At 34.2% G+C, this 72,089-nt stretch overlaps 5 protein-coding genes across 5 annotated transcripts; 4 read left to right on the top strand and 1 right to left on the bottom strand.

The window, feature by feature from the left end:
• Window positions 1-15,074: 15,074 nt before the first annotated feature.
• On the top strand, window positions 15,075-17,512 carry LOC132183215 (uncharacterized). Its single transcript, XM_059596617.1, has 4 exons — window positions 15,075-15,165; window positions 15,774-15,976; window positions 16,073-16,136; window positions 16,755-17,512. Exons 2-4 carry the CDS (start codon window positions 15,813-15,815, stop codon window positions 17,058-17,060), a joined length of 534 nt encoding a protein of 177 aa, XP_059452600.1. The 5' UTR covers window positions 15,075-15,165; window positions 15,774-15,812; the 3' UTR covers window positions 17,061-17,512.
• Window positions 17,513-21,131: 3,619 nt separating this feature from the next.
• Window positions 21,132-21,788, top strand: LOC132182089 (uncharacterized). The gene has a single exon (XM_059595293.1). It carries the CDS (start codon window positions 21,132-21,134, stop codon window positions 21,786-21,788), a length of 657 nt encoding a protein of 218 aa, XP_059451276.1.
• A 5,760-nt stretch (window positions 21,789-27,548) lies between these two features.
• On the bottom strand, window positions 27,549-28,596 carry LOC132180985 (ribulose bisphosphate carboxylase small subunit, chloroplastic). The gene is made up of 3 exons (XM_059594010.1): window positions 28,359-28,596; window positions 28,141-28,275; window positions 27,549-28,022 (listed from the first exon to the last, which is right to left on the bottom strand). Exons 1-3 carry the CDS (start codon window positions 28,536-28,538, stop codon window positions 27,789-27,791), a joined length of 549 nt encoding a protein of 182 aa, XP_059449993.1. The 5' UTR covers window positions 28,539-28,596; the 3' UTR covers window positions 27,549-27,788.
• Window positions 28,597-43,107: 14,511 nt separating this feature from the next.
• LOC132181154 (LOB domain-containing protein 40) lies at window positions 43,108-44,665 on the top strand. Its single transcript, XM_059594241.1, has 2 exons — window positions 43,108-43,494; window positions 43,665-44,665. Exons 1-2 carry the CDS (start codon window positions 43,305-43,307, stop codon window positions 44,372-44,374), a joined length of 900 nt encoding a protein of 299 aa, XP_059450224.1. The 5' UTR covers window positions 43,108-43,304; the 3' UTR covers window positions 44,375-44,665.
• Window positions 44,666-48,679: 4,014 nt separating this feature from the next.
• On the top strand, window positions 48,680-63,433 carry LOC132180556 (KH domain-containing protein At4g18375-like). The gene is made up of 9 exons (XM_059593428.1): window positions 48,680-48,832; window positions 49,324-49,438; window positions 51,120-51,801; window positions 58,616-59,089; window positions 59,257-59,502; window positions 59,634-59,846; window positions 60,666-60,721; window positions 60,803-60,902; window positions 62,820-63,433. The coding sequence occupies exons 3-9, from the start codon at window positions 51,172-51,174 to the stop codon at window positions 63,156-63,158; spliced, it is 2,058 nt and encodes a 685-aa protein (XP_059449411.1). The 5' UTR covers window positions 48,680-48,832; window positions 49,324-49,438; window positions 51,120-51,171; the 3' UTR covers window positions 63,159-63,433.
• Window positions 63,434-72,089: the final 8,656 nt, after the last annotated feature.

Genomic DNA, 72,089 nt, shown 5'->3' with positions numbered 1-72,089 from the left:
CGAGCTCGAGCTCGCCCAAACTCTAAACGAGCCGAGCTTGAACACACATTTTATGGCTCAGCTCGAATAAGTATCTTTGTAAACGAACCACTCTTGAAATCCTAAAGCTCGACTCGACTTAACTCGATTCCAACTCTATGCTGGTAGTTCTTTCAGTATTGAAATCATTAATAAGAATTGTAATTTTTAACAATAAAATAATAATAATAATAAATTTTGTGAAAACACTTCCTTTTTTGTTTTTTTATAGAGCTCTCATCTCTCTATCCCTTCCCTTAGGCGAGACTCCTTCATGTGTTTGACTAATTCCTCCTAGTGAATGCCAATTGAAGAAGAGGAAAGAACCCAATCTTCTCCGTCCCCCTTCCCCATCCTTCATCCCTTCTCCTTCGTCTTATCTTTCCTCCATCTTTCTCCTTTTTTTTGTGAGCATGGACGGAGCCAGAGCTTGGGATGCGTAGGAGCTAAGGACCAAAAAATTTAGTCGATAGGGGCCAATAGACACAAAAATAAAGAAAAAAAGAAAACAATTACCTTATAATTTTTTTTTTTTTTTCCTTTGATTGGGGGGAGGCCATGGCCTACACCGGCTACCCCCCAATTTCGTGCCTGTTTGTGAGTAACTTGGAAGCCAAATCAATCATGCATCCGCTCTCTCCACCTTCAACGAGCACCCGTCTTGCCCTTACAACACTTGTTTTCATCATCCTCAATCGCCCGTGCACCTCACATGTCGCCCCCTCTATTTTGCTTTCCACATCATATTTTTTGGCGAGAAATGCTAGACTTTCCAAATTTGTTTTCTACAAAAGTTAGGTCTCAGATGATGTGTCACCATTCAATTAGTTGGTGACACATTTTCTAAAATAATAAATCTTATGTGATTGTAACACATTATTTAAGAGCCAATTTTTAGATAAAAAAATTTTAAAAGTGTATCACTTCTAATTATAAGAAAGATAAAATATTTGATTAGTAATTTTACATCTCAAACTTATTAATATTTTAATTCTTTAAAAAAGTACATATATATTTAACTTTTTTTACCGTAAAGCTCAAATTTTGTTGAGCTGCCATATGAGAAAACTCTTCCCACTCTATAGCTCTATTCTTTGATAATGATTTTGCTTAGGGAGGGTGGTTAACGTGTCTTAAAAGAGTTTGTTTTCGATGATTTAATATGTTGTCCTGTTGACGATTCCAAGTCAACTATTTTACGATTTCTTTTTAACATCAATTTCCAGATCGACGCCTATCTTTTTCCTTATCGATACTCAGAATCCAAATAGGACCACACGATCAAATTGCCTGGACCGTCAACTTACATATCAAATCTGATCGAACGTCACACAAGTGTTTCACCATTCTGTTGTGGTGACTCAAAACTCTTACAAGGTCACCCTCGTTGACGATAAGACTAAAAGCAAATTAAATTATGTGGTAGAGAATAGAGATGGCTGCAGTGACGTTAGGGCCTAGTCCACATGGAAAACCTTTGCCAATTGGCAATTGCATTGGATCCCAATTTGGTCATTTTCAAGCTTGTTTGGTAACGCGCAGTCGTTTTCCAAAACATATATTCCAACTTTATCTTCAATAAACATATCATATTGAGATTATTCTTGCCAATTATTGAACTTTTTGAGAATTATCAATTGATCAATTTTACACGTATTAATTTCTTTCTTACATTTTCCTATGTTTTTGGCATCCTAATCATTTTGCCCAATTTTTTTGGCTACCTTCTGATGGAGAACCAATGCCATATAGGTCTCATGTGGCAATTTAGGGTTAAGAAGCAAGAGACTTGTTTAGTTATTCTTTTGGGACGAGGAGAAAGGTTTACTAGTACAATAAGGAATCTATATTCCAAGTAGAAGTTTGAGTCCTAATTTATGTTGGAGTCCTTTATTAATTAGTCTGTCTAGTCCTTCTTTAACTTGGATTCCTTATCTTATAAATAGGGGATCATAGTTGTAGTTTATTTCCATCAAAAGATTAATAGACATTGTGGTTTTCCTCCATCCCTAATTAGAGTTTGCGGTGTCTCCTACCCGAAATGAGTTATTGTGGTCTCTCCTACCTAAAAGGAGTCATTATTATTAATATAATTCTATTATTAGTTGTGGGGTTCCATCACCTTCTTGATTCAAATCAATTTCCTCACTAGATCAAATTATCCAATGAATTGGATTTCAAAACATTTCTTACGATTTATTTTTTTCCAAGTTTTGTATATGTTAAACTATATTTCTATGAATTACTTAGCAACACATAAAGAGCGAACTATTTCAGGTAAATATTTCAAACCAATTGATTTCTCCATGTCACTACTGTATATTGATTTACCTATGTTAATATCCAACATAATGTACATTGTACACCGGAGCTGTTTTATATTTGGTCTCGAACGTCCTTTGAATGTCACACTCGCATGTCCCATCTCGTCCCGTCTTGCACACGTGTTCTCCCCCAAGTAGAACTCCAGGATCCACAAAAAGAACCTTTAAGAACCTCTAAGAGCTACCCCGTTGATTTTTTATTTTATTTTTTTAATTTTAATTTTTAACTAGAATGACATAATCGTGTTTACAACTAATTTTTTGTTATTTTAATTAAGGAAAAAAAAAAGACTAAAAGTCTTAGATTTAAAATATTCTTAACTCGTATATTGGTTGACCAAATCGGAAACTAAGGTCTAAAATGCAAAATTCAAACCTTATTATATATATATATATATATATATATATTCAGAAAAAATTACAAATGCTATACATCACCCTATCCTTAATGCACATGTGGCATGGTTCCTCATAAAATTTGGTGCATAGAAATTAGTTTGTTTGGTTGAAAAGACAGCGCCACATAGGTGTTAAGAGATGAGAAGGGGGCGATGGATGATGAATAGAATTACTTGTAAAACTATGATTCAATTCTATAAAGTTGTTTACCGCTTATAGTTCCTTAAATCATAATCAATATTTTCAAACTAAATGATTTAGATTTTGTCACTTCATTGTTTATTGTATGGGCTAAATAATGGTTAGAACTTGAGAAATTTGATAGGAAAATGTTTCATTTTCTTATCTTGTCCTTATCTCATCTTCCCATTTTTTTTTAAAATCATCATTAAATATGTAGGGCTATAAGCCTATATGGTTCAATTCCCACACATGAACCCTACAAATATAATGACGATTTTGAAAAGTGGGAGGATGAGAGAATAATGATCCGGAAGATCTTTATACAATTAATATGGCAAATAGATACTGTACGAATAAATTTTCTATTTCAACCATTGTTTGCAAATTATAAGTAGTAAATTAATTAGTAGCAGAGATTTTGCTTATTATTTGTTCCTCTATTATTGCCATATTTATCAACTAATTATTTACCATAATAATAATTAAGTGATAAATATGGTAATAATAATGAATTGATATAGCAAAATATCCATTATTTAATTTTGAAAATAATAGTTGAGATATAATAAAATATTTTTAGATTGAAAATAATTATTTTATTTATAGCCTATAAAATATCCTATAAGAATTCTAAATTTGTTTGATCAAATATGGAATACCCCATTACCAAATTTTGCATATATCATCACATCAATAAAAGGACAATAACGAAGTGGAGGTCCGCAAGAGGTAGCTCAATCGGCTGTAGATCATGCCTAATGAAGCAAATGTCACTAGTTCGAATCCTCCCTCCCCCTTCCTTTATGTGGACATGTACAAAAAAATAAAATAAAAGAACAATAACGAGACATTGTGATTCTATATATATATGAAAGTTTCCTTTAAATCACATATTTATTTAGAGATTTGGGTGTTCGATTGCATGTAGGCATTCATGTATTATGAATCACAAATTGTATAACGTATTATTTTTTATTTTCGTTCTGATCATCATTAGTTGGAGTAATAATGGTAAGGATTTAATTCTTAAAATAACTTTTTAACCATAATTTTTAACTAAACTACTTATATTTTGTTATCCAAAATGAGTTCTCCTAAAAAAAAAAGAATTGAATAAAATATTCCTTTCCTTGAAGATCAAGTCTCCACCGAAGGAAATGCTGTAAATTAAAACCCTAATCGGTTTCAAAATGCAATTTAAAGGAGCATTGAGCATCACTTAACCATCATACGTACTCGAGATATGGCAAAACTCTCAGCCTTATGCTTCCTTCTTGTCCTTCTAGTACTGATCACCTGCGGTAAATATTTAATCTTTTCTTATTCATTTACACTCTCTATATAATTTTTTTTTTTCTTTATGTGGCTTCTTTTATTTCTTTATGTGGCTTAGTTTCTTATTTACTTGGAACCAAAAAAAAAAGTTGATCCTTACCGCTTTGAAACAAAATTAAGGTCTTCCATTCACGGTGCTTTTTGCAGGCCAAAATTGTGGAAAATGTATCGTTTGAAAGTGCATTTCTGTCCTTTTTTTTGGTATATAATTTAACGTATAACCAATCGCTTGAACGTCCCAATTCTCACCTACTACCATATAATTTTGAGAATGAGTTTTTTTTTTTTTTTTTTTTTTTTTAAAAATTCTTATTTGAAACAATTACACAAATTGTCATGCATGATTGAAGAACTCGTATCTATTTAATTTAAATCAATTTTTTATGGGCAAGGCTTAGGTGCGGTAGTTCAAAACTACCGCACCATGCTGTAGTCCAAAACTGCACCGTTTGGTGCAGTTTTGGGCAATAAACAAATAGTTCTTTTAAAAAAAAAAAAAAAAAAATTATTTAAAAACTAAAAGTATTAAAAAAATAGAAGAGAAAAAAAAAATGAAAGGGGTGGAGCCACCCCTTGGCCAAAATGAAAAATATTTTTAATTATTAGTTTTTTATATTTTTTAATTCTTAAATAATTGTTTGTTATATTTTTTAAAAAAACCTATTTTTTCCCAGCCCAAAACTGCACCGTTTGGTTCAGTTTTGAATACCCCTTGGCCAAAATGAAAAATATTTTTAATTATTAGTTTTTTATATTTTTTAATTCTTAAATAATTGTTTGTTATATTTTAAAAAAAACCTATTTTTTCCCAGCCCAAAACTGCACCGTTTGGTTCAGTTTTGAATTTTTCCTTCTCAAAACTGCACCAAACGGTGCAGTTTTGGACTACTGCATGGTGCGGTAGTTTTGCACTACCGCACCTAAGCCTTGCCCATTTTTTATAGCCTCGTCTATTAATTAGTTCATAATTATAAACTCAGCTTTATGTATTAATTAGATTTCAATAGACAAGTGTTTTTTTTTTAATGAATATTTTTACAGGTGAGAAAATGATGCCCATGGTGAGAGCAGAAGAGTGTCAAAAAGCTTGGGACTGTGACGACAATTGTGATGAACGGTGTAGAAAGAACTACAATGGAGTGTCGATGTGCACCGTTTTCCCACCACCTGGTATTCCTAGTCAGTGTGTCTGTTCCTACTATGCCTACCCATGTGACCCACATTAATATGGTCGTGGGTATTTATCCCGTTTAAGAAAGATTTATCATTTATGTTCTTCTCAAAAATAAAAAAATGATTTATGTTACTAATTAATTTGTTTCGATCAATGATCAATCAATTATGTTTCCACCCTACTTTAAATTGTTCCGTTTGATATCCTTCTATCAATTTTTCTTTCCAAATTAAGGTTGCTTGTTTCTTAAATTGGCTAATAGTAAATAATAAATTTAATTATTTATAATTAATATTTTAATACTTTCAAATTGTGAGTCAAATCAAGTCAGACTCATAATTATTGATTATATTAGAGAGAATAATAAATTTAATCGTTTTAAACTCTATAATAATGTACTATAATTCGAATCCCCAGCCAAATAATAGTTTAATAGGTAATGGATTACGCCTCATGAAGCGGAGGATACTAATTCGAATCCTCCTTTCCCTACTCTTGTGTGGACATGTAAAAAAGAAAATTAACTATAATTCGATCCTAAAACAACATCAATGCTATACGGTGTTTGCAATTTGAACCAAACATCAGCAACAATGTTGTCTCCCCTGGTAATAATGATCAATCACTTTCTTTAATAAAATCGAAACTTGAAGCTGCCTTTTCCAATGCCATCACCAAAGTTTAAATGAAAGTACTTCAAGTTTGATATTTAATCCTTTTTTTTTTTTTTTTTTTTTCATTTTATTTTTCGTTGTTAAAAAATAAAGGATAGTTTGTGAATGATATGTATCTATCTTACTGAAATAATAAATAAAAAAATAATGAACTTTCTAAAATGTCCTTAAATATATGTTGTCCATCGACTTCTTCTCATCCTTTCTTAATAATTTTTTTTTGTTTATTATTATTTTACCGACCACCATTGAAGCATTTTGTTTAAATCCATATCGACCATATGAATCGACATATTTTCAACCAATGTAATATGAGTAATGTTAAAAGTTTTCTTATATTTTTCCAATGATGATGTAGCGCTTAAAATCATAATTAAACTTATGATTAATCAGTACTGGATTTTGATCAAATAATAATTTTAAAAGTCACATTATTTTTTGAGAAACGGAGTAGCCAATAATGATGACACAAAAATAACTTTTAGAATTAGTCATGTAATTTATTTGACCCTTCCAATATGCATTCAAATGGCAAGTAACTGGTAAGCCTGAGCTAGTTCTAATAGAATAATGCTAGAAGTTTCTCTTGTATAACTCTAAAAATGATGTAACTCTTAAAATTACCATCATGCTTGTGATTAATTAAGATTAGATTTTGATCAAATAATAATTTTAATAAAGCCACCTCATTTTTTGAGCACAAGAAGGATACAAAATAGACGTCTAGAATTACTCGTTCCAATAGTATCCTCCCAATTTTTCTTATTTTTCAAATCTTTTCATATAATTTTCTATATAACCATCCCAAAGTGTCCTACATCACATTCTTGTTGGCCCTTCTCCAAGATTACTTGGGGTGATATGTGAGTTTGCACTCGCCATGCATCTTTGTCCGTACTCCATGGACCATTATTTGTGCACATCTCACGAATCTTTGCTCCTAAGTTCCTAACTCCAGAGACATTTGTCCTACCATACCGATGAGTCATTTAGTGAGCCTATAGCAGAATATGTTGAGACACCACACAATCTAAAAACTTAACCACATGGATTTGAGCCCAACCATATTTAATTCGTTAATCATACATCCACACTTCTTACATTTTTCCAATGCAAGATTCAAAGTTTCAAACCTTTTTTCATTAATAAACAGTCTTTAAATAGATTACAATTGATAACACCTAAAATATAACATTTCAGATATTCAAATAAACGAATTATAAATAACATAATCCTATAATTAATTGAAACCTGATTTTGACTAATCTAATCCTTATCCTTTCACTAACCATATTTGTGGTTAAATAACTCTTCTTTTATGAGGTCAAAGCCTTATTCCTCCAAAAAAAGAAAAGAATCTATTTTCCTTTCCTTGAAGACCTAGTCTCCACTGTAAAAATACTGTAAAACCTTCCGATAACATCGTTACCTTACACTTTAAAACCCTCATCAATTCCAAAATGAACTTCAAGGGAGCATACAACATCATCACACATGGCAAAACTCTCTACCTTTTACTTCCTTCTTGTTCTTCTGGTGATCAGCTGCGGTGAATATTTAATCCTTTCTTATTTCATTTACCCTCTCTATATGATTTGTTTGGATTTGTTTATGTGGCTTAATTAGCTTCTTATGTACTGAAATTGGTTATTTCAAATAAAAATTAAGTTCTTCCATTTAGATTGCTTTTTGCAGGCCAAAATTATGAAAAAATGTTTTAAAAAATTTATAGTTTGAAAAAGTAAAAAGGGTTAAATTCACTTTACATCCTTAAGTTTCAGGAGTTTTTTCAATTCGAATCTCAATGTTTAAAAATTGGCAATGTACCTTCCTAATGTTTCAAAAATTTTCAATTCAAACCCTCTGTTACCAATTTCCGTCTAATTGGACGGAAATCATCTCACGTGGATAATTACGTAATTTCATAGGTTTTAATTAGGGCAAATTGGAATACAGGGCTTCAAAATCTAACGTGAGACGCACATGATTTCCGTCCAATTAGACGGAAATTAGTAACAGAGGGTATGAATTGAAAATTTTTGAAACATTAGGGGTACATTGCCAATTTTTAAACATTGGGGTTCCAATTGAAAAAATTTTAAAACTTCAGAAGTAAAGTGAATTTTCCTATATGTTTTTTAATCGCTGGAAATGGAGTATATTTATTTGCATTTCAGAATGATAGCATAGGATCGACTAAGTTAGATGAATTTCAGGTTATTTTGGTCGTTAATTTGTTTGGGTATATAATTTTTAACATATAACCAATGGTTTGAACGTCCCAATTCTCACCTTACTACCATATAATTTTGAGAAGAGTTTTTTTTTTTTTTTAATTATATTCCTATTTGAAACAATTACACATAAATGCATGCATGGTTGAAAAACTCATATATCTATTTAATTTAAATCAAATTTTTATAGCCTCGTCGATTAATTAGTTCATAATAATAATACTGTGATCAGTATGATTTTGGTGAAGTACTGCTAATTTTAGAGACCAAACCCAAAAACATCAGTGTTTTTTTTTTTTTTAATGAATGAATTTTTTTCACAGGTTTGAACATGATGTCCATGGTGGAGGCAGAAGAGTGTAAAAAAGCTTGGGACTGTGGCCACGATTGCCACAGACGTTGTAAAAGGCACTACCATGGATATGGGACGTGCACTGTTTTCCCACCACCTGGTATTCCCAGTCAGTGTGTCTGTTCCTTCACTGCCGCCCAATGTCCTCCTTAATTAACCCAGAATATGCTCATGGGTGTACGTATATTAGCTTCAAGAAGTATTTATGTAATTAAATAATCTGATTCGATAAAACATCTCATGAAGCGGATGTTTCTATTTACAATTTCATATTGTAAAATCCTATATTTCGAATCCTGTATTGTAAAAAGATAAATAATATTGAAAGATCTCGTTACACCTACCTTATCAGTTTGAGGATAAAATTCCATATAACCCTTCTACTATGCATTCAAAATTTCAAATGGAGTAATGCTATATGTTTCTCTTGTGTCATTTGATGGAAAACCAATGCCACCTAAGTCTCACATGGCAATTGAGGGTTGAGAAGCAAGGGACTTGTCTACTGTTTTTCTAGGACAAGGAGAAAGGTCTACTAGTACAATAAGGAGTTTATATTCCAAGTTTAAGTCTGAGTCTTAGTTTATGTTTGAGTCCTTTATTAATTAGTCTTTCTAGTCCTTCTTTTACTTGGATTCTTTATCTTACAAATAGGGGGATCATAGCTGTAGTTTATTTTGGGATAAAAGAGATTAATAAACATTATGGTTTTCCTCCATCCCTAATTGGAGTTTGTGGTCTCTCCTACTCAAAATGAGTCATTATTATCAATATATTTCTAGTATTAGTTGTGGGGTTCCATTATCACTCTTCTATCCCTCCAAGAATGATGTGATTCTTAAAATCACCATTCAACTTAAGATTGATCATTATTAAATTTTAATCAACTGATAATTTTAAGAACCACATTATTTTTTTAGGGACACAAGAAGAACTTCTCTTCTAGAATTATTCATTAAGATGACATGTAACTTGTAAGCGAGTTCCAATGGATCAATTTATTTTCCATCAAGTTCCAATACTCTTAATTCAAATAATTTGTTTAAGTGTTTGAATGTAAGTTGTGATAAACCAAACATTTTATTTTGATTTCTCATTAAAGCCTAATCGAGTTAATCGTGTAAGGTTTAAGTGACTTCTAGCTACCACATTAGGAATAATACGTGAACGATATTATTAGGACAAAGATTTCTTACAAACTAGTTTGTAATATGGGTGTATATGCGGGCAGATATTAACCGCCCACATTCGCAGCTATCTACTCTTTGTACATGTTGATGCGGATGCAAATAATGATTTTAAGATATGCGGATGCCGTTAATCCTCGTACCCTTTGTATATAATAATTTATTTATATTATATTTAATAAATTCACCAAAACAACTTTGTTTTGGATTAAGTATATGTTATGTTTACATTGTTTTTAGTTTTTTTTTTCTTAACAATTCACTCATTCACTTGGGCAAAAAGGTAAAAGTAATGTGAGATCAATATATTTTCAAAACATTAAGGCTTAAAAAAAAATTAAAAAAGTCCAAAACACTAAAAATCGGTCTAAATTATTTTTAAAATCATTTAAAATAGGTCGTAATAGAGACCAAAAGAAGGCCCAAGAGACAAAAATAGGTTCATTACTTAAAGTACGGATAGCGGATAATAACCACATTCACTAATCGTAATAATTGCACGGATGCAATTAGAAAAAATATGATGCAAATGCAGATATTGTAAATAACCGCATCCGCATGTATAACTTTAGTTTGTAAGAAATTGTCTACGAACTAGTTTGTAAAATGGAAATGTGTCTTTTAGTATGTGAGAAATACATTTTTTTTTTTAATGTGTGCTTCTTACATGTTATTTTAATAGCATTAATAAGAAAACATGTGTTTCTGTCCATGTTTAAAAGCATATGTTTCGGTCCACCTTTTAAATTAAAAATACATATTAAGAAGAAAGCATGTGAGTCTCACATGCTTAAAAGACATATGTCATTTTTAGAGATTAATTTGTTTGACAAATTTCTATCCATATTATTATGGGAAAAATCATATTTAGTCTATTCCCTCTAACAATTTTCTACATGTTACGTGTGTCTCATTTAATACGTTAGGATCCATCTTAGCGTCAAAGTTAACAGTTTTTTTATTTGAAGCTACAAATCTAAAAGATTAGGATGATGAAGAATATTATTATTATTATTATTATTTTTTATGGAGTTTGTCTATTTTTTTTTATTTTTTATTTTTATCTATGAATGAATTTGCACTTAATGATATGGTATTCATATTAGGTGTTGATATGAACATTGGCGTGTCAATTGAGACAGACATGTCATATGACAAACAATTTATTTTAACTGAAAAGTAATAGAATGACCAATTTAAAAGGTGGACAAAATATAAGGATCATATTATTGAAATTAGAAACCTAATAACTAAATTCAAATCGAATAAAAACGTAAGATCTAAATATAACACATGTCATTCTTAGAGATTTATTTGTAAGAATTTCCTAAAAATTTATGTTCATATTATTATCCATATAATATCCATCTAAAGTTATAAATAATTTGATCGATTTGAGCAACTTTGTAAAAAGAGTACAAGGCCATGAATAAAAGTAGTGACAAACTACCTTCCTCCAGGTCACAAAGTGATGTGCTCTCTTTTTATCTTTCTCTTTCTCTTTCTCTTTCACTTTCACTTAACTAATATTTCTTCTAATCTCGATTTGATCGTTAAGAATATTCGTGATAAAGAGAAAGTCCTAATTTTGGTTTTGTCTCACTAATTTGGTTAATCTAACAGAGACGAGGGAGTAATTTTAGAATGTCTACTCGTATCCTATTAAAAATGATGTGACTATTAAAATTATAATTTGAACAAAATTTAATAATAATCAATCACAAGCTTAATGGTAATTTTAATAGCCACATTATTCTTAATACGACACAAATAAACCTCCTAAAATTACTCGAGATGAGACGAGGGATACAGAATTTCAATCGTGCACTTATTCTCGGCACAATATTGGATTATTATTATTTTTTTTTTTGTAATGTTTAGAATAACAAATTATAAATTACTGTTTATTATGATTTAATTAATGAAATATGTGGAAATATTCGTCTAAGAAATTGAGATAATTGTTGATTGGTAGTCCCAAACTGTAGAAATAACCACCGGACAGCAGAGTGTCGGAAACTTTTCGTAGGCGGTCGGTGCCGAACGTGATCCACGTGCAAACTTTTATTGCCGTGAAGGCAAGTGGCGATTCCAGGGAAGGGAACGTGTCGTGATGTCACTCCGAAATCTGTGCTAGACAAGACATTGTATATAAGATGCCTACGTGGAGGGGCCTACTCTTTTCTCAGATCCGTAATTGGCGCGCGTGGAAATGAGCCCCGGAAAATAATCATTTTCTACTCGATGCCTATTATCATAATTTCGTTGAAAAGTCAAAGTGAGGGAGAGTGAGTGAGTGTGTGTGTTCATGGAAGCCAGCTCGATCACGGGTATATGTCTGGTCGGGCCTTTACGTGTTTTGTCAAAGTCAATTACTCATTTCTCTTTCATACCCTTTTTTTTTTTAATTATTATTTGTTGGAAAACCCAATCCATTTACTGTGAAATTATTTAAAAGCCTCAAAAGTAAAAATATCAGGAAGCATTTTTTTTTTGGCACTCGAGATAAATAAAAAAATCTTATAAATGTTTTATATTTTGAATTATTTGTTAATGTTTTCAATTTTTTTTTTTTTGTTAAAAAATCAAAGAGCAATCCTCCCACCTTTTTGTTTTATTTTTTTTTTTTTTTTAAGGTAACGAGAATAGACTTTATATACACAATCAATTAATTAAATATGGTTACAAATTTCGAATTCTTTGAACCATCCCTTATACAAATGTAAAGCAACTCTAGTCTCTAGATATTTGAACCTCAATCAACAATATAATTAGAAAAAAATACACTTTATTTCCTGAATTATCCACTAATTTGTACTTTTAACCTCAATGTTTAAAAAGTGATAATTTACTCCTTCCCAAACTTTAAAATTGTTGCAATTCGACCATTCTGATTTTTTTTTTTTTTTTTCCAAAATGCCCTCATCTCAAGTTAAAAAAATAAAAATTAAGGGGTAGCTGGTCTAGGGTGGCCGAAGCCACCCCCAAGCCCAACTGGGGTGGCCAGCCACCCCTTAATTTTTATTTTTTTTAAAAAAAAATTTTATTTATTTTTTAAACTTGGGATAGGGGCATTTTGGAAAAAAAAAAATAAAAAAAATTAGAATGGTCGAATTGCAACAATTTTAAAGTTTGGGAATGAGTAAATTGTCACTTTTTAAACATTGGGGTAAAAATGCAAATTAGTGGATAATTAGAGGGTAAAATATATTTTCCCCATATAATTATTTAGGTAACATAAATTATTTATTTCATATTAAAATGTGATGTGGTGATTATAGAGAAATGCTAATCTAATAATATGGATCAATGGTTGTGATGTGGTAATTATAGATTTTTTTTTTTAAAAAACCATTCACAGATAGAGCTCTACATATGGATTTTTTAACAACCTTTCGTTAATACTACTCTGTAATTTAATTAGTTACTCTTGTAAAAAGTTGTTAAAAGATAATGATCAGAATCGTAGAGGTTATGCATTTACATACTCTTTGAAAGGAAAAATAGTTGGTAAAGAGCATAAGTTTGTGGGATTAGTTTCTCCGTGTGCGGTGTTGGTTTAATTTCAAACCTAATAGCAAGTTAAAATCCCTCTTTATTCAATAGGGAGAGGCTCCCAATCATCCATATATATCCAATGAAATAGCATTTTGCTAAAAAAGTTACTAAGTTTAATATGAAATAGCGTTTACGATCCAAGAATTGAATAACTATTCTTATAAAATAGCTATTTTTCGTTATTTGGTTGCGTCATCATTATTAAAAGTGATTATTCATCTAAAAAGCTAGGGACCAGGAATTCTCCATAACTAGAATAACTCTAAAATTGTTATCCCAAAAACCGTATGTTATTTTCATTCTAATCTCCCACATGGATGGCCAACCATCCAATGGGGTGGTTGCCCACCTTAACCATGCGACCACCACTCGGATATGGTGGTTGCGAACACCAAATTTGGTGGTTCGGTCACCCCTGCACGACGGTTGGGGTGTTGCCCACCAACAGGTTCTATTATTGTGTTATTTTTATAAATAATAGTATTGTAAGAAGTATGGTTGAAAGTTAGAAAATTCGGTCATTCGTATGTTATTACCAAACAAATGAATAGGTGTTAGACCCACATATTATCTCTAACAATAAGTACTATCATTCTATTTCAACTTGTTATATTCTTTATAGTACTGATTTCCACTATCAATTAATGTCCAGTGTACCAAATATAACTGAAGTCTACAAAGAATACACAAAATATTATGCAAAATATGAACCTCAATTACACCATCCCAAAACCAATCATGCCAAATGACAACTTTCTCAAAAAAAATAAATTTTGATAAGCCATGACCCTTGTAACAATTTATTTCGATTACCTAGGGAGATAGATATCTTAACACACTTGGATATACATAGAGAAGCTAAAATTACACTCAAGGTCCTTACAAAAACAAGTATTTTTGGGATTTAATATTATACTTGAAAGAATATTTTTTTACTGATATATGCTTGGAACATGCCTTTAGGTTTCAACCTTAGATTAATTTACTTTCAATGTAGAATAAAATCAGAACAAGAAGGAGCCAGGCCTCCTCTAATCATACAAGATTGAATAAAACTTCACTATATATAGTTTTCATTAAGCAATAATAGCGTTTTATAGACAATTCTTACCCTGATTAAATCGATATGGTTTCAAAATATGATATGCATTTTGATTCCATGGTAAAAATGGATTTCTAGGTACTTCGAGAGGGCCGGTCCTCCTGAATAAAACTCAACGATAATTTTCAAAAGCAATATATAATAGGGTTTTATAGATAATCATAACTCAATTAAGATTGTAAAAGGTTTATATGAAATTCAAATGCCCTAGCCTATCATGAAAGCTATCCAAAATGAGACCCAAATAGTAGAGTAGGAGATCAAATCCATCTATTTGACTTCAAACTATGGCATATAAGAAAAGTACATAAATTAATTAAACAGATTTATATGATCTTATATACCAATTTTACCAATATATATATATATAATTTTATTTTAATTTTACTGGGAAGTGGGAACGCGGTTGAAAAATAAGCTCCGTAGAATAAGTCCTTTTTTCTTTTCTTTTTTCGGCGAAACGAAAATACTTTTTTTACTTTGTTAGGCGATTGGAAAAAAAGGTCTAATTCCACCACCTACCATCGTGTCAGCCCTTATAAATACATCTCAGCTCTAGACAGCCATTCTTCTCCCTCGTGCTTCCAACCTCCTTTGCTTTCTTCTCTCGGAGCGTTTCCTTTAGGTTCTCTCTCTCTCTCTCTCTCTCTCTCTCTATCTCTGTGTGTGTTATGCTTCGCAGATCTGGCGCTTTTGTTTTTGTTTCAATTTTTAGACAATTATTCACAAAACCTATCATCCTGTTTCGTAACGGATCTGGTGTTCAAGACTGTTTTTGTTTCTGGAGTGTTTGGATTTCATTTTTTTTTTTTTTTCTTTTAGCTGTGGTCAAAATTTTCATTCTGCTCTTAGATTCCACTGCAAATCAATCTGAAGCAGTGCCGAGAAAACACGCTGAAAAGAGCTCTAGATTTTGAGGAATTTTATTTTTTTGTGCATGAATCAGAGGTTTCTTCGAGGTCTGACTCTCAGATCTGCTAGTAGCGTATGCGAATCTTGTAGCTCTGTGTTTGGTTGTTGAGTAAATGAGCGGAAATCGAGAATAAACGAAAGCAAAATGAGAATTCTTGGTTTTAATGTGTTATTTGTTGTTTTTCGTTGGCAAAAATTAAAGCTTGAAGCTCAGTTAACCCGTAAATACTGAGATATGAATGAAAGTTTGGTTCTTTTTTTTTTTTTTAATGAGCTTTGTAAATATCGAGCGAATAATCAGTTGAATCTTTTGTTTCACAGGTCTAACCATAGGCGTTCTGCTGTGATCAATTTCGGAAGATGAATCACTGTAATTTTCAGCAGAACGCCTTTGTGGCCGGCGGCGAAGAGATGAGGAGCACCGTTTCGATCTCTGATCTGAAGGGTCCTGTTGTTTGTCCAAAGCCTCGTCGTGTCGGGGTTTTGGCTAACACTCAAGTGAGGCCCTTGAGATGGCACATGAGGTAACTTTTCATAACTATTCGCTTTGATTGTAGGTGTTTAATATCACAAGCGTTTGAAGATTCGAACTTGATGGATTTTTTTGTTTTGCGTAACAGTCATTACGGTGAGGTTTGTGATTCCAAGGCTGGAGCAGAGCTTCTGGATATGATTCTCATGAAGGTAATTTGGAATTTTTTTTGGTTGTTTCATTTTTGTGTTTTGGTTTTGAATTGAGATGCATAAAGGTTAAATATATTGAAGAAGGGAATGATTTTTTATTTATTTATTTTTGTTTTGGTATGAACAGTTTTTTGGTTTGCAAATTAAGGAGCATAATTTTTTTCTTCTTCTGAATAAATGATCTGGATTTTAAACCGATGGATGCATGTTTGATGAGAATTTGACTTTAGTTATTTGTCTTCCAACATGGCTTGTGGGAAAATTTTGAAAAATCGTTTTAAAGGGTTCGATGTTCTGGATCGATTCTGGTTTGTTTTGGAAAATAGTTTGTGAAAAAATATGCCAAATATTATAAGGGTTTAGTTTTCTTGATAGATACCTTACTGGAAGTGTTACGTGCCAGCAGTTTTTTTCTTTTGGGAAATGTTTCATGGATAATGATTTAGGCTCAAAGAAAATTTCATCTTATGTTGTCATCAGTTGATCTTTTGGTTGTTTACTTGCTAGTCCCTTGCAATTTATGCTTCTTTTAGATGGGCTGTTTAGGTTAATTCTATAATACTAGGCATTTTCTCTGAACTGGTCTTTTGATTGGGACTGATATCTTGGTTTCTACAGGAGGGTCATGTTGGAGAACTAACTGCAGCCCAGTTTGCGTCGTCACCACCTTATTTTTGTGGGTCTCCTCCAAGCAGGTCTGCCAACCCCTTAATCCAAGATGCTCGATTTGGAGATGAAAAGTTCATTCCTATTTCGCCATTGTCAATACCATCGCCATCCGGTGTTTCATCTCCATCATCATCTTCACGCAAAGGAGGTTGCACTAGAATGAAGCTTGGGCTGAAACCGGCCGCAGTTAGAGTAGAAGGTTTTGATTGCCTCAACAGGGATCGCCAAAATTCCAGCATCCCTGCTGTTGCTTAGAACTCCATCACAGGAAGTGTATATAGAAGGGAGCTAAATGCCAGAATTCATACAAAGCAGACTTAACAAGCAGAGGGAATTTTGCATATTTTTGGAGGATTAAGGTCTTCTGTTAGCAGTGTATATATCATTTCTTTTGTTGGTGATCGTCTTATTGCTAATATCTCTGTAAGTAGTTTGGTTGAACTTGTAAGAGACAGCAAACCTTGTGTTGTTAAGAAAAAGGTTTGAATGTTGTTGGAGAGCACGGCTTATTTTGTAATATAAGATGGGGTTAGTGTTGGGAGTGTCTTGATTTTTTAGGTGATCACCATGGAAAATTTCTGTATAGAGGCTGATGGTGATTTAATTTTGGTAAATCTACCCTGTAAATTTGTTTTGATAAGTGCTAATGGTCTTGTCTGGTTCTTATAATGTTTTTCCCTTCAATATATATATGGTTTTTGCCTGTATTTCTTGGTGTAATTCTTCTGTTCCTTTTGGCTTTTTATATTTTTCCACACAAAAAAAAAAGGAATTCTTTTCTGCCCTTGTTGTCAACATTATAAACCAACCATACACCTTCTGTCTTCATATGAAGGATGGCCGTTGTTGGTGGAATTTTCTTCTGTCAACTATATTCTTCTAGGCTATGGTCGCCATTGTCTTTATTGTAGGTTTATTTCCTACCATTTAAATAGAAGAAAAAAAGAGACGCCCACTTCGTGTAAACCGTAAGAAAGAAGCTACCCAAGGAATGTTATCTAAAGCATATAGGACAAGTAAAAGGGGTCGGCTTTTGTTGTGGATTTGTATGAGAAATCTGAATAGTCTAAATTATTTGGATTTGGATTAGCTGGTTATTGAATAATCAAATACTTGGTGCTTGACAAATTCTCACTCTGAAATTGTCACCATCACCCCAAGTCACGCCAACCCCTATAGCTGTGGAAAGTTTCAAATAATCCAAACATTCATTCGGAGGAGGAAAAGACGAATCAAATATGTCAGCTGGCTGCTCAATTCTTCGTAAGGCCACTTCACAAATTATATATACAAGAAACCATACACATATTTGTCTATATCAATGTTAAAGAAGCTCAAATTTCTCACCAAAACGGCATTTCTTTTGGTTCTTTCCTGTCAATTCCATGGCTGGCATATGACATGAGCTTCCCCACGTCATACGATTTGGAAAATATGCCATTTTGCGCCCCTTAGCATAATGCATGGCCAACAATAAATATGGTAAAATATTATAATCACGAGCAAGTTTTTTTTGTGCAAAATCTACATGAAAACTGAGAAATACAAACCGACATCTAGCAATTAGCTGCTTAAATTGTTTGGGTAGCTAATGTGAAATAATTCATATATGACTTACCTGTCCAAATAAATTTTGAGCTGTTCAGCTACTTATCTTATACGGGTTCTTTCACATTAATTGCTAGCAATTTAGACAACTAATTATTATAGATTCATTCCCAAATTTGGCATACAATTACAATACACATTATAGTTGGACAAAAAGGCTAGTGGTTACTCGTGAAGGTGATTAGGATATTTTGGATGATAATTGTAACTTCGAAGTTGAGAATATATTTTGTTTGATCATTTATTTTTCTTGGTCAAAGCGTGTGGATGTGCAAAGACCTTTTTTCTTTTTTGGATGAATAAAATTTTCATTCAAAACACCCAAACACACCAACAAGAAAGTTGGAACTCAGTTCTTTACATCAAACAATGAAACACTCCACCTCAATCAAACAATTACAAATGGTCTCCTTAACAAAAAAAAAAAAAAAAAAAAAAAAAACACAAGCTAAAAAGAAATACCACCACCCATCAAAGAAAAAAGAGAGCTTCATTACTCATTTTGAACCAATATACTCAAAAGAATGCTCAAATTCTCACAAATCTTGACATTTTCAACAGTATGCTTGAACTTTCCTTTGCTCTTCCCCATGATTCTTATATTAATCTCCCAACGTATAAGCTGTAATATTTGCTTCTCAGAATTCACTCTATTGCAAAATTTAATACTATTCCGATGCTTCCATATGTGATACACAGTTGCCCTAAGAGCCAATTTACACAGTGCATTGCAAAATTTTCCCCTTTCATGCCTTCATGCCTTCCCTAACCACTTCTTCCCAATCCAGCCAATCCAGCCAAATAGGACTAACCAAACTTTTAAGCATCACTTCTCTCCATAACCTCTTACTCTAATCACACTAAAAAAATAAAAGCTCTCTACTTTCAATAGTACGGTGACAAAATAAGCACTTCATATCCCCCACCATACCCCAACTTAGCAACCTATCCTCTCATATAAGCCCACTCTAACCTTTTCTTGTTCGTTTTTGTGTGGGAATACAAAGAGGCTTGGCGAGGATCTTCAATAGGCTTCGTTTTATTGGTCTTGGGCCCTTCTAGCCTATCATTTGGGTCTCCTATGGTCCATCGTTGTAAACTTCATCATGTCCTGACAACTTCTCGTACGGATTCATGGGGTTAATTAGCTAATGGGTAGTTGGTGGAGCACCATATATTATATACCAACAGGCTTTCCTCCAAGGCCGGACTGTTAAAGAGAGCCTAAAGAGGTCTAAAACGTGTACATACCAACTTAGTAAAAGGCCCAAGCACTCATACCAAGAGCTTGTTTAAAATTGTATCCGAGAAATAGAGCTTTTAAGTTAAAAAAATGTCTTTCGGTAAAAAGTTTTATTTTTAAGCTTTTACCAAAAGTGCTTTTGACTCTTTTTAGAGTAAAAAAGTTAAAAAATATATATATATATTTTTTTAAATTTTTTACTAAATAGACCAACTTTTGTTTGATACAACTTTTTAAGTACTTAAAAATACTTTTTAAACTGTTTAACACAATCTCAAGCACGCCTTAAAGACGACCACTTTGCAAGAGGTATTCCCATGAAACTCTCTTACGTACCTATTTTACTAGCTTTATCCTCTCTCAGGTAGAGTCTTATTAAATCTTGGAACCGAAGGACCTTCTGGCTTCTGATGATGACCGTTCCCTCCTTTTGCACGCAAAGCCTCCTCCAAAAGTGACTTGAAGTCGCTGTAAATTTTCTTTGCAGCAACAGGTGGTAAAAGTTATATAACCCAATAAACCCAATGGTCCGATCCATCGTTGTAAACTTCATCAGCTGGGCCTGACAAAATGCTCTCGCAAGGCCTTTAGAACAGTAGATGGACAAGTAATTTAAGGAATTTCTTCTTTTTCAAGATGAGAATATATATATATATATATATATATGATCCTTTCTTCTCTTTTCCTTCAAAATTGGGCAAAAAGCGAACTGTGAAATAAAGCAGATGCATGGGTTCCCTAGAAACTCTCAACGAGACGGGATAAATCATCATTGGCTAAACCTAGTAAAACTTTTTTTTCTTTCATGAGATAGCTAGATTAATTTGGTCGGCTCAGGTCAAGTCGAGTCAAGTCGTAAGATAAAATGCAAATTTCCTTAAAAATTAATAGCATTTAATAAATTAAATAAAAACCATTTAAACAAAATAGCTACATTCAAAGCCCCTTTATGAAGCTTTAATCCCCATTCAAATTGCAGGCCGCAGAGTCATTGACAATGTATCCAAACACACCTTAAGAGGTTGTTTTGGCACACAGGGGCATCCGTCTACGTGGTGCCCACATGCAAAATCAGCACAAGTATCCCGATTCCCCAAGTCCAACATACTTCCAAACAAAATTTCCTGTCGGTCCGTGGGTCCCATTTTTGAACGTCCCTGTGTCTTCGTGGCTGACTTGCATGGCCACGTATACTATTTGTACCAGAAACGCTCACGTCCACTTTTCTCGCGATACTTTTGCACAAAATATCCTCCACGGATATCTCGTATTCCTACTCTATTCCTTTACCAGGCAGAGTTATATAATTCTATTTTAACTTATCACCGAGAAACATTTTCTCGCGAAAAGTTTATAGCAACCCTAGAAACTGAGAAAATGTAAACTCTTCCACTAGAAAAAGCTTCTATATAAGAATCCTATAATCTTACACCCTCTTCATCAATCTCCAGCTCTCTCTCTCTCTCTTCATGAAGATGGCTAAAGTGAGTTCTACGTGTGAAGGCAGGGGAAAGAAGAGAGGCATAGGAGGAGAAGAAGAGAGCTCAAGAATGTGCGCGAAAGCTCGAAAGAGCGGCTATGAAGAGAATGCCGGGGCTCTTTCCTCGGCTTGCATGGAGAGGGTGATGACGAGGAGAATGCTGAGAGAGGCTTTAGATGAGGAGGAAAGGAGGGTGACAGAAATGTTGACGGAGCAGGAAAGGAGGTATAAAGAGATGTTGATGGAGAGAGAGAGATCGGCATTCGTTGGTATAGAAAAAATAGAAGTGATAATGATTGAGGACGACGAGGAGGAGGTGAACGGAAAGAAGGATGAGGAGAAAAGAGAGGCTGAAGCCATTGGAGATCAGGCTCTTGCTGAGGAAAAGGTGGAGGAAGTGGCTGCCGGAGGAGGAGGAGGAGGAGTGTCGGAGAAGCAGGAAGAGAGTGGGTTGGAGATTGATCCGGATGACTGGGGGTGGACTTGGAGTTGTGAGGAGAAGCAAAAATGGTGGGAGAGCGTGTGCTATCCGTATTGGGAGACAATGTGTTTTGATAATTGGGTTAACGTTGATGATCAAGAGCTTCCCTGGGAAGATGATCTTTGGAATTTGCTGGACATCAAAGAGGTTCCAAAAGACTTGAAGAAATGATCACTATACACTCTCACTCTGATCCCTGACGTGGCGTGAAAATTACTATTAAATTTGAATTTAATGATAATTTTCGTTGTCACATTGTAAGGAAGGTGAAGCGTACCTATATTTGATAATGTGAAAGCAGGAGTGTTCGTAGCATCTCTCTGAAGAAATTATGCATGATACTGTGTGACCGTATGTGTTCATGTTTTTGTATGCATGAGTCTGCAGTTTGTTTTTCTTTTGTTAGGGTATGTGTATGTGTATGTGGTAGGGTATGTATGTGTGACAGAGGACGGCATGTAATTAGTGTAAGTGTTAAAATAAAAATCCTGCATTTCTTGGTTTTTTTTTTTTTTTTTTTTTTTTGGCAATATATCATACTCATTCATCGATAAAAGTTGCGAGCCTAAAGCTCTTACAAATAAAGCAAAAAGCTCAAAAGTAAATCATAGCCGAAACTAAAAATACAGTCATCAACAACAGACCAAATCAACCAAAACACAGCATCCGCTAACCTATGACTAAATATCAGGTTGAAAACTCAGATCTGTATCAAACAGACACCATCTAATGCATAGGTAGCGCTTATTCCTCGGTCTTGAGAGCAAAACTCCCAAGCTGATACTTATTACTCGGCCTTGAGAGCAAAACCCACAAGTCGATACTCATCCTCCTCGACTCGAAAGCCAGGATAAATTTCACATCCACAACCCAAGGGTTTGGACCAGTAATATCAGGCAGCAACCGGGCGCAACAAAGTAGGAGGAGAAAGCTTTATTACAAGCATAAATAAAACCATACAGGGAAATAAAGGGAACAATAAAACTAATGCAGGAAAATAAATTACAGCAAATAAAACCAAATACAGGGGAACTCAAAGGAAATACAAAACAGAAAAACAACAAAACAGGAAAATAAATGCGAAAAACACTCAAGGCGGGTCACGGCAGCCGAAGGAGGCCGATCGTGAGCTGGCCGGAAACCGCCGCGGAAGGTGGCACAAAAAGCTTGGCGTGGGAGGGGCGCATGAAAAGACCCGACAACGAGTGGTGAGCAGCGAAGCGAGCGCGGAGGAAATCGGCGGCATACACAAACAAACAGGGAAGGGGGAGAGTTTGAGTGAAAACCCCAAGAGCAGTACCCACCGAGAGAGAACACAAGCACAACAGAACAGAAAACACCAAAGACAAAAACGAACCTAAAACAAAAATCGGGAAGCAAGGAAGGGAGGAGGGATGCAGGTAATGGGCATCCCTCCTCCCCTGAGATGGCGACGCTCTGGAAGGGGGCTCAGGGTTTCACAAGGCTTGAGACTTCTATTTCTTGTTGGAATATCCTTTTAAAAACCAAAACTGTGCTTTTCCAAGCCTCAAAGTCATGATGTTTGGCTGTTAATATGCATTGCCCACTAATTAAATGTTTGCCATCTGTTAAGCTGCATTAATTCTCCTACGTACGTACTCTTCTACGGGGTAGTTATGGGAGGAGTACAATGTTATGCCATTCATTTAATTAGGAGCTTAATTAAGCAATGTTGGAATAATAGGAAAATGCTAATTAAATAACCTTTCATATGGTAAAAATCTATAACAGTGGTCGTCATTAATCATTGTTAATTTCTGTTTCAATAAGAAGTCTCCTAAGGTTAAGTACAAAGGTAGATTATATATGTATGTCTAGTTCCATAAGAATATAATTGTTTGTGTGAAGCGTATTTACTTGTGGTTTTTATTATTAAACAAATTATAACTCAAAATGTTTTTTCGATTGTGAAATGTTTGAGTATCTTGCCATGTAAAATCTCTATCATCTACTCTGCTTTTTTCTATGAATTTACTAAATGATAAAAGTTAAATAGATGAAGAAATATTCTTTGATATATATATATTCTAGCTTCCTTTTTTGGCAAATCCTTAAACTAAAAGCCAGTATGCATTCAAATCACTTTTTCCCCCCATATTGTGTCTACTTGACCTTACATAATTGGAGCCTATATTTTGAAACCCTCAAAATATAAAGATCTTAAATATATAAATCCCGGGTGGGTTCAATCTTATAGGAAAAAATGAATTTAATAATTTTATTTATATTCGAATGCTTCCCCTCATATGTGGGTTCAATCTCTCACTTAATAAGCTAATGAGACATAATAAGTGAAATATTTAATTAAAATGAGAGTAAATTGTGAAGTTATGATTTGAAATACTCATGCCTTCTATTCTGGTACTATGTCAAATTGTCACTTATCCCCCAAAGCTTAAACTTATAGCAAACACTTTTACATTCAGCTTATACCATGTGCATATGATGGACTTTGTTGTACATGCTTGCTATGATTGTGTAAGGCAGTGTGCCATTTCTAGAAGTTGATAATTTCACAAATTAATACTACCTCCATCAGTCTTGGAAAGAATTTGATATCAAGAAATCTTATCATGCTACTTTGGAAGTAACTCGTCATAATGTTTGAGATTGTTGGAAGTCTCGACCGATATATTGAGTTTATCGTCGGTAATAAACGCAATTGATATTATTAACCTTTCTCGTGGTAAATACGTGATTTAGTGCTCTATATCACGATAAACTTACTACTCTTTTGGAATGAAAAATATCAAACATTTGGTCATATGCGATTTGGAGCGGATAGAAATTTCCTACAAACTAGCCTTTACAAAAGCAACATGTGTCATTTAAGCTATTAAAAAAACTTGTACTTCTCACATGTTAAATGACACGCGTCACATTCATAAGCTGGTTTGTAGGAAATTTGTATCCATAAGGAGCTATTCTCATGAGAATGCTTTTACTTGAATAGAAAATTAGGGTAGCTTGTTTAAATTTGAAGTGAGTTTGGCCAACTTCAATTTAATAAATTGTTCTCAATTCTCATCAAGCTTGGTTTTTATATATAATTCAGGGGTAATTACTTTTTCCTTCATTAACTACAATGCATTGTCACTTTGCTCTCATGAATTGATAGCCCTACTGTCCGACCTTATCAAACTACCATTTTGTGCTTCAAACCCCATTTCCGTTAGTCAAAGGCATTAATTCAGGCGATTAAAGTGACAATGCATTGTAGTTCATGGGTGCAAAGTGACAATGCGTTGTAGTTCAAGAGGGCAAAGTGACAATGCAGTGTAGTTGATGGAGGCAAATTGACGGGTTGACAGTCTGAGTTAACACATTTGACTAACAGAATGGGGGTTTTTGGCACAAAATGGTAGTTTGATGGGGCCAAGTAGTAAGGTTGTCAGTTCATGGGGGTAAAGCGACAATGCGTTGTAGTTGATAGGGGAAAAGGTAATTACCCCTATAATTCCCAAAACTTTAAGTCCAAGATCCTATATATTCTTCTTAATTACCGTACGTAGTTGATCTCCTAGCTACTTTACGCAAATCATAATTAGCACATACTGTGTGTATATATATATATCCTCTAATCCAGTTCTTGCTAGAACCTTAATGTCCAAGTTAGGGGAGGTGGAAATTAAGTAACAAAGTATAGTCTTTTTAATTATGATGTTTTTTTATTCATTACTATATATTGAGAAAAAATAATAATAATAATTTTTAGCTTCTCTGTTTATGAAATCCCAAATTATTTCGACACAATACAAAAGAGAATTGGCATTGACAATTGTATTAAAACCGAATAATCTTATGCTATAGAAATTAAGATTAAAAGATACAGAAAGAAAGAATAAAATTCAATAGGGATATATAACCTTAGGAGGATATATAATATTGCCAAATAAAATATTAGGAATCTTCAAAAAAAAATATATATATATTAAGATTTTTTTCACTTGGATTCTAACATAGTACTCCATGTGGTCACGTATATACATTGATAAGGTTTCTACATACGTAGCGAAGGTTTCAGAGGGTATGGGCAAATTTGTGGCCAACCAAAGGTATTCTTCCAGAGTTTTCAGAGTTTTGTTGCTTTTTATCGTTTCGCTTGTCCTTTTCTGGTGGGTTTTTTACTGGTTTTGATAAGAATTTGTTGGGTAGCTTTTGCTTTGGCCTTGAGATCTGTCTTGCCTCAAGTTTCTGAAAATGAACGTTACAAAACTTATAACTCACCTAATCCCCATGTCTATATCTTCTCACTCTCTCACCCCACCATGAAAATTAAATAAATATGAAAAGCTTTAAAAAAAAGTTATCCATAATGTTTGTTAAATACTAGAGGAACAAAGTAAAATAGAGACGTAAATAAAATAAATTTCTTGCTTTGGTATTCGCATTTAAGAGAATTGCATAAGTTTCCGGCAAGAGAAAGAGAAAAGTTTCGCATCCACAGGTGGAGAATTGCTAAGGTGTAAAGTCTTAATAAGTGTACTTGTAACGTGTAAAAACTGATAATTAAGTTGCATGTGGTTCATTATAAATAGAAGACAATTCCTCCAGTTAATTCATGATCAGAGTTAAAGCACAACAATCTTTTATGTTCTTATAATGACAATCTTACCTCGAGTATGTTTGTCAGTTGCAAATGTCATTAAACAGATAACCGTGTCGCGCATATCCCTTAGAAAGTGTGCACGAAGAAAGTATTTTGAAATACTTGTTCCAAACACATTTTTTACTTTGAAACAACTTTTGAGTTATTAAAAGTATTTTTAAGCTTTTTAACGTACGTAAACCAAGCATGCCCTAATCAAACACTTTTTCCAATCGTTTAAGCCTTCTAACGTATCTAAGCCAAAATGTTTTCTTAGAATCAATCTGAAAAAAAAAAAAAAAAAATCAATCTGAAAAGAAAACAGGCTGAATTCATTTTAAAAAAAATAAATAAATAATAAATCATTTAGAAAATAGAAAAGTCGTAGTAGTCTTGAAAAGGCCCATCCAAATAAAAACAGTGCAGCCAAAATGTTTTCTTAGAATCAATCTGAAAATTCGCCAACTGGATAGAAAACGATGCTTGCCTAGGCATTTTTTATTTTAACTGTTCGCTTGCAAATTACTATTATAATTTACCTCTATATTTTTTTTTTTTTTGTAGAATAATATTCATAGTATTGTTATGGGTATGGGTATGGTTCCATGGATTATACATTCCACTAATTCCAGTGTCTTATTCGAATTTGCCATGCGGTATCCTGACAATGAAGAAAGAACACAATTCTTATCGCTACCTTTATCTCATACAATTCATATCCACAAATGGAGCTTTCAAGGGTCCAGCCATATGGGGCACTGTACTAGAAGCAATTGCCATGACCAAGTCATTGTGGCTTATAATTATTTGTCTCTCTTTATGATCTTAAACCACCTAATCTTAAGCTGCTTGAGTCGCATTATTGATTGCTTCAATTCTCAGTAGAGAAAGAGGGTTGGTCAGGACCACAACCACTTGTGCCTGATTTAATTGACTATGAGCTATCAGGTAATTTGTTATATATATAAAATACATTTTTATCTTACAATTATTTTATAACACCAATTTGTCAGGTCCAACCAATTTTTTGAATTTGTTTTTAACAATAATTGATCGAAAATTGGTTGTGATTGTCATGTTAAAACCGTGGTTCCTAACCGTACTCTTACAAATTTAACCGAGCGGAGTTTAGAAGCTTAACTTGCTTCTAATTGAAGAGTTTAAGGAATTTTCAGACAGGGTTCCTAAAATAGGTTGTTAGATCTCAACGATTTTCTAACTATCAAGAGTCATTGATATTGCTTCAAAGTCAATTGCAAATTAAACTAATTAATTTGGGGATTAACAGAAATATATATATATTCCTTCATGGAATGAATGAATTGGCAAGAAACTAACCCTTTATTCATTAGATCGATCTCATCCATTAATTCCATAGGGAATCCGAAAAACATAAATCCAAAAGAAAGCAAATACATTGTCTCGCAAATGAGAGACAGAAAAAACTAAAGGGTCTTGGAAAGCAAAAGATACAAATTTAAACAGAGCACCGACCCCCCAAACGGGCAGATGTAGAGATTAAAAGCAAATCATAATTAACAGTTTTGAAAATGATGAAATCATTAGTAGCCTTTAGCAGGCTTGTAGGCAATGAAACTGATGATCTGCACTTGGCGCTTGTTGTCGAATCCAATGATTCGGATGAAGGCCTGGGGATATTCCTTCTTGCACTCCTCAAGCTCCTTCAACACCTGGGAAGAGTCGTTGCACCCAAACATCGGCAGCTTCCACATGGTCCAGTACCGCCCATCATAGTATCCTGGTGATCTGTGGTGCTCACGGTACACAAATCCGTGCTGCATCCATGCACCCACAAACATTACTATTATTTCACCTTCTATTATATATTAATTTTATCATTTAATAAACCATAATTTTCCTATTAACAAAAAAATTAAAGGGAGCTAAAATGACCTCCAACTCGAACTCCAAGCAAGGAATCAAACCCTTGCGAAGAAGGTAGTCTACTTCCTTGGCCAGCTGCTCGGAGTTAAGTGGTGGAAGGTAGGAAAGAGTCTCAAACTTCTTCAATCCAAGTGGAGGCCACACCTGCAAAACCAAAAATTTAATCTAATTATTAACTAAACTTCAAAAAAAAATAATAATAACTCATACTAATTATACGTACGTACCTTCATGCATTGCACTCTGCCACCATTGCTTGCGAGAGAGGTAATGTCGTTGGTCTTCTGGGTAACCGGGAAAGCTGAGGTGGACTTGAGGCCGGTGAAGGGTGCAACCATGCTGGCTTGAGCCGGGGTGGCACGGTTGACGGCGGCAACGGTGGCCGATGAAATCATTGAAGATGCCATCGATGTTTCTTTCTTTCTTACAACTCTCCTCAAAATTCCTTGCTAGAGCTGAAAACCTCCTTCTCCAACTTCGTATATATAAAGGTGGAAGACTGGGTATTTCGTATCCTGTGGTCAGAGATTGATGGGCTTGATCTCAAACAAAATAGGACCATTGGATTATAAAAATGACGACATTACACCATATTAGCCACACGAGGGGGGAAGTTTTTTGAACATAGCCTTATCTTTACCCACCACAATGGCAGTGCCACGTGGTTGGCTTCAGCTTCATAATCTTATCTCATCCAAATGAGTGATGGCGGTTAAAGATAACTTCTGGCCAGCCTTTTTCCTTCCCTTCTCTTTCAAAATTTTCCTCGTATTGTATGTTGCAAAGGACAACATTCCTAACTTAATCATGACTAATCTCATTAATTACATTTTTATTTTATAATTATTTCATAATATTAGCGTCCAACTAATCTCTGATGATTGCTTTAAAGAGCTTAAAAATAATTTCGTTATGATTTTAAAACTCTAAATTTCAAATAAGCTCTAAAACCTGATTATTTAAACTGTTATATCAATTGTTATAAAATAAAAACATAATTTATAACATTCCTCCTTAAATATTGTCCTTGTCGAGTTAGGGCGTAGGATTTGGAACTGACAATGAGGATTGGCTAAAAACAATCAGGAAATACCACTCGCTTAAGTCTTTGTAAAGTCAATACGATGTACATATATATAGCAGCGGCCAAATTCACTCCACATGTCACGGGGCCTCGCATTATTTGTGCATAAATTGCAATTCCGCATAATTAAGACTACTGCAAACCCAAAATAAAAGAACCGTTTGCAATTCATGAAAGTAGCAGTCATTTCCTTTCCCCCAATTAAGTTTGAGGTGTTGAAATACTGGAAATTATTGTGTATGTCTTCTTTTTCGACGGTTTCTTCCAATTTTGTGGAGTAAGTCTCGTGCTGTCTACCATCAAGAGTGGTGATTCAATGGTTCAAGAAAATCTCTAAGTGGTTAGGTAAGTAGTAGGGTATGGGTTCGAATCTCCGCAATAGATAATTTTCATGCCTGATTAGTATAAATCACATTGGTTCCTATTGATGCTCTGATGGAGCGGGCGGTTAAGCTATGACTCGGCTTGTCTTGAGGGTACACATGCGGTTTTTGCCGTCTAAGTTCCTCTTGAGCAGTCTCTCGCGGGTTGATGCTACTATGGTCACGTCCCAGTAGAATAGTCACAATTAGTCTCCCCTTCCAACATTTTAAGATTAAAAATAAAAAAAGAAAGTCTCAGACTGTCCAAATACATGTTTGGGCTAATGGGCTTCTTCATAAGGGCATTTTTGTTAAAGTAATGATTAAGTGATTAAATTTACCTCTTCCTATTAGCTTAGCTTTTGGGATAAATAGTGATTTAATATGGTATAAGAGCTAAAGGCTCTAGAATTGAACATTGATTCCGTCAATTCATTCCATTTAATTTAAATATTCTACATATTGTGCCTCACCTATTAAAATGGAGTTTTAGCCTATATGCGAGGAGGGTGTTATGGTGCGTTTGAGATTGTGATTTCGCTTTTAAGCAAAATCATGATTTAACTCAAAGTTAATGTCAAATTATAAGTCATACTTTAGTTTGCAAAATGGGTTAAAATAAAGTCTTATTTCACTGTTATAAACAAATGTCTTTATTGGTAATTTGTCCATGAAATCGCAATTATATGCTAATGTTATCCAAACATTCAATTCATAAAAAAAATACTTTTTAACATGTTTTACCAACGCCTGTGTGAATTTAAAAAGTAACGATTCGAAAACACAATTTAAAAAAAAAAACAATTTTCAAAATCGAATTTATTAAAACCGTAATCCCAAACGAATCCTTAAAGTACTGAATAAATGATTAAATTTATCTCTTTCTATTAGCTTAAGCTTTTAAAATAAATTGTGATTTAACACTTCTTACAATTGATCACTGTCCAAATTGCAAGCAATTGCACTGGATCTTAACCTAACTTCCGAAAGCTTTTTATTCTCTCACACACTCTCTTTCTTAACGGCTCCCGTTTGTTATCATTTGTCTTCTTCGCAGCTCCTCAAATTATAGGAATAAAAAAAAAAAAAATTGGCAATTTTTCATACCAGCCAAATTTCAAAAAATGTTTTCCAAACTATTTTTGTGGTCGCAAACAAACAGCAAAAAAAATAAAAAGTACACAATGACTTAATGGGATAAGGGTGAATGCGTCCAACTTGGTGGTTTTTTGGGGACAAAAGTTTTGGAACGATGAATTGGTGGGAAAAAATGTACGAGTGTATAAGAGTAAAAGGAAATGATAAGACATGGGATTTGAAATTGTGGTACAAGTAGGGGGCTGTAGTGGACCTGATGAAGGGACTATGGTTCTAAGGAGGAGGCGTCCACGATGTAATGGGTCCATTAAAAAACCTTACAAGTCCAAAATTTTTGTTTGGACCCTTCTCAGTTTCAATAGGGCCATAGTCAAGCCCACACGATTTAAATATATGACATTGATTTCTTTGAGAAAAAACTCATTATTATTACACATATATTCTCCTTGTCTATTTTTTTTTTTCGAGAAACACTATTTATATCAACGTTAAAATTTTCAATGAATTTTACATTTTTGACCTCAACAAGTATAGGTGAATGTGCAAGACCACAAAACTTAGGGTAAAACAAGATAGCACACCGCGTGCTATGCACGCCAGTGCAAAAATTTTTTTTTTTTTTTTGTATTAAAATATTTAAAAAAAAAATTTCCTTCACTGCGTGCTATGCACGCCGCGTACTCCCAATCACGTCTCCAAAACTTATAACCTTTAAATTTTTCTGTATAGCCAATAAAATATTCGTTGACAATTTTAGGATCCATTTTCTTTAATGCTTGAGAAAAGCTTAAAAAGAGTTTTTTTTTTTTTTTTTCCTTTAAAGGCCCTATTTCCCAATCCAATAATTAGTGTTCCAAAACTTCTACATTTGCATTAGATTTATGAGTGATGCTATACAAATTTTTACTTTTACATTTTCACTTTCAGAGTTTGTTTGCGGTTGTGTTAGAAATGGTCAAAAGTATTTTTAATACTTAGATAGTTATGCCAAACAAATTGCTTGTATGTTTGGTAAAAAATTCTTTTATTTTTTTTATTTTTTTATTTTTTTGAACTTTAAAAATGAATAATATCAACTTTTAGGAAAATCTTAAAATTAAAGCTTTTTTTTTTTAAAAAAAAAAAAAAAAACTCTTTTTTATTTTAAAAGTTCTACTTCTCAAAGCAATTTTAAATATGCTCTCAGACTTCTTAATGTGATTTTTAAAATTATTATTAAATTAAAATTTAATAATAATTTAAAAAATTACATCAAAGAGTATCAAAAATGAAAGTGAAAATGTGTGTAGTATTACTTTTAAATTATTGATCATCCATCTATAATTAAATCCAATGGGTGGCTGCTTCAAGTTATGTGACTTCAAGTATAACGTACTCGATAAAGAGTAATGTTTTTTTTTTTTATGTTCACGTAAGAGGGAGAGAGAGATAATTCGAACTAGTGACTTCTACTTCATGAGACGTGATCACTAGTCGATTAAGCTACCTCTTAGGGACAAAGAGTAATATTATTATTACCCTTTTATCACACAGATTTTAAATTTTTTTAAAAAATAACTTTAAAATATGACTTTTCAACCGCCACAAAATTGGTAAAAAAATAAGTATAAAAACTCAAAAAGTAACATTATTCACACAGAAGAAACAAGAAGCGAACAAATAAACAATGAGATTACCAATTTACCATTCACGGAACAAAAAGGAAAAGGAAGATATATATGTAGATAGAGTCATAGACCACTGCACGCCCATAGAATCGAATCAAATCCAGAAACCGGTAACCGGCTTTTGTTCCGAAAGCGGTATTGGGAAGGAAATTCCCAAAAACCAGGAGCTGAAGTGGGGTGTTTTTTTTTTTTTCTTTCCACGAAATGTGGCGATTGGGCCGCACTCTGACATCTGAACTTAGCCGCCACGCGCTGTCCTCTCATTCTTCATGTTTTCTTGGACCTTCTTGCATGGATGGCACATCTTACACCTTTTCTTCCTCGTCCGGCACGTGTCCTTTGTGTTTCAGAACTTCTTTATCAACCATCCCCTAAAAGAGCATGCTTAAGGAAAAAAGTCCCATAAACAGTAATTTTTTTTTTTTAAAAAAAAATAAAGTAGAAAAGAAAGAAAAGTGCAGTTGCAGTAGGGTCCGGCCATTTTGTTCGATAAGAGTTCAAATTTATCCTTAACTATAAGATTGGATTAGCCATAAGTCCTCCTTTATTGGATGATGTTAAGGAGGACAAGAATATATCAATGCAGAAAATATATATATATATATATATATATATATAAGAGAAGTGTTAGGGAGTCAAACAAATAAATATAAAAAAAATTTAAAATATACCGTGAATGACAAACAAAGAAGAGAGAATTACATTTTTTTAATTGAAAAACTTTTGCCACGTCAGTTTAAAATTTTTTTTGAATTTATTTGTTTAACTCTCTAATATTTCTTTTTCGACAAATGTCAGAATAATTGAATTGAGTTGTCTGTACACTTATTTAAAATTTAATAAATGCATTTTTACCTTATTACGGGGCGATAAAGCACAAATAATATAAGGAATCTTGATCCATGACAAGATAGCATAAAGTGAGAACAATTTATAGAGCTATGTTAAGTGTAATTATTTTAAGGTGGTTGTTTGGTTAAAGATAATCAAAACAAAGAACTTAAAGAAATAAAAAAATTCACCCCAAATTGCAAGCATATCCACTGTCTAAGATTTGACTTCAAATGAATGGAATCACTATATCAAATATGACAACAACTGTTCTTGACTTTAAACAGTGATCCTAGGTTCTTTGTTTACTGTTGAACTTCTATAATCGAGGAGGCCGGAAAAGACCTTCAATGGAACTCTTTATTTCTTTTTTTTTTTTTTTTTTATATATAATTTTTTTGGATAAGATCTATAACAATCTTTTCACGAGTAGGGAAAAAGGAAGTCAGAAAAGTGCGTGGGAGATCATCACGATCCACCTACCATGCATTTTACACTTCAAATAAAAATGATTAGGTATTTAAATCTTTTTAGGCAAAAATAGGAGGACATTGCCACCTCTTTGACAGATTGCTAGAGCACATTTACACCAATTGAAAGAACCGAGCTTGAGTTTTTTTTTTGTTCAATTAATTAAGATAAAAATATGAGTTATTATTGGATCCTAGTCGAAGCTCATGACCTAACATGAAAAGCTTATAAAGACTTAGCCTTTGATGCCGTGTGTGTCACTTCTATTTGACGAGTTTGGATTGAATGATTTTTATCTTTTGTTTGTGATGTTGCCATTACCAATTAATTAAAAATTACTTTTATTTTGTAGCCATATTATTTTTTGTTCAATCATTTGACTACCTAAACGGATATAGTTTTTTTTGTTTTCCTCCCTATTTAATTCCATAACAGTAGGATTTGACTGTTGGAGGGCAATTAAGAAATTAAAAAAGAAAAGAAAAGAATATTAAGAATAATAGGACAAATACGGGTTGGTTAAGTCTGTTTTAAAGATGTATAAATTAATTAATAGACGCCCTAAACCAGTGGCGCCGCGCTTGTTAGATTCTTAGAGGGAGCAGTGGCCCACTTGGGTCCAATTAGTTCTTTGATTAACTCAAAAGTAGTATCCAGGGGGAATGAACCAAAGACCGAAACATATTTAATTATTATTATTATTTTTTTTTGAAGCGTATTGGAAAAAAGAAAAAACGAGAACAAAGGAAGTTGTAATTTAGTAATTGATTCTGCAGGTCGGTCAACTAAAACAACTCTAAGTTTGGCTCAGAAAGTACGAAATTAATTTAATAAACAGTAAGGCCAAAAGTACGCAAGATGATAATGGACCGACTCCAGTCTAAATTAATACTTTTTTCTTTTTCTTTTTTTTTATCTCTCTCAATTTGAATATTTAGATGTACATCTCGTCCCACTACCACTCCCATATTATTTTATGTGAATGATCAGGGTAGTGGTATTAATTCCAAAGTTCGAGCAACTTATGTCTAGTAAAAGTCGAGTATCATATAATTACGCCAAACATTATAATATATATATGTGGTGTTCTTAATGTGAAGTAGGCCCACAGATCTTAGATCTTGCACGCTCAAAGTCGAGTTTCTTCCACGGATCAACAAATCAACAACCGTTGATTCTCTATTTATGATCAAACAATAAAAATGGATGATAGCCACAGTGCATGTGATTTCATCAACATAAACCTTCTCTGGAGTGTGACAGCTTGGAACAACTTCGTTTGACCGAGACAGGATAAGATCAAAGCTCGTAAAGATTGCTAGTATAATTTTTACAAGATCAAGAAGCCCCCTGATTTTTTAGAAAAATTGTCTCACAGCAAATTCTTATATAATACCCTAGACAAGGCCACTTTTATGTGACCCTCTTACTACGAAGAAATAAACTAATTAAAGAAAGGTAAATAGAACTCAAGTCCTGCGTATTTATATTGGAGTAAGGTCCGTCATTACAAGAAGAAAAATACTCCAAATCATTTTAGGAAAATATTACATAATAATATCAAATTATATGGAGATATAGACTGAAAAATGCTTATTTTTCTCTTCCGATCCTTTTTCCATCTTCTCACTTATTAAAATTTTTTTCTTCAACTTTTGCCCTCACTTCAGACTGAAAAAATGACGCTTATACCTTCCTAAACATATTAACTTTATTTGTTTGAAGTGAGGGCAAAAGTGAAATAAAAAAATTTAAAATGATACATGACTTGCACATGATTGTTGACCGTCAATTTTGACTGACAGAAGTGAACTTTTTGTCATAAGATGGTAGTTTGATGGGGTCAAATGTAATAGTTAGTAGTTCATAAAAAAAAAAAGTGTCAAAGCGCTATAGTTTATGGGGCAAAAAGTAATTACCCCTTAAAATTATTATTGAATTTGTGCCAAAGCGCTGTAATTTTTGAGTGACAGAAGGAAGCTTTTTGTCATAAAATAGTAGTTTGATAAGGTCAAGTGTTATAGTTGATAGTTTATAAAAAAAAAAAAGTGTCAAAGCTCTGTAGTTTATGGGGCAAAAGGTAATTACCCCTTAAAATTATCATTGAATTTGTGAGGTTTATGTAAGTTTCACACATGGTCGTCCAGATTCAATAATAATTTTAAAAAGTAGTAAAATAGAAAAATAATGTATAGCACAACATAAATTTAGTGTAAACTTATGATGAGGTGGCTTTTGTTGTCGCTACAGAAGAAAAGATGAGGTGGCAATTTAGTGTAAATTTGTGCTTTATATTTGGCAAAGTGGGCACTTAAATTAGGTCAGGAATAGTACATTCTTTTTAATATATTAAAGACTTGGGGGGGGTGGAGGTGGGGATTGAGACAAGAAAACCTAGGAACGGACAAATATTATAAGAATAAAACAAAGAATTAGAAGAATCACGTTAGATTCTGCAAGTTGGCCACATGAGAAAACATTTAATTTATGTACAGATGCAAGTTGAGCCTAAAAAGCTAGCTGCCAAAATAATTTAATTTAATTAAATTGTGGAGAAGATTGCCACAGTACAACAATAAATTAATTATATAAGGCACTGTGTCCTCCACCGGCCAGGTACAAGTGAAAAGAAAAAAGAAGAAAGAAAAAAATCTATTACATTAAGGTGAGATTCTTATTCAATTGGGATAATTTTGAGTAGGAGTTTCAAAAGAGTAATGTTATTTTCACGCCTATTTATCATATTTATATTACACCAGCTAGAACAGGCTACTCTCTACATTCCAATTTATTTGAATTGGAGAATATTCAATTAGTTATAGTTGATGGGTATTTAAGTTTTTTCACATTTTGATGAGACAAAAATATTCATCTACAGTAGCTAACTGAATATTATCCAATTCAAATGAAATTGAGAGGATCCTAATTCATGTTAGCGGGCGTAACCTGAATATGATAAATGTGTGAAGTATAAAGCTCGATCGAAATTACAGTATGGATCTTAAAAATACTTTTAATACTAAAAAGTTGTGAAAAAATGATGTTTGGTAAAAGGTTTTTTTTTTCCAAAAAAAAAAAACTTAAAAATGAAGTTTTTATTTTTTATTTTTAGTTTTTAAATATACTTTTTGCTTTAAAATCTCTATTTTTCAATGCAATTCTAAACATGTTGGTAGTATTACTTGTTTATAAACGAATTTGGATTGCTAATAATTTCAATTAGGTTGTTGTGTAAATGGGGTATTTTGTACCATCTGATAGGAAGCAGACACTTCAACTTGAAACACCAAATGATTTTTATTCTTTTGATAAAATACTCATTGATAAAACTACCGAAACCACTATCTTGATTGGTTTTAGAGATTCCAGTGTTGAGAGTTCAGAGGTTGGTAGAGGACGATGAGTTGGAACGAATGGAAAAATCCATAAAATTTATTTGAATTAAAAACATGACGTGTCAAATTTCTATTAAATACTGTAAAATAAGGTTTAATTTACACCACATTCTAATAGAATGAGCTTTCATTTGAATTATGTGATGTAAAAAACACTGCGGCATATGTTGTTATAATTTTTTTAACAGTTTAAATTTAATATATTTAAGGATTAAAAAAACAATATGTATAAAGTTGATAATTGAATTGAGGCAAGTTGGGGTTAAAGAAATATTGGTTGTTAGGTAAGCATCCTATCCGGCCAACTGAAACAAGCATGGATATATATAAATATCCCGATGGTGTTAGGTGTGCGATTGCCGTGAGCCATCACCAACTTATTGGGATATTCACAATCCTTCCTTGAGTTCCACAGGGAAAATGAAAGACGTGTAAATCTGGTCATCAAACGTACTCACGACAACGACATTTCAAACTATATCTAGTTGCGCATCTTTGTTTACTGTATAATTTTATTTTATACAAAAGCATCGTTTTTTAATGCATATATAATAAGGTCTGCAGTATTTCACCAACTAATGCAAACCATGGCAAGCTTTTAATTTTAGATAATTTCTCTAAATGTAGAGACGTAAGTTTTAATTTCTGAGGGATTCCTTGTTCTTGTTAGTACTATGATCTATCTTCCCCCCAACAAATAAGAAAGCTCTGGTGGCTCTGTAGCAATATCAACAAGTCATGATCATGAGGTTGGCAATATTATTTTGGAAGGCGATTCTTTGACAATAATTCTTGCCCTTTATCGGGGATCACAAATTGAAAGACAGTTTTTCTTCCAAACTCAGTCAGCTTATTAGGCTGCTCACAAAGACACTAGTCTTTGTATTCATAATTTAGCTCGATGGACGTATCAAACAAAGTCTACGATAGCATTCATTATTCATGCTACGATTTTTTTCCATACTTGAACTTTCTCTTGACAATATGTCTGTAATCTTGTTTGTACTCTTTCATTTTCTATAATCATAATAATAATAAGAGAAGGAAGAAAAAGAAAAAGAGTGACGTTAGGAATGATAAATTCAAAGATAAATGACTGGTATTAATAATTATCAGTTAAACCAGTCCCTTCATTTAAAAGGGTAAAATTATCATTTTATAATTTTTTTTTTGACAATTCTACCCTTCATTTAGAAGGAACCAGCTCTACTCCAATTGAATTCAACTGGAGAGTATCATTCTCTATTTTTCTTATATTTTTTTTTATAAATTTATTAAATCGACCATTAAATTTATAGCATCTATTATTATCTTAGGTAGAGTTTACAAATTAGAAATTAGAATTTTAATAATTAATTTATAAAAAGGTTAAATACTTAATACCCTTGGGGTTTGGAAACTTTATTTTTACCCATCTGGGGTTTCATTTTTATCACAGGACCCCCTTGAGGTTTTGATAAAGGACCAAGTTAGTCCATCCGTTAGTTGACCGTGAGGACTAACACGTGGACCAATCAGATGTTGACATGTGACACCTATTTAATTTTTTTTAAAATTAAAAAAATGTATTTTTTTTTTTTTTTAAAAAAAAAGAAAAAAAAAAGAAAAGGAAAAAATTTGGGGGTGACTTATGCCTAGGAGCCACCCCCATCCGGCCAGATGGCCACCCCCAATTTTTTTTTTTTTTTTTTAAAAAAATATATATTTTAATTAAAAAAATATAAAAAATTAAATAAGTGCTACATGTCAACATCTGATTAGTCTACGTGTCACTCTTAATGGTTAACTAACGGATGAACTAACTTGATCCTTTATCTAAACCCTAAGGAGGTCCTATGATAAAAATTAAACTTCAAAGGAATACAAATAAAGTTTTCAAACTTCATAGGTATTAAGTATTTAACCTTTTATAAAATTATATAAAAAAATATTAACCCTTGGTCATTTATCAGAATTTCAATATGAATTGATGTATAACTGTCTATGAGTCCATGACAGACTTGACAGTCCGTGGAGCTAAAAAGAAGTTTTGGATGCAATTAAAAAGTGGGTCCAAATTACTGGTAAGCGAAAGCGGGATAAAATTATTTATTTAAAAAGAAAGCAGTTTCTGAAATTGGGGGCTATATTAGTCTAGTCTGGGCTGTCTAGCTAAAGCTTGCTTGTTGGGGGTGTTATTAGCCAATACGTGGTTTTCCCCAAAAGCGGTTTTCCAAAAATACGACCCTCCCAAAAACCAGGAGCTTTTGAACGAGGTGGCATTTCCGTGATATGTGGCACTTGAATAATAAAATACCACTCTGACATCTCTAGATGTTTCCGCCACGCGCTGCCTTTGCCTAATGCATGACTTTTGTATGCTTCTGCATGCAACATCACCACCTTTTTTCTCATCCTCATCCACCGTCCGGAATCTCAACTTTCCCACGTTAATAATATCTTGTCATTTACTGAAAAAACTAAATACAATGGGTAGGAAACAAATAATATTAAAAATTCACATGCCCTTTAAATTATCACTTAATTAAAACTTAAAGAGTGTTTGTCATTGTAATTTCATTTAAAAAAATGCGATTTTATTTACTAGATTGTTTGGCGTTATGGTTTTAAAAAATAGTGATTTTGAAAACGTAGTTTTTTTTTTTTTTTTTTTTTTTTTAACAAAAAGAAGTACAATTTTAAAGGCTAAGCTACGATTTTAAAAGATAAATTTTGATTTTATCAAAAGCTTAACTGTATTTAAAAAAATTATATTTCAAATTGTACATTTTAAAATTATTATTTTTATATTGCATTTTTTGAAATCGCAAACCCAGACAGTCCTTAATAATGGTTCCCCAAACTTTCAATTAAGACAAATGTCCATTTAAAACTACAAAAAAATTAGCAATGTCTTCCCTAAATTACAAAAAGAAAATGACAAAAATGATCCTAAATATTTTTCAATAAGACAAAAATACTCTAATCAATTTGAAAATAAAAGAAAAAAAAAACAAAAAAAAATATCCACACCCTAGTTGTTTATTTTTCAAAAAAAAATAGTTTTAATTTTTTTTTAATTATTTTATTAAGAGTATTTTTGTGCTAGGAAGACGTTATCAAATTTTAGTAATTTAAATGATATTGTCTCAACTGAAAGAAAAAACATTATTTTGAAAAAGGTATAGAAACTTTAGCCTAATAATAAAGAAAAAGAAAAAGATAATAATTTCCGGATGAACAGCGAAAACACTTTATAAGAAGTAAAAGTCACATTCAATGCCAGCAATGCACCAAACGGAGGTCGACATGGTTCTAGGATGTGCGCTTGTCCTCCACGTTACAATCTGACTAAAACCATTGCGAAGGACAGCCACTTCAGTCAATATATGAATAATTATATAGAAACAAATTAAATCCTAGTACTCAAAAAAAAAATAATAATAAAAAATAAATAAATCCTAGTACTAAGACTACGAGGTTACACTTTAATGAACAAATGACATATATTTTATGTATTTGAAATTAATTCTTCCTTCAATGGAGATGGAGGCAAAATCAAATGATTTACTAAATAATTAAATACAGTTTGACTTTGTAGATCAATTGCTTGGGATAATGACTGATCACGAGTCATATAAGTATGTTCGACTCTTCACGGGAATGGACTCTCAATATTTCATTGAAACGGAGAACAATTATTTCGTATTTTGTTGAATTTAAAAATATGTTATAACATTATTTAAAAATTGATCCAAGGGTGAATTGATTTAAATATATGCTAGTTAACATTATTTTAGCATTTTCAACTAATGCGGCATGCTCAATTCAGGATAGAAGTTTCTTACAATTTTAAAGATTATCAAATTATGAGAATTTACGTTGTTTCTCGCATCGAACAATGCGAAAAATGCTACCTATTAACAATGTGAATCAATGAAAATTGAGTATAATTTAATTATTTTATTGCACTTGATGTCGTAGAAAAGTTTTGAGCAAAAAACAGTTTTTTGATTTATTGAAGATGAAGTGTCTTCGAGAGTGAAAAAAATATATATATTGAAAGAAAAATTAATTTCAGCTGCCTTGATAATATGTCACATTTTTCACATGTAGCATTTTTAAAATCGGGGTAAATATATCTATAGCCCTTGGGCCAACACGCCAAAATATTTATCTCCATAAGGTTTTTTTTTTTTTTTTTTTTTGAGAATTTATTCCGTGGGTCAATCGAAATGCCAAGAAAATTCTTACTGTCAAATTTATTTTAATTGCAGTTATATTCTTTGAAATGCATTGTTTTGCCACATCATCATAATAATTTTTTATTAATTTAATTTAAATAATTAAATAAAAATTGAAGGGGTGGCACCCCAACCATTATGGGGTGGCCAGGGGTGGCTTCCGGCCACCCCTTCAATTTATTTTTATTTTTATTTTTAAATTTTTTTTAATTAAATTAATAAACGTGGTAAAACGGTGCGTTTCAACCAATCTAACGGCAGTTAAAAAAAATTGATGGTTGAAATTTTCTTGACATTTCGATTAACCCAGAAAGTAAATTGTCGAAAAAAAAAAAACTTAGGGAGATAGAATTTTTGGCGTGTTGACCCTCGAACTTTAGATATATTTACCCTTAAAATCGATTAATGCAAAAAAAAAAAGAAAAAGCATGATTTTAGAATATATATAAGAGATCTTGTTTCACTCGATCCACCTTCTTTATTATTATTATTATTTCTATCTTGGTTTAAGGAAGGAAAAAGGAATATGAATATATGATGATGCACATAAACTTTTTGAAATTTTCCATTATTTTAAAAAGGGAATGACTGAATGAGGAGTTTACCCGAGTCGAACTTCTTTCCCAGTCAGCGCTAATGACGAAACTTGATTCTGTTTTTTCCTATTTTTTTAATATTTTTTGGAGCAACACTTGGTTTACTTTGGTTGTTTATTTCTATTACATAAGACAATATTTTTCAATGTTGCCTCTGAGTTTTATATTTTGGTCATATTGAAAATTTAGACGTCATTTACATCATTCGACATCAAGATATGTTTGCATCTGTCAAAACCCAGTAAATATGACAAATAAAATTGATTGATGTAATAGTTTTTTTTTTTTTTATAACTGAGACAATCGACGGAGAAAGAAACAAAATTCAAAGAAAAAAACAGTGCAGGAAAACAAATACAGACCGACGAAAAAAATTTATAGATGAACAAATGTGCATCGTTCATTCCATGATTAATGATTGAGCCGTAATATTTTTTCTTTTTAAAAAAGAGAAAATTTCCATTTGGATTGTTTTCACGTGGGTCATGTTTAATCACCCCCACAATCAGCCTAATCTTAATTTGACATCATGTCTTATAAGATAAGCATGAAATTGGAGAGAGAGAGAGGGAGAGAGAGCAAAACCGTTGGCTATTTGGGTCATGTAGTGCGCCCACAGTCCCGAAGAAAAACCGGAAACCGGTCACCGGTTTTTCCCAAAGCAGTTTTAGAACCAATACGACCTCCCGAAAACCAGGAGCCCTTTTCCAAGTTTCACTTATTGTTTTTATTTATTTTTTTATTTTTGTAAAATGTTAGAAAAACCAGAGCTCCAGGTGGGGTAGCCTCCCACGATATGTGGCGATTCGACCGCACACTGACTCCTCTACGTGTCCGCCACGCGCCGCTCTTTTCCTTTCTTAATTTTTGTACCCACTTGCATGCCATCCTCCACCACATCCTCCCACTATCTGACCCACCTGCCCCATGTGGCTCGTCTTCTTCTGAGCATAACTACCGTCTTACCCTCACCCTTTACTTCCTCTATTGTACACAGAAAGGTTAATTTCGGGAATAAGAACAAGATGGCCAAGAGTGGTTCGGAATAAAGTTTTGTTTTTTACCCCCACTTGGGGTCGACGGCTTTACGTCCCAATGGCAAGACTGTTTATTAACCCTTGATTGGGGGTCGGGTACACGCGCTGTGAGTGAGATTGGTGCTAGGATTTCCAATTCTTTTTTGTTTTGGTTTTTTAAAGCTTAAAAACTGGTGCAATGCCCAATCCCCTTGAACGTGGAAACCAGTGTTGTAGGAAAAGTAAAAACAACTGCGTACCCCAGTACTTGAAAACCTTCCTTGGGCGAACCCCACAACCTCTTCACTTAAATACCCCACACAACCTTCTTATTATTCTCCCCCATACCCTCCAAAAACCATACAAACAAGCCTCCTCTTTCCTTCTCTCTCTCTCTTTTCTTTCTGTATTTGTTCAGTTTGTGGAGAAAATGCGTATGAGCTGCAATGGGTGCCGGGTTCTACGCAAAGGGTGCAGTGAAAATTGCAGTATCAGGCCTTGCTTGCAGTGGATCAAGAGCCCCGAGTCTCAAGCCAACGCTACTGTTTTCCTTGCTAAGTTCTACGGCCGCGCTGGCCTCATGAATCTCATCAACGCCGGCCCTGAACACCTCCGACCTGGTTAGCCCTCCATACCCTATTTATTATACGTTTGGAAAAAGATAAATTAAAACTTGATTAAAAAATAGGTTCAGATTTTAACGTGTCGCTTTATTCTGTTTTTGCATGAACCAAACAGGCTTTATCTTCTGAAAATGGGGATTGACGTTTTTGTTTTTTGGGGGTTACAGCGATATTTAGGTCTTTGCTATACGAGGCATGTGGGAGGATAGTGAACCCGATTTATGGGTCGGTCGGGTTGTTGTGGTCCGGTAGCTGGCAGCTCTGCCAAGCAGCAGTGGAAGCCGTGCTAAAGGGCGCGCCGATCACGCCGATTACGTCCGAAGCCGCGGCCAGCGACCATGGGCCGCCACTGAAGGCATACGACATTCGGCACGTGTCCAAGGACGAGAACTCTGCCGCGTCCAACGATCCCCACCGGATCAGAACTCGGTGCCGGTTCAAGCGCTCTGTGATCAAGCCAAGAGCCGGCAAGGTCGGGAACGGTGCGGCCGTCGACGGCTCGGCGCGGGGCGTGAAGCCCAGGTACGAGGGTGGGTGCTGTACGGACGAGCTGAACCGATCGACCAGCCACGAGTCGTCTCTGAGCCACCAGTCGGAGCTGGCGCCGAATGTGGAGGGCGAGAGCAAAGAGACCGAGAGCATGTTATCGGTGGAGACGGCTGAGGCTTCGGTCTTGTTCCGAGCCGAGCTGGAGTCCGTGGCTAAGCCCGATGAGCATGCACAGGACAGCGAGATAGGTCTGGAACTTACTCTAGGATTGGAGCCGTTGTCACGTGCCGGTCACGTGGTTCCCGTTAAGAAGAGAAGGGTCGATGCTTGTGTTGGCGGTGGCTCGGCTGAGTTCAACGCCGCGTGTAAGATGGAGCTGGGGCTTTAAATTCTAATTACCCGGCTTAGAGTGAAGCCTAAGTAAAGAAAACTTAAAAAGTCAAGTCCAGTTTTGACGACTCAGATCGGCTTTGTCCATTTGCATAGAAGAGATCATGACCCTTCCTTTTTTCTTCTGGTTTTCCTTTTTTGACTGTACTTTTTTTTTTTTTTTGTTCTTTCCTTCTTTACCCTTTGTGACGAGGTGTACAAAATGTGGTTGCAAATATAGAAGTGGTAAATTAACAGAGGGAGACAAAGCAGAAAATCTTTGTTAAATCTTTCCTGAGTTTTTACGCTATTGCTTGCGACCAAATCTGAAACAGTAATTGCCTGTTGCGTCGGACTTGGTTTTTCTTTTTTCTTCTTCAAAACGTACGTACACGGTTTTGGCGAAAGTACTGTTGAAAAACGTAATCACTAGGCCTCGCTACAAGCTTGACCGCTTGCGCATGCAGAGACTTTTTTGTTTGTACATGGACTGTCGGTTCTGGGCGTAAAAAAAATTGGTGACGATTACACGTTTTCCTTGTTTTTGGGTGTGGGATTAAATGCCAGTGAATGAACTTTAAGAAGAAATATCATTGATGATGTGCATGCGGTCCGCCATTTGTCCCATGGAAAATGCTTGGCTCATGCAACTCTTATACTTTAGGTAAAATAATTTTAAAAAATTTGTAAGTCTTTTTTTTTGCTTAATTATTTCAGGTAATAGATTGCATATAAATTTCCTGCGTCTCTCGCCAATAGATAGCCCCAATCGGTTTCTTCAAAGAAGGGGACAAATATTATACTATGACTTTTCTGCGTAAAATATTTTTTTTAGAAAAATATGTTTTGGTGGTTGATACAATCGAAAACTTATTTAGTTTCAAGAAAAAAAGGTTTTGTTTTTAGATTTTGGAAATTATTTTTTGAGTTTGAGTTTATCCTTGTCAAACCGTCTTACCATTGGCGCTCATTTTTTATACAAGCTAATCAATTTTAAGTAAATAATGCTATAAGTTCTTGTGTTCTTTTAAAAATGATGTGGGTCTTAGAATCACCATTGGACTTGTGATTGATCATTATTGAATTTTGATCAAATGGTAATTTTAAAGGTCACATTATTTTTGGAGGGATACATGAGTGATAGGATTCTCATTATATTTATTTTGAACACATGTCATTCAAGAATTTCCTCCTAAATCAATTTCAAGGAGAACTTGTTGTGTGGATGTTTAAAATTAAGCTCATCTAACTCATAAAAGCTTAGGATCAGGCTTAGGTGTTGTAATTAATCTCTCTACCAGTGCTAAGCTGTAATTCTTGTTGCATTAAATACCTATATGCTTTCTAATGAATAAAAATACCTATTTTTCAGAGGCCAAATAGCAGTACCCAAATAATTATTTTATACAAAAAGAGATCAAGGATAAAAAATGTCCTAAGATTAGACAGAAAAAAGAAAAAGCACAGGTCTTACATTTAAAAAGATACTTAATTACTTATCATATAAGAATAGTCAAAGATTAAATGGTAAGTAATTAAAAAGATAACATTTGACTATTCACATCAATATATGGTAAGTAATTAAGTATCTTTTTAAATGTAAGATTACCTTTTCTTTTTTCCCTTCTGAAGTTGTGATATTACATCAGCTACAGAAGCTACCATCGACAGCTCGTAAGTGGTGTTTATCGAGGTTAGAATTGTCCATTCCAGACTTCCTGGGTTGTATTTGAACTACGATGATTGTTTTATAATTGTTTTAAATAATTACGAAGAATTTCCTATCAAAATTCTCTTCTATACATTAATAACTCCACAATAATTTCAACTGCCCTCGTACTCATCGTTGTAACCTACAGGAATCAAGTTCAATTTTTCCTTTCTCATTAATGAGCTTCTAAACCATATATGCAAAGGAATTTAATTTTCTTTGTTTATCTGTACCTCCCTGCATTCCATTGAACTTGAAGGACCATACAATTAATAAAGGTCAAGTGGGGTTAGCCGTAATTAATTTCATTAGCAAGCATTTTCTCTGTTTCAAATAAAATTAATAATATCAATTCTATGATTAGGATTTAAAGTTGATACTTAATCGTAGAGAGAGATGCAAAACAGATTGTGGAGGACATCAATTCATTAATGAGCATTTGGAATCGTTTCGGCCATTTAGTAGAGGACATAAGACGCATCTTACACTCACTACAAGGATGGAATGTTGTCCATATCAACCGTGAGTCGAATGAGGTAGCACATCGGCTTGCGAAAGCAGCCGCCACAAATGTCAGTGATAGAATATGGAGGGATCAAATTCCAAATTGTATTAGTAATATTGTTTTGATGGAGCAATTAGCTTTATCTTTTGATTGTTGATAGAGCTTATCCTAGCTCCACTCTATGATCTTTATCAATGAGAAGTTATTAATATTTTTTTCAAAAAAAAAAAAACGGTGTACTACATGTGCCAATGCTGATATTGTGTATACCGTTAAATGCACAAACTTTAATTACTTTTAAATACTCTCAATCTCCATAATAGACAAGAGAATATTCCTTAAATTACAGGATTCGAACATATGCTATGTGGGTTTGTTGTCAAGGGTGTGCAGTTACTAGAAAGATTCAATGTACAATGCTTGAATTCTGTCCCTAAACTATAAACTTTGACCTAATTCGAAGCAATTAGTCAATATTTTAGGGATGGTCAACAATATTGTTAGATGTTGGGTGAATTTGACAAAGAGTTTTGAGATGAGAAAAAAAATAGAGAAATTGATTAATGTGATATATATATTATGTTTTTTTAATTTTTTTTTCTTTGCCAAATATGCCCATTATGCCCCACCCCTTCCTAATTTCTCTTTCTAGTCTTCCAGAGAGATAAAACACACGTAGAAAGTTTTCAAAGCGAGGTTGTGACACAATATGCTAGAATATTACTTGACACTTGAGACAGAGAGAGAGATAAATGCAAACAATATTAGTTACACTCGATCCCCTTAAGCTTTTATAATAGAGGGACCCATCACCCATCAACACATACTATCTCCACTCTAACTGCAAGAATGGCCACCATTATTGGCCATGTAAGGCCTTATAGAGCTTTCACCATCATTGAGATTGCCATTTTCTTTTATTTCTTCACTTGTGTGGGTTCAATGAGAAAGGGATCCCTTACGGATTGACTATATACATGCACAATATCTCGCTTTAACTACAAAAAGGAATCATCATCATCATCATCTACCTCATGGGGTTTTATTGGTTTTTACTATCATTTTTACTGTTGTTTACAATCATTGATTATGTTGTCACTCTGGTATACTACTTGTTACAGAGATAAATACTCATTATATCAACTACACTCTTCGACAAATAATTTTTCACATGTGTGAGTAAAATGGACCATCATCATCATCATCATTATCTACCTCATCAGGTTTTATTGGTTTTTACTATCATTTTTACTGTCATTTACAATTGTTGATTATGTTGTCATTGTGGTATACTACTTGTTAGAGAGATAAATACTCATTATATCAACTACACTCTTCGTCAAATAATTTTTCACATGTGTGAGTTTTGTAGAAAAAACGACTATCATGGATTGACAACGCACTTGCATGGTTCTCACTCTAATTATTGCATAGTGTACTACCTACCATCATTCACATTATATAATTTAGAATGCTTGAGATTGTGTTCGAGAAATAGAGCTTTTAAATCAAAAAATAATTTTGGCAAAAGTTTTATTTTTAAGCTTGTACAAAAAATGTATTTTGACCATTTTTACCAAACATGCCCTTTTTGTTTGACACAACTTTTTAGGTACTAAAAGCACATTTGACGCTCTCTAATGCGTTTATATTTTACTTGCAAATCTGATTTTCTTATTGATTAGTGTAATTCTTGTTGAATTTTGTTCGTGACTTTTAAAATTTATTTTTGTCTTGGAGTTGATTGGACTTGTTAATTACAAGATAACCCCTCTGCTTTGTTTACCTCTCAATCTTTGGTGTCAAATCGAATTTGGTTCCCGGATTTCTGTTGCCACTCCAAAAAATTTACCATTTGAACCATTTTCTATTCCTTTTTTTTTTTAAAAAAAAAAAAATTTTATTTTCTCATTACTTGCAATTTTTTTTTTTGGGATTGAATTTCCAGTTTTCTTTGCACTACTTACTTTCTGCAATAAATTTTCCATCAGTGGCCTAGTAGGCCCATTAGAACAGAGGCCTCTTATGGTCCATCGGTTTCACAAAACCATCTAAACGGGTCAAGCCCAACCCCGTTTTCCACAAAGAACATAATTCAAAACTCTAAGCGACCATTTCTCTCTCTCTCCCCCACCCTCTCTGTCTCTCTCTCTCTCTCTACGCCAACTCGACCCGGCAAGCGGCACTGATTTCAACTTCTGTTACTGTTTCCTCTCTCGGAATCGTCTCTCACTATCAAAAACTCTCTCTCTCTCTCTCTGGTGAGTACACTTCTCTCGCTCTCTTCAACGCTCCCCAAAACCCTAATTTATTGTTTTTACTGATTTGTTTCTTTTATGTGTAACTTCTTTTGGCAGAAAATGAAATTTTATCAGAAAAGCTATACCTAATTGTTCGCATTATAAAAATCGATTTTTTAGAAAAATTTTCCGTAATTTGCTTGAAAAAACTTCAAAAATTTAGCTCAATCGAGCTTCTATATGTATTTTTCAATTTGCATTGTAATCTTTGAAGAAAATGTATAATTCGAATTTAAATGAGGTTGGTAACAAGTAATCAGTACCAATAAACTACAAGCATTGATTGCTTAGTATGTATTAGAAGCGCTGTGATTTCTAGGGCTTGAGTTTGCTATTGAATTAGGAAGTTCCAACTGCGTGATGGTGCATGTCATTAAGAATGATAATGTAGGGGCCAATGCTTGCGTGATTTTCTATTGAATTGTTATGTTTTCTCGGTTGTGTTTGAATAGGTTTCAGTTCAGGGACTAAACAAAACCCTAGGAGATGGGATTGTAGTACTCGCGAAACAATTCAGTGAACTGTGATGGAGTTTCTCACTATGATTCGGGATTGGTAGAGAAGAAGGTACTTTTATTCGTATACAGTTCTCTTTTCTGCCACTATGTAACTTTGGCTATTTTGGTTTGCAATTGATGAATTTTCCAACTTCCGTTGCACATTAGTGTTTCTTGTACATTTGTGGTGAAGGTATTAAAATGAATACGAAGAGACTGTATCATCATAAGAGAGATATTGCCTTGCTTTAGTAAAGAAAAGGTGGATAGAAATTTATTTAAAGAGAACATAGCAAGTTAGAAACCTTCCACTAGAAATCTTGATTTTTGTGGTTATTTAAGAACTGAAAAACAAAATTCATGGAACATGGCTATTTGTCTGGACTTCAGTTTCTAAAATTGCAATTCTTTTCTCTTCTTACCTTTTGTGTTAGAATTTGTTTGTTTGTGGAAGTATTTTTTTTTTTTTAAGTAATCAAGATATCATTAAAAGTATAAGGCGCCTCAAGGTACACAAGAAGTATACAAGAGAAACTACCTAACTAGTAGGAGCAAAAAAAGAGAGGAAATTATGATAACTAATCACCAAAGGAAAAATAAAGCAGTTGTCTAAAAGTATAGGGTATTGAAAAATAAAACTTAATCTCCTCCCAAGTCCTCTCACGATCTTCCAAACTTCTGTTGTTCCTTTATCTTCATAGACACCACAAAAGGGACACAAGCACCATCTTCAATACAACAGTGCTCCTAGTGCAATAGCAATGATGATATTGGTACATAGGACAAAGAACTCAGGAACCAAATCTTATTTAGGGCAGCCTCAAGATATTGTTTCTAGGGTTATTTGATTGCAAGCTTTAAGAAAAATGTTGTTTTGATGTTTGAAAGTTGAAGGATTTTTGTGGCAGCAGTGGGTTTTGGACTTTTATGATATGGTTTGGGTTAGGTGTGGTGTGGTGGAAAAGAGGTAGGTAAAGATTAGGGGTTTTGGAGCTCAAAAGGGTAAGTATTTGCAGCCAAAGGATGGTGAGAAAGGGCCAAAGTTGGAGGCTGTTCTGGTGATGTGAACAATAATCTGAGAATAGTGTTTTGATGTTCAAGTGTTTTGGTGGTAATACATGGGAGAAAGAGTATGTTCTTACCATAGAAATTTTTTAGTGTTTAAAGGTGGAAAGTCTAGGTTAGATTGTAGGGTTTGCAAGGTGGATGAGTTGCTGCCAGTTCAAGAAATCATCACACCTTCTAAAACATCACATCTACGGTTTCCTTGGCATCACACCTTAGAGGAGGATTGCATGACACGTAACTCAAAGAAAGCTTCATAGGTTTGAAATTTAGCAAAATATATTTCTCCATTGAATAGAACATATTATGTCTATTAAATAGTCGATTAATACCTAACATTAATAAGATTTGAACTTGATGCGATTTCCAAACAAAATGGTTAATGAAACCAGCAAATAAAAGCCTCATAACATAACAAAACTCAAAATAACACCTAATGGATCAAATGTAGATCCTATGTCCAGAAATCTTAAAATTACAGAAATATCCTTGACTCTTAAAATAACATAAAACTAAAGTAAATTAAAACTGGCTTCTCGTTACTTGGATCATTCTATTTAGTGGTTAGTATGGTCATTATGGAGATTGGAGTGATATTTGTTGTACATAAAAATGGTGTACAATGCCTTTTTGTCTTTTTGGTTATTATTGCCTAACAATCAAATAACCTTTTGGTGGTTGTTTAGGTTTTGATCTTGTTCAAATCAAGGGTATTTTAGTATCAATTCTCTCGGCAGTATGGATGGGAACACACGGAATTTTTTCAAGAAACGCCCCAGCTTCCAATTTAAGAAGAAAGGAGGCAATAAGAAAGGAAGATGGAATAATTTAAGCCGTGAACAGTCTTCAGGGGATTCTCAATCTGTTGACACTGTCTATCGTATACTCTGCCCATCTAGAAAAATTGGTGGTGTCATTGGAAAAGGTGGCAGCATAGTCAAAGCCCTGAGAGAAGAGACACAGGCGAAGATTACAGTTGCCGACTCTGTTCCTGGCTCAGATGAGAGAGTTATTATTATCTATAGTTCGCCTAACAATATTTCAAGGAAACAAAATGATGATGAAGATTCAGCTGGGGAGAATGAAATGGAGCCCATGGAGCCTCACTGTGCTGCCCAGGATGCTCTCCTAAAAGTTCACGACAGGATTATTGAGGAAGATCTCTTTGGTGGCATGACATTTGATGATGATAATGATAGCAATGTTGTCACTGCACGACTTTTAGTTCCAAATTTCATGGTAGGATGTCTTCTTGGCAAAGGTGGAGATGTTATTCAAAGATTGCGGAGTGAGACAGGTGCAAATATTCGTGTTCTTCCTGCAGATCATCTTCCTGCATGTGCTATGGGCACTGATGAATTGGTGCAGGTAAGGTTTCTGTATTTTGCTCCTTTTAGCATGTGAAATGAATCTTCTGGATCAGGAATTGACATAGTAAGCATGCTTTTTTTTTTTTTTTCTTCTTTAAATGAATTCGAATTAAGATGTAGTTGAAGGATACAACTGGATCCAGTTCTTCTCTCTCTGGACTCCACTTTGGTTGGATCTATACTGGGTAATGGCCTTAATTCAGGCTTACTTGGGTCAACTCGTAAAAATGCCTTTTCCCTCTTCTTTGTTTTAAAACTTGACTGGGGTGGTTCAGCTTGATGGTCTGAGCTTGTTTTTCTGTTATAAGATTTGCATTTGATGTGCTTGTCTTAATAAAGTAGGCATTGTAGCACTGTATATGTGCATATAATGACTTTTATTACTTGAGTTAATACTAATAATAAAATGAAATTTTTTTTGGAATGAATTTGGTGGGAAAGAGAATGAAAACCTTTACCTTTAGTCTTGATACATGAATGTGATGTCAAGTTGATGTGCCAAATCTTTATGTCTGGTTTTTGTTGCGTATTTCAGAATATAGAGACTCATCTTTGGGTGGGTTTTCCTAAACCCACTTTACTTGATAAGTAGGTCGACTTAAGTAGAAGGCATTTCGTCTCCTGTACTATTTGAAAGTGTGTGGCTGTCCTTATGCTTGGGAATTTATAGCAGTTATGAGAGGTAAGTGGCATTATGTGCATGCTGATTCTCTAATCATTTGGGAAATAGTTACCTAATCAGAAACGGCCTTTTGATATTGGGAGTCAAATGAACCTACTGGAGCCTTGCTTAGGGTTTCAGACTTCCATAATGTACCCTCGGTAGTCATTTTCTCTGCATTGTCTTATTGGACTATGAGTTCTAGGCTGTGGGTATGCTCATACGTTACACATCAGGCTTAGCAAGCTCTTGCGTGATTTGTTGTCAATGGGGATTGGCTTGATGCTAATATCTGATTTGTACTTAGTTTACTGCTTAGTTGCCACTCTTTTTTCCAGCTTCAGCTGAGGCATGATTTTGTATCCTTCTTGCCTTTGCTGTATATTCTCCAAAAACTAAAGATATAGATGTGAGTCTAGGGTTGTAAATAAACCAGTCTGTTTGACAACCCGCTTGGTTTAACTCGACTCGAACTCGAGCTCAATATTTGTACAAACCCACTCGTTACTGTGGAACCCGCTTGATTAGTAAATGATACATATCCAACTTGCTTGAGAAAACTCAATAGGGGCTTGCGAGCTCAGCTCGTTTAAAGCTCGACCGGTTCGTTTGCCAAACTCGTTAGCTCGTTCATATATATATATATAAAACTAATTTTTAGTTATATAAATTTAATTATGTATATTAGTAATTAAGTAATATATGTAATATAAATTACTTAATATTTATATTTATACTATAGATAAATGTCTAGAGGTTGTTTTAAAATTCGGGCTTGAATTCTGCTCAGATCATATATTAAAGAATTTAATAGTTTAGCTCCAGCTCAAGTTGATCCCGACTTGGCTCGAATAGCATTTTCAACGAACTCGAGCTCGCCCGAATTTTAAACGAGCCGAGCTTAAACACACATTTCATAGCTTGGCTTGAATAAGCATCTTCGTAAACGAGCCAGTCTTGAAATCCTAAAGCTCAACTCGGCTCGGCTCGATTACAGCCCTAGGTGTGACTCTCGGGGTGCCCCTTAATGTTTATACCACCACTCAAAACGACAACTCAAAACACCAATTCATTAGCTAAACTCACCCCTATTTCTCTTACGATGCAACCGGGCTCGCCTCAACAAGAGAAGCTGCATCCTGTAGGCCCTTTGGGAAAGATAGCAGAAAGAGAACCGCTGTTTTGACTCGATTCTCCCCTGTAACCCTTTGCCTTCCTGCCTGCAGGTTGCTTGCTTCAAATTTCTTTCCATCTGGTGTGCAAATATGACTCTTTGGGACTTCCCATGTTTCTTTTGACTCATAGGCTTTTGAAAATAATAGTATTTTGGGGTGGGGGGGTAACCATGGCCAGTGACCAATTAAATCTACTGATTTGAATAATGTGTCAAAAAAATGCAAGAGAAAATATTGCATTATAGGTGCATGTGTGTACAAATTTAAAGAGATTATTGTCATGCCATGGTTTACCCAACTTGGCTCAACATTCCGCATTATTATGAAGATGAAGAACTGTATCTGCCTGCCAAACAAGGGATTTATCACAGTGGATTGTCTCTTGCCTTGGCTGTTCACATGCATACTTACATACACTATATATACATACATTAGTGCATACATACACATGTATGTGTATTAAAATATATTGACATTAAATGGTTCCATTTCTACTTGATAGTTGGGGTCCTTAATTGGGATCCTTTTCATGTGATTGGAAATTGTATTTGATTTGTTTTTGGTGTGGAATAACAAGAACAATGATCAGGTTTGTGTTGGAACTTAACCTTTCCAAGCTGTATTATGGGATTTGGTTGAAGTCTTCTGTTTTGCGTACAAAGATGTTCATAGGTATGACTATGTTTGGTGCTGTAGAGCACTATAAGATATCATTACTTTTCAAGATGGACCGAGCTGGCTATTGGCAGAGCAGTGAGGTTCCTTTGTGTTGTAGTCTTAGTTTGAACTTTGCTGCTTGGAAAAATTGCTGATAGGTCAAATGAATCCTGGTTTAAGAGTTTTTCTTCTGTATCTGGAAGCCACAGTGCTAACTGCAATATATTTGCTTTTAGTGTTAAGTTTATTGTTTGCTCATTTGAGACAAAACGTGGGAGTAGTCCTGTAAAGATGTGTTGTAGCTTTGTTTGTCCATGTAATGATTGTTCCCCTAGATGTTTGGCGACTTTAATAACTCAGGAAAATATCTCAATAGCATGTTTTTAGGATTTTTCCAATTTTACGTTTAAGGCTAAAGTACATTTTTGTTTGGTAAGTTTATGTTCAATTTGGTCCTGGAAGTTTTGGTTTGATGTCATTGTAGCCCTTCCATCCAAATGGCAGTAAGAAAAAAAAATCCATGAGAGAATGAAATGAAATGAAAAGAACTTTCAGGAAAAACTGCAAGCTGTTAATGCATTGTTCCACGTCTGCAAGAGCCCTAACTCCACCACAACCACCGCTGCCACATACTTTGAGGCTCAGTAGGGTTTTGAGGAATTCTCCACTTTTGAGGGGTTTCATTTTGAAATTTTCAATATCCGTTGTAACAAGTATATGCATTTGGAGATGTGAACTAACAATGATTCAATTCTTAAAAATTTAAATTTGAGAGGAGACGGTTGGGTTGGTTAGTGGAGACTTGAAGTTGAATTGGTGGGGGGAGGAGGAACAGAGAAAAGGAGGTGGTGGATTCAGTTCTTATGGTGGAGTGGTGTAGATGGTGCAAGAGAGAATGGAGGTGAGTGGGAGGAGAAAGAGAGAAGGGTAGATAGTGGTGACCTCTTGGAGGTGGTGGATCTATTTCTCGTGGTGGAGTGGCGGAGATGGTGGGGCAGAGAGATGAGTTAATACTTTTTTTTTCTTCCTAATAAAAACAACAAATAAAAAGTAAACATTTTTTTTTCATATTGAGTTGCTAATATTGCAAACTGATATGACATTGCCTTCTTTTTAATGTTCTTTAAATTTTATTTTTTCTCAAGAAAATTTTCACCAAAATTATGTCATTTTACACTCATGTACATGTTATGTGATATTCATCGTGAGCAAGTTTGACAGATTTGGATGGAAGGACTACACTGACAACAAACTGAAACTTCAAGGACTGAATCAACCCAAAAATAAACTTGAAAGGACCAAAATGTATTTTAGCCTATTGTAAAATATAGATGCAAGTGGACTAAATTGGATTATTGTATCATGAATGTGGGAGCTGAAAGTGGAAAGGCTGTGGATTGAATGATATCCGCTATATCTAAGCCAAAAATGATTAGTTGAGTTTGATATGATCCTGTCTTGTAGGAAGTTTACTCAATGCTTAAGTGGATAAGGTTAACATGATTTGAATTTCATGGAGACCATTGGCTTTTGAAATTGTTTTGCTTTCTATCAATTTCGAACTACGATGGATCTGTAACTTGAGTTCCGTCCTGTGAATCAGTATAGTGGGGTGCAGGTCCTCTTCTTGATGGGTCGTTCTTGAGTTTTCCCATGCTTATCATGAGTAGCTGACTGGAAAGTTTGTTAGCGTCTTCAAAGATGCAAGACACCATGATCCATATTGAGCTGAATGATGTGCTGTTTTAAATATAAATTTTTTTCGGAGGATTGTGTTTTTTGGGCCGAGTTTGAGTTTAAAAGATGTGTGATCAACTGTGTATGCACCTGGAAAAGTCAAGCATGCCTTGATGAAATGGTGGCAGATGCAAAGGATGAGGCCAGGCATGCAGAAAAAGAGGTGGGTGGACTGACTTCTTCTCACTACTGCTGTTCACTGACAGTGAACAAGTGAAGTGGCAAACTTTAGAAATATGAAATGGTTGAAGTATCGGTGTCTTTGTATTGATCCTCTCTCTCTCTAGAGTTCAATCTTGCTTTTCTTCCTATTGTGGTCCCATGCTATCTTATATCATCAATGAGTAGAATGTATAGGATATTTCTGGTGGTGTCAGAGTACATCACCCATTCTTTTCAGAATTTTTAAATCATTGACAGTTTCTTTATGAAGTATATCAGAATTTCGTTGTTTCCCCCCCTTCCCCCCCCCATTTTAATAGTGAATTTGCTTTTAGGTCTTGGCATCTAGTAAAATGATAGATTGACTACGTTATTTTCTGAAATAGCTTTTAAATCTTGAAACATCTTTTAGTCTTTATCTATGTGTGTGTGTGCATGTGGTGCAACCTTCCATTTTCCTTATTATTTGTATTAGGTGGGCCAAGTAATTCCCAAATTTTGGTTTTTCCACAATTTCTTTACTTTAATTTCTCTTCTATTGGCTGAACTTAATGCTTAACGTAGAAATTTTCTTTTACATGTCAAACTAACACAGTATCCCTTCATGACGTGTGAGTTTAAGTTGGAGTGGTTAGTTTAAATTGCATGACTTGGAGTAGGTGGTTAGAAGGGGAATAGCATTGGTATTATAGAGCCTAAGTGGTGTCTCTCGTGAGAAAGTTGGCGGATTATGATTGTGAAGCTTGTGGAAGCTTTCATAGGCCTTATTATGCAAGAACTAAGGAAATAAGGTGCAGGAAATTCTGGACAGCAGTGAGTAAGGCTTTTGGTAGTGAGTTTGAGGTGTTTATTTGATGAGGAAAGGCTGGGATAACATGGGGATTTAGGGTTTGTAGTTTATGTTGGGATGACATACAGCCAGGAAAATAGTAATTGGGTACTGTCAGCTGGGCTCTCAACAGTGACAAGACCAGTAATAGAGTCTGGTTTTTGTAGTTTTGGCCTTTGTCTCTAGGATTTGACTTTGATAGGAAAAGTATTGTGCTTTTTATAATATGGTTTCTACAGTGTAAAGTAGTGGATTCCTATAAACTGATTGTTGTACTTACATATCGACAAGGTGCATAAAATAAAGAAAGAAGATGGAGAAGAAAGAGCGGAGGAAGAGGACTTACAATACTGTGCAATAAACAAAATCATGTTGTAAATCTTTATCCAATATGCATCAATCATGAGAAAGATAATCTAAATTCTTTTCCTATATTGAAAATCCCTACTAAAGATAAATCCGAACCCCATACTAAACAAATCTTAGCCCTAAATAAAAAAACTTCCTAAGACTAAATCTAACTTCTAAGGGTTTTGCATGGGTCCAGGCTTTGCTCAACAGGAGTAGGTACATGAAGTAGCTCTGCCTTGGAGGGTTTCCCGTCATAAAAAAAAAAAAAATAAAAAAAAAAAAAAAATCTTAGGTCTAAAGATTTGGGTACTTAACACAGGACCAAAAGGACTTCTTAACTAGATTTGGCCTCCTTCACTAGGGGAGGCTAAAAGTCTTAGTCTTGGACTCCTAAGTGGGTAATTTTTCTCAAGTCATTCCATGGCTGTTGAATCATGGTTTCAGGCTGTTTCATCCTGCACATCAAGATTTGAAGGTTTTAGAGGAGTCTGAGTTGGCTATGTTACTTGATTGGGTTGTTGATTTTTGAACATATTATCTCCAGTGACTGAATATGTGGTGTAGTGACATTGAGGTTGGTTCTCCCCAGTTTGTGCGATTTTGTCCATTCTGAGAGTGTTTGATCTGGTAAATGTCTTGGATTTCTTTTTTGGGAACCCAAAATTAGTTGCATATAATGTTGATGACTTCATCTAGTGTTGACTTTGAAGCAGGGTTTCAACTAATAATTCTGAGCATTATGTAAGTTCGGGCCAAGCTTGAGTGGGTTCAGTGGCAAGAATATATAGAGGATTGCCCTGAAAAATGAATGTTTGAGAAGTATAGAATGTTTTTTGATAAGAAGTATAGAATGTTGGCATCTAACTTATAAGTTTTCCCTTTATTGGTTCACTGTATGATTTTGTCTCTGTAAGTCATTGCTAGTGCTTCTGAAATGATTGATATGTGCACCTATCCAAACATTGTGAAGTGAAGTTTTTTGCCACAAATTGTCTTCTGGATGCAAAGACGCTGTTATTGGGATTATCTGCTGTCTTTGCTAATCTCATACTAACTAATTTTTGTGCTTTTCCTTGTTCATGTACTACAAAAGCTATGTTTAATTTGTGCTATTCTTGCCTTCATTATTATTTATTTTTTTCTAATTTCTGAACATGATCATATTTGGAAATTTGTTTTGGACAATTCTGATTTTTCTTGGAACTCCCTACAATTTGTAATTTTGGAAGGTATATTGCAGATATCTGGAAAACCAGATGTGGCAAAGAGAGCACTTTATGAAGTATCAACGCTGCTGCATCAGAATCCACGCAAGGATAAACCTCCTCTGAGTTTCACTATGCCTTTTGGAGGCCAAGGATTTCATCCTCCTGGAGCTCCCATGCCTAGTATGCTTCCACCTGGAAATCCAATGTGGTCCCATCGGAACTCTAGTTCCCATGGTATGCCGCCTACGCCATGGATGGAGGGGTATGGAAATCAGCATTCCAGATTTGCACCAGGGGGTTTCAATGGTATTCCTCCTGGACCTGGTGCTGAAGCTTCAGCCGAGTTCTCTATGAAAATTTTGTGTTCAGCTGGGAAAATTGGTGGGGTGATTGGCAAGGGAGGTTCTAATGTAAAACAATTACAACAGGAGACGGGGGCCAGTATACACGTCCAGGATGCATCAGCTGAGTCAGATGAACGTGTGATTCGGGTCTCTGCTTTTGAGGTCTGCCTTTTCTGTTACACGTCAACAATCTCTCTCTTACATCTCGTCATATGGTTCATAGGCATTACTCTTATGGACATCCTGTTGTGTATCAATTATTGGTGTCAAATGAGGTTTTATTGCTGCCGATATACTAGTGGTGGATCATTGTACTTACGTTGTTTCAGGCTCTCTGGAATCCAAGATCAGAAACCATTGAAGCAATTCTTCAGCTTCAGAATAAAGTTAGTGAATACTCTGAAAAAGGTAATATCATTACTAGGCTTCTTGTTCCGTCAAGTAAGGTTGGTTGCATTCTTGGTCAAGGAGGTCATGTTATTAATGAGATGAGGAGGAGAACCCAGGCAGACATTCGTGTTTACTCCAAGGATGACAAGCCTAAGTGTGCAGCAGATGATGAAGAGCTTGTGCAGGTGATGGGGGTTAGAACATGTTTTTTTAATACGTTCTTTGTAATATGCCATTGTTACTACTGTTTTCTGACTGTTCTAATTTTTGAGCCATGCAATCATCCACACTTATCCGTATGCTTTGAATAATTCAGGTATCTGGAAACTTTGGTGTTGCTAAAGATGCATTGGCAGAGATTGCCTCAAGACTCAGAGTGAGAACTCTGCGAGACGCAAATGCTGGAGCAGAAGGTGCTCCTGTTGGCCCTGCCCGGGGATTTGGTCCTGCAGGAAGCATGCCTGGTGGAGGGTTCCCACCATCTGGCACAATGGGAGCTGGTAGCTCTGGTAGATATGATCCCCTAAAGGTACCTTTTTATCCTCTACTGTGTGAACGTTTTTATTCTGAAAGTCATTTGATTTATTTATTCATTTTAAAGAAAGGCCAGTGTTGGTAATTTAATAGTAAAATATAGTAACTTAGATAAATATCATAACATAAAAATATTCCCAATCTATAATAGGTGTGAATAATCTAGGCATCCTGGCATAATGGTTAGATATGGAGTATAATTTATACTTTATCGAATTGTTGTATTGTACTTAAAGACCACTCATAGGCTATTCCTTCTTACTAAGGCAGGTCACTTCCTTTTGGCATTCTGTTGTAACAACCTGTTGCTCTTGCCACTGTTCCATCCTGCCAACCCCGCGACCGCTCCCTCTTCCACCACTTCTGCCCCCATCTATTGTTGAGTATGTCTTAATGTGTACCATTTGTCCCCTGATTGATAGTTAAATGGGTTTGTGGAAGGTCATTTAAGTTTAATTAGTGCCAGTCCCATGTGAAAAGTTTCTGGTTTACCAGGTATATGGGTTCATTCAGGCTGATTGTCACCCTTGGGTGTATTACTGATATGGCATCCTTGGGCTTATATTAAATCAACATTAATGATATTATTGGTTCGTAGACATTCTAGAAAATATATAGTTGGTTTCTAATATTAGCTCTTGTGAGGTTCATAGTTGTAATAGTTGTTGTATTGGACCCACATTTGATTTGTTGTGTTCTACTGCATGTTCCTAACTCAAGAGCAAATTTCCCCTTCTTATTTGATTACTGATTAAGGTACTTCTATGATAAATGCCCTTCCATGATAACTAATTTCAAGTTGATGCTCTTGAAGGTTGATGGACATGAATATGAACCTCAGAGCTATCCAGTTACCGCTGCTGCTACTGGGTAGTGTGCCATTCAAATCTTTCTTTATGTAAACTTCACAATTAATTACCGTGATTGAGATGGTTATTTTTTTTGTGCCAGATACCCCAATGTCAATAGTGCTTTGGATGTTAAGATTCCAAACAATGCAGTTAGTTCTGTTATTGGGTCAGGAGGGAGGAACATTTCCAATGTTGGTGAGGTATGTTACTGCAACCTTATGGTCTACTAGAAGGGAAGAAATTTGGTAAAACGAATATAACTTTGATTGAGAATTAATTTTAATTTTGTGGATTGTACTTCAAACACACGTAAAATCTAAATTTAGATGGTCCTTGGTTTGGTTTTAGTTTTGAAGATACTTTTTGGAACTGAGTCTGGAGAGGCTGAAATCTTGGTGTGGTTATTGATTTACTGCATCTTTTTCTCCTCCCCACACTGCAGAGTGTCCTATTTTTTATAATTAATGGAGGAAAAACGAATAAAGGAAAGAAATTGATAGAGGAAAATACACTTTCACCCCAAAACTACCACGCCTCTAGCACTTAAAGGTCACCAAACTTTAAAATGTGATATTTACTCCCCTCCAACTACCACTCCATTATAAATCACCCCCTACTTTAGCATTTGACATTAAAATGAATAGGAAATTCCTCTTGTGCGCTTTGTGTGACTTTTTTTGACTTTTAACTTTTCAAAGTACCCTTAAATTTTTTTTTTTTTTTTTTTCAAAAATAATTTTTAGGGGCATCTTGAGAACTTCAAGTAAAAACAATTTGCGTGTGGTGCATGGGCGGCATTTTCTGCCTATTTTAATGCCAAAAGCAGAAAAGCTAATGGAGGGTGTAATTTGTAATATGGTGGTAGTTGAAGGGGGTCACGCTTCGCATTTTAAAGTTTGTTGGTTTTAAGTGTCAAAGGGGTGGTAAATGTATTTTCCCCAAAATGATTATATTCATTTCCTCCCACCCTCGCCCTTGTTTTGTCCCCCTTATTATTTGTAATGCTTCTGGATCAACTTTGTTGCATGATGAGGATTGTTGATATTATTTCATGTTTCCGTTATATTTATATAACTTTTAATCTATGTTGCTCTCTAGCATTGTTAAAAATTCAAAAGCTCAGATTTGCTCACATGTATGCCTTAGGGCATCATGGCAAATGACTTACAATTTGGCGTAGCTTATGCACAATACTGTGCTCTTTCTTGTGAAGCGCCTCAGGGTTACAAGGCACAAAAACACGTATTTGTACCTGTTTTAATTTATATTTATGTAGATGGACTTTATACTAATTATATTAGCCGCACTTTGTCATATATTAATGTGGTCTTCGTTAGATATTAGCCTTTTTGTGGTACATATATTTCACCTTTTTGTGGTACAAAACAGATCCTCACCTTCTTGTTACTAATCCTAGCTCTGCTCTTTACCCTTTTTGGCTATTTTATCTCTTTTTTTTACTTTCATGTTTCTGTAACCTTCTAATACTAATCAATGGACGAGTTCAGATTTGACATGTATAATGAAGCCATATACTTTCGTGGTTGAATTTTGTTTCATGTCCTTGCAATATGAATATAAAAAAATATGAATAAGCATATATTATGTTAAATTTTGAGCTGATCACATCATCTCATACAGCACAGTTGCATTATTGTTCAAGCTTCTTTGAATTTTTTATTATTATTATTATTTTTTATTTTTTGCATCTTCAAAACATGTTCTTCAGTCAGGCTCAAGCCTTATTTTGTACGTTGCACCTAGGCTCTTGAAGACATTACTGATTCAATGTGTTGTGTGTGTGTTTCGTTTAATAATGTCAGCTCCATTTCATCTAAATTTTTAAGTCTAGTAATTTCAATCGCTGTAGAAATGAAAACCGAATATTTTACCCTTTGTGGAATGCCCTCATTTGCCATATATTTTAAATTTTTGGTATAATCTTCTTGTCATTCATCTTCCTTTTCAACTTGTTTAATGCGATACAATATTTTTTTATTTGTATTTTTTTCTAATCAATGTGGGAGAGGGGGGGAAAAGGGGAATGCGATACAATCATACAATATCAAACTCAGAACTTCTGTATGCCAATTTCTTGAGAAATTTATTCTGTTCAGGTTGGGGGAGCAAGAATGAAGCTCCAAGACTCTCAGTCTGGTGGCTCTGAATGCATCGTTGACATCCGGGGTTCTTCCGAGCATTATAGTTCATCACAAAGTATCCTTCAATCCTTCCCGGCTTCTGCTGGACAAAACATGAACTCTCAGCAGAACTCCTACCAGAACGTGAATGCTCAGCAAGGCTCCTACCAGAACGTGAATGCTCAGCAAAGCTATCAAGGCTCCTATCAGCAAAGCCCCTACCAATTGATGGGTCAGCAAGGATCCTACCCCAACATTAGTGTACCGCAAGGCACCTACCACAACATCAGTGCACAGCAAGGTTACCAGTACTAACTCTGATTTGGGCAATTTTGTACCATAATTACTTCTTGTGTTCAAATTAACATCCTGACAAAGTGCTTAGAGGTTCAGTTATCACATGACTGTTATGAGGTTGTTTAGGTGTGAACCAAAAAGGGAAAAAAAAAAAAAAATCTGCTCTGCTGAGCTGGAGGGAATTGTAAGCAAGCATCTTTGTGCGGTATAAGAATACTTACATATTGTTTTTCTGTCAGGATTCTTGTATAGACAATTCAAATGTTGTCGAGTTTAGATCTTTACAATTTGCTCGCTGATGAGTTTATTCAAATGTCGAAAGAAAGAAATCTCCAGTATATTTAGGGCTTATGTACATTTAGAGCCCACTGCAACTATTTTATGCTGTGGATGGCGGATAAACATTGTACAACTTTGAAGCCCAAGCCCAAACAATGATCTGCCCTTCGTCAAACAATTTATATATGTTGATTGACAATAAACATAAACCTGGTTTCCAATTTTTCATCTGAAAAAGAAAGACGGCCTTTTGCTGATAATCTTGGTTGTTACATTCACACATACTTTTGGCAGATTATTTTTCAAACTTTCGGCATAAGATAAAGCTCCCATATGCCGTAGCAAATTCAAATACGAGAACAACCATGGTTTCCAGCTAGAAAACCACTAATAAATTGTGTTATCTGCTTACTCAAAATACCTGTCATCCAATCTTCTTGAAAATTACTCTTGAAAGCTCTTCCATCCTTTTTCCCACATTCAAATCAGATTTTTATGTCGGCTTTCGTGGAAGTCCCAAAATTCTTTGGTCGAGCTTTTAGAATAAATATGCTAGAGCATTTACATCCGAAAGGCTATATTGTTGGCGGCTATTTTGTTGAGCCATAGTGTTAAAATCACCCTCCATCCTGCTTAGCAAACTAGCCAATAATTTGTTGAGGTTGAGCACTATAGCTCAATAATGTATAATTTTATTAATAAAAAAAATCATTTCATCATCTCTTCTCTAATTAAAAATTATTTAAGATTATCTCTCATCTCTCGTAAAACTACAAAAAGAATAAAAAATAATAATTTTTAAATAAAATATTAAAAGTTAATAGTTAAAATGCTAAACCAGATATAGGTACTTTAAAAAAGTTGATAGCTAAAAAAAAAAAATAGATATTTTGGCTAAATTTTTATTGAGAAGGATGTGAATGCCGGCATCTTTTTCTTTTGTCGTTGAAGTATCCCCTTGCATTTCTATTCTTTCGTAAAAGAAGATCCAAATCTTAGCTCTACTGTGAATCCAAAACTCGGCCGGCTCGATGTTGACGTACGGTGTAACCCAAATGTAAAAAGCTTGCCGACAAGTTGCGCCCATAATGCAACTTTGAAGAAGCATGGCGAGCATGGGAGAGCACTTTGCGGATCCGTGGTTGACCTGTATTGGGTGGTGCAGAAGTACAAGTTCAGTGTTGAGGAATGGAGACCATTTTAAACATGCAATACCCAAATGGATAAATCCTAGTGCTCAAAAACCCATGATGAAGCCACAAAGAGTTTCTCATAGATGATAGATCCTCAATATTCCTCATGCTCAATATGGGAAGTGCTCCTTCCACTTGGCCATTTTCCCTTGGAAAATGGTGGTGAGCCCTGTTGAAGATTTTTGTTGTTTGCCTCAATCCTCATCCTCCCCCAGCATATCAATTCTATGGGTTTCCGGGAAAGCACTTTCCATTTTATCCATAAATGGAATTTTGTCGTACGGGGTTATGGTTTGTCATTTCATTGACGTGTGACACTTGCATCACCACAGGGAGCAGCACCAGTGTCGACGATTATCCACTTCAAATTTTTGAGTGCTCCAACCACACCATGCAACCAAGATTGTCTTAATAAGCACCTAATGGAAATAAATAAATAATTCGAGTTTGTTACCACCAAGGCTTTACTTATATTAATAATCCAAAGTGTCTTCGTTCCACTCTTTTAGGGGTTTGGACTGTTGGAATCTAAAGAATTTTTCTACCAAATCATAATTTTTACCATCTTCCTTACTTTTATTAGCACTCCTCAACCACCCATTTTATCTTATACATATACCATTTTGTAACACATTATACATACAATAAATATAAACGTACATAATATAGTCCTCCTATCAAGCATTGGTACAAAGACAATACCTACAGGTTCCACAAGCCTTGATCTACATTGTGCGAGCCGAAAAAAGTTATTATGATACTACATGCACTCTCACACACTCCTAAAAGATTTGTTTGGCAACAACGAGAGGATTTTCGCTGCACTGTTCATATATCGGTTGACGAGATGTATCAGGTACGGAGGCTTGGCGAGATGGGCTGCAGGGAAAAAAATGAAGGCCAATTTGAAAAAAATAGAGCAAGTGAAATTCTTATATTGTCCTCATGTTTTGCCAACTAAAATCAACACCTAGCTTTTTTGTCACTCTACCAGGAGATGGCTTGTCGAAGACTTTCATTCCTAGAGCCTTGTGCCGCAACCCTACAGATGAGGACTACTGAAATCTGACGGCAAACAGTGCCGTGGAGCGTTTGGTTTGGTTGCCAAACAACACCTAAGCTTTTCACTTGCTTCACATCTGGTCCCCACCTTCTATCACGGGCCATCGTAACTAGCCATTTTAGCCACCTTCTTCCATAGTGGCCTAGTTTAGCCACCCATTGTTAGCCCAGTTCAATAGCCCATCGCCAGCCTAGTTTAGCAGCTCATCGTCAACCTAGTCCATCATCCCTTTGTTGGCCTAGCCGTACGTCCACCGTCTCTGATCACCATCGCCCATCATTTCTGGCCACCTTTAACCAATTTGTAACAAATTATGTACAATTCAATATATACTAAATGTCTAATCAATTTAGCTTGTATTTTTAGAAAAAAAAAAAAAAAAAAAACAAGTGTAGTCCTAGTGGGCATTAGTAACGGTGGACCTAGATATCTAAGACCAAACCATCTTAAATCTTTATCTTTCCTTGCTGCTTTTGCTTCTCCTATTCTATCTTTTATTTTAATATTTCCTAGTTCTATATTGGTTTGGTAGATGACTCCCTACATTTAAAAGATTAGTCTTGATTTTAAATGAATTGCCGACTCCCTTAAAAAATAAGAAGATAAAATTAGTCTTCTGCATTGTTCACCTTTTCAAATGTCTTCTTTAATAATAATTCACTCGGAGACCTTATTCGCTAGGCTTTTCTTCAACTTCCTCCCCCCACCCTCCTTCCAAAGAAAAAGAACACAAAATTCCCGATAAGCTTTGGGAATTTATAAAGAAATAAGAGAAAAACAAAGCGCTGCAGCGCTAGGATCCATATATCATCTTCCGCCCTCCACCCTTTTTCCTCTCTCTTGGCATATTTCACCTTACCGGCCTCTTGGACGCCCCAAAATTACTATACTCACATTACTATTAGGATCCTATGTCTCACATGGTTTAAGTGCAATTTTAACTATATACATGTATATAAGTAATATAAGCAGTGGCGGATCTAGGAGTTCATTCTACCAGGGGTGTCAATAAAATAATAAAATATAATGATAAAGTAATTTTTTTTTTCTTTATATATTATATTTTTATTATAATATGGTAAATACAATAAAAAAAAAATTATACCACAATATATCTATCACAAAAGGCATATTTATATGCTAAATTGATATATTAGTTACTATGTAGGCACTAGTACAAAAGTAAAGGAAAATACAAAATACAAAGTACCTAAAATTGCATTTTATGCGGTCTTAGAGAAACAAAATCAAGTATCAAATCTGAATCGAAGCTTTCAGTAATTTCTCTTTCAATGTAGACAAGTAAAATATCTTCAAGAAATTCATCTTCCATTTTGTTACGAAGTATTATTTTAATAATTGTTTACTTCTCATACTCTAATGATATTATAATAAAATTATTAGCATATTCCAATAACTATATATTAGCCTAAAATGAATTAATAAAAGGAATAAATCTAAGATTTGCAATAATCGTCTGAAACTCATTGATGTTTGACAAAATTCCAAAGTATATAAAACACACCAAACAAAAAAAAAATAACAATATTGTTTTAGAATAAGATAAACAAAATGATGAAAATGAGAGATATATCTTAATTAAAAAGCTTAAATTATAACCAAGACAAATTAAGGCGTTAATAGATTTAATTATAAACTTTACTTTCAACTTACTCGGTTGGGTACTTGGATTATGACAAGAAAATGTCAAATATTGATAAATAAACATTAAATTTCTTGACACTTTTTTTTTTTTTTGGGTAACAAAATTTTGTTACCTGGGCTGGTAAACAATTCATGCCAGAAAAATACTTTAATTTTTTTTTACCAGGGCGACCGCCCCCAGGTCGTCGCCCCCACTTCTCTCTGCCACTGGATATAAGTTCTTAGGGATCCTCTCCTTTTCAATGGTGATATAAGGAGGATTAGCTAGAATCCTCCCAAATGTGATGTGACTGTTAAAATCAACATTAAATTTGAGATGGTCGTTATTGAATTTTGATCTATTATGATTTTAAAAGCTATGTCGTGTTTGTGAGGACTCTAAAAAGACTCTCTAGTCCTCCTTATACCATCACTCGTTAGGATCACTTATGAAATAAATACAAGTTATTGATTTGATAACCAAACTCACTCATTTAAAAAAAAAATCTTTACATGTATGTTTGACATTCATGTTGTCTCATCAACGGCTATATTCATGGACTAAAAATGGATTTAACCGTTGTAAGTGTCAATACAATGTTTCTGATAAAAATAACTAGCAGCCTTGCATTGATTGCTTACCAGAAAATTTGTTCATGCAAGTTGAAAATTATGAAAAAGACTGCATGGGAAGTGCTCCTATTTTTGTACGTAGACAATATTATGGAAATACATGATATACATAGTTGAAACTCGAAAGTAGTTAATCGATGATTTTGACTTTGAAGGATTTGAAAACGTTGTCAACTTGTCATTCAATCGTAATGTCAACTGGGAACTATACTCATTGCTCTCAGAGGTCACCATGCACTCACCTCATATCCTATGCGCACAACTTTATAGAACCAGTTGACGATTAAGTTTAAGAAAGGCTGTCATTTTTATAGAATAAAGTTACCAAGTAATGCGTTTCACCATCAGGCTGACACTTGCATTCCATCTAGGATCATTCTCGTATAAACCTGCCCCGCCCTCTTGGCAAGTGGACACCCCTGTGCATTGGGATCTACAATAATTATCGTAAATTGCTAATAATTTAGACAAATAATATGAAGGAGTTGATATATATAAAACCCATCCCTTTAGGTTGTCTGGACAAGTGGATCGAAAGATGCCATAATAATGTTCAAATTACTAGCAATTCAGATTGATTCTGAGCCAGCATGCTAGTGTCGGTTGGATACAGTTTCTATATATATATTTGCTTGTTCTTGGTGTGTGGATGCATGTCCTGCAATCTGCCGACAATAATAGGATGCCACGTGTACGGGCAGGATAGGATCAAATCTTAGATTAAATTCTTTTGAATCCAATGAAACAAAAAGAAAGAGAAAGCAAAAAATGTTTTGATGACTACTATATAGCTAGCTAGCAAGTCATAAAACGTACAACTGCAGTAAAAAAGAGTTGATTCACTTAATTGAGATATATATGGGAACCGACGCATCATGCATGCCTATAAGACTGTAACTTCCGTCTCTCTTCCACTCAATCCAGTTTATTAGATATGCCAACGTACGACTATCTAAAATATCTGTCCAAAAACATGCCCTAATCCAAGGTAAACTTGACTTGTTCATAATGAAATCTTGCAAGTCTAGCAGCTAGATTGGTCGGCGAGATTTGGTAGGATCTTCTATTGCCTCACTCAGTCAAACAAGATATCAAGTATTTGGGTTTAATCAACCATTCATCACATCTTTATCTTTTTATTTTAGTTTTCTGAAATCCCCCCACTACTTGAATTAATGTTTTGTTATAATAAGATAATTAACTAAGGCCAAAAAGCAGAACAGATTTTTATTTATTTATTTTTCTATGGAGTTTCCACTTAAATTGGATGTTACTAGTTGCAGCATAGTTGAGCCAATCGATCTCTCTCAAAATTAAGGTGCCAGAAGATATTGTTCACGATTTTAAATTTATTACTTTGAAGATGTAGAGAAATGGTGGGAAATTTTGTGTTTTGCGTTTAGAATATCACCCAAATAACATCGTCAAAATTTTATTTTATTGCATGTAACGGTATACATAATGTCACGTGATAAATATGTTGCTAAGTTATTTAAATTTTTTAAAAAATATGATATCATGAACATCGTTAGATCCATATATAATAAAATGGCTCCAAGAAAAATCCATCTCATAATTAAGAAGAAAAGGGACAGTTTTGTGTAGATACAACTACTATGTACGTATGAGTTCCTTGATGTTAAATAGCATGTATAAATATTATTGCACACACTGTTTTGATAACAATTTCATGTAGAGGTGCGTCATTTATCTGGAAAATATTTTTCCAATTAAGCGATTCTCTAGAGAGGTATCATGGTACTCTTAGAACCATTAACTATAAGGTGGCAGACAAATATTATTGACCATTATTTTTTTTAAAAAAAATTTTGTTATGTATAAGTAAATGGCTTCCACTTCTAAGTTTTTACTGGTTAATTCGATGTAGGGTTGCAACTTGCATCCTCCAACATCAATGAATTTCAAAGGGAAGTAGAATTGGTTGGAGGTCCCTGAATTGGACTCTCTTTAATTTATTTTCTTAAAAAAAATGATGAAATTAATTAAAAAAGAGTTAATAGAAACTTTTAAGGAGCAAAAGTCGTAATTTCTCAAACCTAATTTTTTGGACATGTTAATAGCAGCTAGCCTATCAATGGCATAAGATTGCTACGCATGCACCCACCATTGCGATATACACAAATCCCTTCAGTACTATAAAGGTCATGATCATGATAAACATTAGAACGATAAGGAATAACATGATGATGACCCTGTTTTAATTTCCGAGGTACTGTTAAGGAAAATGTCAGGTATTATTCTGGTTCTAAATGAATATTATTTTCTAAACATCAAGTGAGAGAAATAAGGGTCAATTTATTTTTGGCTTTTTCTAAAAAAATTATATCTACCTAAGAGTAGGAGAACATCAGAAAAACATCTAATTAACATTTCCTTTATGTTAACCGCAGCCTAAGCCTAACTCTTGGTACAAATCAAATCACCAACTCTTAAAATATTTGTGAGGTAGGGGGCTTTTGATTTAATTCATATAATCTAATAGTCACACGAGGCATAACATAAAGTGTAATGATGGTTTAGTAGCCACTAATTGAACATAGGACAATTGGATTAATATGAAAACCAATCGAGCTAGCCACCTTTTCTTTCTTTAAAGAAAAAAAAATAGTCTTTGGCCAAGTACGAATTTTAAAATACTAATTTCTTCTTGATTAGATCAAAAGATTAAAAAATAAATTAAGTAGTTTTCATTATGTACCATGAAGCGTAGAGAGTGGTGGAGAGTAATTAATGGTGGCACATTAATTACAAATCAAATCACCAACTCTTGGTACAAATCAAATCACCAACTCTTAAAATATTTGTGAGGTAGGGGGCTTCTGATTTAATTCATATAATCTAATAGCCACACGAGGCATAACATAAAGTGTAATGATGGTTTAGTAGCCACTAATTGAACATAGGACAATTGGATTAATATGAAAACCAATCGAGCTAGCCACCTTTTCTTTCTTTAAAGAAAAAAAAATAGTCTTTGGCCAAGTACGAATTTTAAAATACTAATCTCTTCTTGATTAGATCAAAAGATTAAAAAATAAATTAAGTAGTTTTCATTATGTACCATGAAGCGTAGAGAGTGGTGGAGAGTAATTACTGGTGGCGCATAATCTCAACAACAAACATAGGGTAAAGATATTGAGCACGCCCGGCGTGCTTCAACAGTGAAGCACGCCGGCCGTGATTTTTTTTTTATTATTATTTTATTATTTTAATTTTTTTGAAAAAAAAAAAAAAAAAATTTTTAGCCTGGCGTGCTTCACTGTTGAAGCACGCCAGGCGTGCTCTGAATCATGACTCTCTGACATATAATATGCAAATTAAGAAAAAGAAATTGATAAAAAAAATAATGCATATGGTTGAGTACTAGTAGTAGGGCTTATTATATTATTTTTGACTCTCTAAGCTCTTTAAGGAAGAGAACCCCATTTAGAATTTTTGGACATATACACCCCCACTTGGAGAGAGGGGGAAGTCCACTACCAAGATATCCACTCATGCGAGTAAAGGACGGAATAAGAAGGTTTACATCTAATCATTATATGATAGGATAATATCTTTTATATGTTTGTGTGTGCGTGCGGAAAAAGCTTTGAACATGACACATTAATATTTAATTTATTCCATTCCAGGTTGGTTTAATATACTATTTTATAAAATAATATGTATAAAAAAAATGGCAGTGGACTCGTACAATATTAATTTAGAATATTCAAAGGTACCAGCTATGGGAAAAGTCATCCTAAGTGGCTTTAATTTGCGGTTCTTGAATAAGTTTGTTTTCTTTTACTTCTATTATTAGTTTGAATGGTGATTCTGATGGGAATGCATGCAGCTTTTGAATTTTATTTTATTTATCAAAATGAAAAAAAAAAAAAAAAAAATTGTAGCATAACTTTTTTTTGTTAATATTACATGAAAAATACATAGGAAGTGCTCAATTTACAAGCAGATTATAATGAGCTCCAATGATTCTATGCAGCGTGTATATTAGTTGCTTTTTGTTTTGTGATGCGTTTGTACTCTATTTGTTGTTGATATTTGAATACTCCGTAATGTTATATACTGGACAATTATTTTTATTTTAAAGTTGATGTGTTGTGGTTTTTTTAACAACTC

The sequence above is a fragment of the Corylus avellana genome, chromosome ca5 (genome assembly GCF_901000735.1).
Source record: "Corylus avellana chromosome ca5, CavTom2PMs-1.0".
Taxonomy (NCBI): domain Eukaryota; kingdom Viridiplantae; phylum Streptophyta; class Magnoliopsida; order Fagales; family Betulaceae; genus Corylus; species Corylus avellana.
This window is presented reverse-complemented; position numbering and strand designations above follow the sequence as displayed.

Excerpts from the sequence above, each read along its gene's own strand:
- LOC132183215 (XM_059596617.1), top strand. The coding sequence starts at position 15,813 with ATGAATCACTGTAATTTTCAGCAGAACGCCTTTGTGGCCGGCGGCGAA. Across the intron at positions 15,977-16,072 it reads CCCTTGAGATGGCACATGAG|TCATTACGGTGAGGTTTGTG; the intron begins GTAACTTTTCAT and ends TTTGCGTAACAG. Across the intron at positions 16,137-16,754 it reads TGGATATGATTCTCATGAAG|GAGGGTCATGTTGGAGAACT; the intron begins GTAATTTGGAAT and ends TGGTTTCTACAG.
- LOC132182089 (XM_059595293.1), top strand. The coding sequence starts at position 21,132 with ATGGCTAAAGTGAGTTCTACGTGTGAAGGCAGGGGAAAGAAGAGAGGC.
- LOC132180985 (XM_059594010.1), bottom strand. The coding sequence starts at position 28,538 with ATGGCATCTTCAATGATTTCATCGGCCACCGTTGCCGCCGTCAACCGT. Across the intron at positions 28,276-28,358 it reads GCAGAGTGCAATGCATGAAG|GTGTGGCCTCCACTTGGATT; the intron begins GTACGTACGTAT and ends TTGGTTTTGCAG. Across the intron at positions 28,023-28,140 it reads GCTTGGAGTTCGAGTTGGAG|CACGGATTTGTGTACCGTGA; the intron begins GTCATTTTAGCT and ends GCATGGATGCAG.
- LOC132181154 (XM_059594241.1), top strand. The coding sequence starts at position 43,305 with ATGCGTATGAGCTGCAATGGGTGCCGGGTTCTACGCAAAGGGTGCAGT. Across the intron at positions 43,495-43,664 it reads CCCTGAACACCTCCGACCTG|CGATATTTAGGTCTTTGCTA; the intron begins GTTAGCCCTCCA and ends TGGGGGTTACAG.
- LOC132180556 (XM_059593428.1), top strand. The coding sequence starts at position 51,172 with ATGGATGGGAACACACGGAATTTTTTCAAGAAACGCCCCAGCTTCCAA. Across the intron at positions 59,090-59,256 it reads TTCGGGTCTCTGCTTTTGAG|GCTCTCTGGAATCCAAGATC; the intron begins GTCTGCCTTTTC and ends ACGTTGTTTCAG. Across the intron at positions 60,903-62,819 it reads ACATTTCCAATGTTGGTGAG|GTTGGGGGAGCAAGAATGAA; the intron begins GTATGTTACTGC and ends TATTCTGTTCAG.